At 35.6% G+C, this 72,089-nt stretch overlaps 1 protein-coding gene and 1 non-coding gene across 3 annotated transcripts; one reads left to right on the top strand and one right to left on the bottom strand.

Moving 5' to 3' along the window:
- The first annotated feature begins 42,457 nt into the window (after positions 1-42,457).
- Positions 42,458-42,564, top strand: LOC127088807 (small nucleolar RNA R71). The gene has a single exon (XR_007790624.1). It is a non-coding gene; the product is annotated as a small nucleolar RNA R71 (small nucleolar RNA).
- Positions 42,565-56,592: 14,028 nt separating this feature from the next.
- LOC127086976 (replication protein A 32 kDa subunit B) lies at positions 56,593-61,009 on the bottom strand. Of its 2 annotated transcripts, XM_051027803.1 has the most exons (10): positions 60,785-61,007; positions 60,487-60,597; positions 60,305-60,402; positions 60,169-60,210; positions 59,720-59,797; positions 59,414-59,492; positions 59,192-59,281; positions 59,041-59,117; positions 57,136-57,204; positions 56,593-57,065 (listed from the first exon to the last, which is right to left on the bottom strand). In XM_051027803.1, exons 1-10 carry the CDS (start codon positions 60,881-60,883, stop codon positions 56,984-56,986), a joined length of 825 nt encoding a protein of 274 aa, XP_050883760.1. In that variant the 5' UTR covers positions 60,884-61,007; the 3' UTR covers positions 56,593-56,983. The 2 variants fall into 2 exon arrangements, with proteins under 2 accessions (XP_050883760.1, XP_050883761.1); XM_051027804.1 differs by lacking the exon at positions 59,720-59,797 and having other exon boundaries at positions 56,593-57,204; positions 60,785-61,009.
- Between the last annotated feature and the right edge of the window lie 11,080 nt (positions 61,010-72,089).

The following is a 72,089-nucleotide window of genomic DNA, read 5'->3' as shown; positions in this document are numbered from 1 at the left end:
GACGATGAAGTTGTCATCTGCATCAGCATGTCTCCAGAACTCCTTGACAAGAAGTGGGTAAATAGGACCATAAAGTCTTTGGAAATAGTTTTCCCACCCTTGTTGACGAAGTTCTCCAGTGAGATCAACGCCATTTCTTCTTAGGTTGTCGAAATCAACAAGCGATTCGCACAACACATCCAAACCTTCAAAAGGGGTTGAAAGGTTGATATGGCGTTCACGGTCAAGAACGTGAGGTTCTTTGTAAACAGGGGTGATGGTGACGCCTGTAACCGTTGGAGTTTGAGTGTTTGAGGTTTGAGCAGTAGAAGTTGATTCCGTTTCTTGAGAGAAGTTAAAGACTTGCTGTTGTTGAGCGTCCATGGTGAAGAAGAAGATGAAGATGAAGAACTTGCAGAGAATGCTTGAGAGAAGGGTTTAGGGTTTTAGAGTGAGTGAGAGTGATAAGTGTGTGAAATGTGAGAAAAATGTTTATATACTCTAAGTAAAAACATGCAAAACGACACACATTCCAGCGTTAGCACAAAAATCAAAATAGCACGTTTGGGGGGAAAAATGATTACAGCTAATAAATGAATGTCTAATCCCAACAGTACGCACACTGCTCTAGGAGATTTCAAATGTTCTGACCTTTGATTTCTTTTGACAGCTGTCTAGAAGTTGTAGGGTTAGACGTTTAGTGCTCCACGTGTTGATGTATCTGATCTTCAGGAATACCAAAGGATTGGTTTCTGAAGATTTCTAACTCAGATATCTTCTTAACTTGGTAGAAGTATCAGAGTCAGAGGCAGAAGTACATTTGTTTACATCAGAGTCACATTTTACATTTTCAGAGCCATATTTCACTCAGGGCAATTTTTAATGTTCAGATGTTCTAAGATAAAAAGAAATCTATCTTCAGCTAGAGGCTTAGTAAAGATATCTGCCCATTGATGTTCTATATCAATGAACTTCAATGTTACTATCCCTTTCTGAACATAGTCTCTGATAAAATGATGTTTTATTTCTATGTATTTGGCTCTGGAATGTAGAATGGGATTCTTACTTAAACAAATAGCAGCAGTATTATCACAAAAGATAGGAATGTTACTCTCAAAGATTTGTAGATCTTCTAGCTGATGCTTCATCCAGAGCATCTGAGTTGTGCACAGTGATGTTGAGATGTATTCTGCTTCTGCAGTTGATAGAGCAATAGTTGACTGTCTTTTGCTAGCCCAGGAGATTAGATTGTTTCCCAGAAGCTGGCAATTCCCAGATGTGCTTTTTCGTTCTATTCTATCTCCTGCATAATCTGCATCACAATAACCCGAGAGTCTATACTCTGATGTTTTCTCATACATCAGGCCCAGGTTAGGAGTTCCTTTCAGATACTTAAGAATTCTTTTAACTGCTGTTAAATGAGATTCTCTAGGATCTGATTGGAATCTGGCACAAAGACAGACACTAAAGAGAATATCAGGACGAGTAGCAGTCAGATAGAGGAGAGAGCCTATCATACCTCGATAGAGCTTCTGACAAACCTTGTTGCTTACCTCTTCCTTTTCCAGAATGCAAGTTGGGTGCATGGGAGTTTTTGCAGAGTTGCATTCAGTCATGTCAAACTTCTTCAGAACGTCTTTAATGTACTTGCTTTGATGAACGTACGTGACTTCTGGAGTTTGATTAATTTGAATTCCCAGAAAGAACTTTAATTCTTGCATTAAACTCATTTCAAATTCTGCCTGCATTAACTTAGAAAATTCTTGGCAAACAGAGATATTAGCAGAACCAAAAATAATATCATCAACATAAATTTGGCATATCATGAGATCATTATTAAGGTTCTTACAGAAGAGTGTAGAATCAACTTTCCCTCTGATAAAATTTTGTTCCAGAAGAAAATTGCTTAATCGTTCATACCAAGCTCTGGGAGCTTGTTTAAGTCCATATAAGGATTTCTTAAGTTTAAAAACATGTTCTGGAAAGTTTGAATTTTCAAAACCTGGAGGTTGGTTGACATACACTTCTTCTGATATATAACCATTAAGAAATGCACTCTTGACATCCATTTGATATAATTTAATAGAATGATTGATAGCAAAAGATACAAGAAGACGAATAGATTCTAACCTCGCGACTGGAGCAAAGGTTTCATTATAGTCAATACCTTCTTGTTGACTGTAACCTTGAGCTACCAGTCGAGCTTTGTTTCTGACAACTTCTCCTTTCTCGTTCAGCTTGTTTCTGAAAACCCATCTGGTTCCAAAGACGTGAGTGCCTCTGGGTTTAGGAACGAGATCCCAGACATCATTCTTTGAGAATTGATCCAATTCTTCTTGCATAGCTGCCACCCAGTCGTTATCCTGAAGTGCTTCATCACAAGACGTAGGCTCAATCAGAGACACTAGTCCCAGAGGAATATCTTCAGAAGTTCTGAAGGTAGATCTGGTTCTGACAGGTTCGTCCTTGTTTCCCAGAATCAAATCTTCAGATACATTGATACGACTTTTGACTTTCTTTGGGATTTCTGGAGATTTAATTTCTTCAGAGCTTTGAGTGACAGTTGCTTCTGGAGTTTTATCAGATTCTACAAGAGTGATTTCCAAATCTGCAAACTTTTCAACTAGCTTTGACTTTTCAGGGTCAAGCTTATCATCAAATCTGACATGAATTGATTCTTCCACAATTTTGGTTTCTGTGTTGTATACTCTGTAGCCTTTAGAGCGTTCTGAGTATCCTAACATAATACCTTTCTGTGCTTTGGAATCAAACTTGTTCAGATGTTCTTTAGTATTTAATATAAAACAAGAACATCCAAAAGGATGAAAATATGAAATGTTTGGTTTTCTTCCTTTACACAGTTCATAGGGAGTCTTTTCCAGAATAGGTCTTATAGAGATTCTATTCTGAATATAACACGCTGTATTTACAGCTTCTGCCCAAAAGTGCTTTGCTACATTTGTTTCATTGATCATGGTTCTGGCCATCTCTTGGAGTGTCCTATTCTTCCTCTCTACAACTCCATTTTGTTGTGGAGTTCTAGGGCAGGAGAAATCATGGGATATTCCATTAGAATCAAATAATTCTTCAAAATCTTTGTTTTCAAATTCTCCACCATGATCACTTCTGACTCTAACCATTTTAGAGTCAAATTCTTTTTGCACTTTGGAACAGAAACTGGTGAATACAGAGTGAGACTCACTCTTGTGCTTTAGGAATTTTACCCATGTCCAGCGACTGTAATCATCAACAATGACTAGTCCATACTTCTTTCCATTAACTGATGCTGTTTTCACAGGACCAAATAAGTCAATGTGAAGAAGTTCCAGAGGCTTAGAGGTAGAAACAACATTTTTCTTTTTAAAAGATGTTTTTGAAAATTTTCCTTTCTGACAAGCTTCACACAGAGCATCTGAAGAAAACTTCAGTTTAGGTAGGCCTCTGACTAACTCGAGTTTAGTTAGCTGAGAAAGTTTCCTCATGCTAATGTGGCCCAAGCGTCTATGCCATACCCATTGCTCTTCGTGAATTGACATTAGACATTTAACATTTTTATCTTTTAAATCAGAAAGATTTATTTTGTAAATGTTGTTTTTCCTCTTGCCTGTGAAAAGGACAGAGCCATCGTTCTGATTAATGGCTTTACATGTTTTTTGATTGAAGATTACATCATAACCGTTATCACTTAATTGACTTATGGATAACAAGTTATGCATTAATCCTTCTACATAAAGAACATCAGATATAGAGGGAAGAGTACCATTACCAATAGTTCCGGAGCCTCTGATCCTTCCTTTCTGATCTCCTCCGAAACCTACAAATCCAGCGTCTTTAAGTTCCAGACTTTGGAACATAGACTTTCTTCCCGTCATGTGTCGCGAGCATCCAGAGTCCAGGTACCATGACTGGTGTCTGAACTTTGCTGCATAGGATATCTGCAACATAGATAATCTTATCTTTCGGTACCCAGAATCTCTTGGGTCCTTTTAGATTAGTTTTCCCAGAGTTTCTTATAACTTTGGGTCTTCTAGCATTTTTAAATTTGTGTTCTTGTGTGTGTGTGTAGTGATATGAAAAAGGAGATTTAATTTGATCACTTGTAGAAGTTTTATCTTCCTTAGGATCATACCCAATTCCCCTTTTATTGTTCTGACTTACTCCATAAATCATGGATGCCATAATACTCCTATCTATCCCATTCTTCAGAAATTCTTGAAAGGCTTCTTCATATTTATAAATAATTTTATTTGAAGTTTGTGGTGCTTGAGACAACGCTTCTTCTAATTCTGAGCTTTTTGTTTTTGCTTCATCTCTTTCTAACATTAAAGATTTGATTGTATCTTCTTGTGATAGAATTGTTATCTCAAGTTCACTACACTCTTCAAATTTTGCTTTAAGACAGCCTTTAATATTTTTAAACTTTTGTTTTAATTTCTGGTAAGAGGTAAGAGTTTCTGACAAACATGATTCTAAGTCAGATCGAGAAAGTTCAGAAAATACCTCTTCAGATTCTTCATCTGAGCTGCTGGATGTGGTAGCCATAAGTGCTACGTTGGCCTGTTCATCAGAGTCAGATTCTGATGATCCAGATTCACTATCATCCCAGGTAGCCATCAGTCCTTTCTTTGTTCTGAAAGTGTTTTTCTTGAAGCTTTCTTTTCTAGGGTTGTCTTTCTTCAACTTGGGGCATTCATTTCTGTAATGACCTGTTTCGTTACATTCATAACAGGTAATATCTTTGTTAGCTTTACCTTTTGAAGTTGACTCTGATCGATCCCCTCTGGGTCTTGGTCTTCTGAAGTTGTTGTTCCTCTTTTTCCAGAGTTGCTTAACTCTTCTGGTTAGTAGGGACAACTCTTCTTCATCATCAGAGTCTTCAGGTTCAGAGTCGTCAGTATCTTCAGTTTCTGCCTGGAGAGCTTTGGTTCTGTCAGGTTTCCGTCTTTCAGATCTGGACTTTAGCGCTACGGACTTGTTCTTTTTCTGAGGCTCATCCTCCTCTAGTTCTATCTCATGGCTTCTGAGAGAACTAACAAGTTCTTCAAGGCTGATATTGTTCAGATCCTTTGACAGCTTCAGAGCAGTAACCATAGGTCTCCATTTCTTTGGCAGACTTCTGACTATCTTCTTAACATGATCTGCAGTTGTGTATCCTTTGTCTAGCACTTTAAGACCTGCAATAAGAGTTTGAAATCTGGAAAACATAGCTTCTATAGCTTCATCATCTTCCATTTTGAAGGCTTCATATTTCTGGATAAGCGCCAGAGCCTTCGTCTCCTTGACTTGGGAGTTTCCTTCATGGGTCATCTTCAGAGAGTCAAGTATATCTTTGGCTGTCTCTCTGTTGGTGATCTTTTCATATTCGTTGTATGATATAGCATTTAGAAGTATTGTTCTGGCCTTGTGGTGATTTTTGAAGACACGTTTCTGATCTTCTGACATCTTACTTCTGGGAACTTCAGCTCCATTTAAGACTGGAGGTGTGTATCCATCTGTGACAATGTCCCAGAGGTCAGCATCATAACCCAGAAAGAAACTTTCGATTCTATCTTTCCAGTAGTCAAATTTCTCTCCATCAAAAACAGGAGGCTTGGCATTGTAAGAATCTCTTTCATTTGAGTGGGCCATTGTTTTTCTCGTACTGGATCTCTCTACACGGTTAAGTGTTTGATTAGAAAATCAATAACAGAGCCGGAGCTCTGATACCAATTGAAGGTGAGAAAAACAAGAAAGGGGGGGTTTGAATTGTTTGGAAAAATAAGCGCTTTTCAAAATGAAAATCACACAAGGATTTTATACTGGTTCGCTTATAACACAAAGCTACTCCAGTCCACCCGGCCAAGGTGATTTCGCCTTCAACAAGGACTTAATCCACTAATCTTGAAAGATTACAAACAACGCCTAATAGAAAAAATCTCTTAGTCCTCTCAAGTTTACAGACTACACTAAGTCACTTGAGGAAATCAACAAACAATAAATGAAAGATTTATGTAATCTAGAGTGCTTCTAAGAAAGCAAATATTACAGTATTAAGAACAAGAGTTTTTCACGTTATAAGCAAAAGCTTCGTGAAGATCTTAGAGAGAAGGAGTGTTTTTCTTGACTTGGTGTTTCAGTATAATTTTGGCTTGTTGGCTTTCTTGAAATTCAAGGTTGATTTGCAGCCTATTTATATATTCGTTGAAGTAGTAGTTGAAACTGGTGGATATTGAGATGAAGTTACGCCATCACATAAATAGCTTCTGCAGGATGACTTTTTCTTCTTGAAATGACTACTTACCACAAGTAGTATTTTCTTTATTGAGATTGGAGATTAACGTCTCTTTCTCAATTAGGAAATCCATTTGCAAATCTTTTCTTGACTTAAACGTTACTCTTTCATGATTAGCAATTCCATGCTCAGAGTATTTGTGTATCTGGAGAATCTTGGAATCTTGCTTCTGATGTTTAATCTCTTGTGAGTTCTGATGGATTCTTCAGATAGTGCCAAGAGCTTCTGAGGTTAGACAAAACTTTGTTCAGAGTCAAAACTTCTAGAGCTTACTACTTGTCCAGATGCTTTTGATACTTTGATGTTTTGCTCAGAGTTAGAACTTCTTGACATTGTTTCCACTTCAGATGCTTCTGATCATTTGATATTTTGTATCTGATCTTGTTTTGTATCTGATGACATCATCAGATTTCTTCCTTCTTTCTTTAGAATCCTGCACACTTAGAAACTTTTCGTTAGGGTGCCATTTTTGGTTTCATCCTTTGTTATCATCAAAATCAAGGAATCTGTTGTAGAACAATTTTTGTTCTTACAGAAAGGGGGGTTTGAATTGTTTTGGAAAATAAGCATTTTTTGCAAAATAAAATCACACAGGATTTTATACTGGTTCACTTATAACACAAAGCTACTCCAGTCCACCCGGCCAAGGTGATTTTGCCTTCAACAAGGACTTAATCCACTAATCTTGAAAGATTATTACAACCAACGTCTAAGAGAAAGATCTCTTAGTCCTCTCAAGTATACAGACTGCGCAGAGTCACTTGAGGAATATAAAACAACTTAGATAAAAATAGAGTTTTGTAATCTAGAGTGCTTCTAGGATAAAGCAAGTATTACAGCAGTAAGAGCAAATAGAATATTTCACGTTCTGAGCAAAAGCTCGTGAAAGATTGAGAGAGAGAGAATATTTCAGTGTGTTCAGGTGTGTCTCTCAATGAGGTTCGTCGTTCTTTATATAGAGGTGAAAACGACCGTTTGTAGTAATGACAGATATTTAGTCTTGATGAGAGTTTAATGCCATAACTTCTTTGTTTCTTGCCAGAACAAGTTTGTCTCCCTGAATAACTTCTTTCCAATAATAGTTTCTTTCCATTTGGAGTTGAAGTTGCCGTTACTCTTTCTGGATAGGGAAATCCATTATCAGAGTCTGTGTTACTCTGTTAGACTGAGATCTTGAGATGTGGCTTCAGAGCTTCTGATAGTCCTCATCTTTTAGATTTCCAGTGTTGACTTCAGATGATCTTGAGACTTTTGGAGTTCTGATGTACCGTCGCTCAGAGTCAGAACTTCTAGAGCGCGCTTCTTCTTCAGATGCTTCTGATCTTCTGATAATTTGTATCTGATTTGATTCTGTATCTGATGACGTAATCAGAATCCTTTCTTCTTGTTTAGAATCCTGCACACTTAGAAACTTTTCGTTAGAGTGCCATTTTTGGTTTCATCCTTTGTTATCATCAAAATCCTGGAATCTGTTGTAGAATAATTTTTGTTCTTACAATCTCCGCCTTTTTGATGATGACAAAACAAACTCAAATGACAGATGAAACATAAAAAAATTTAGAGTTTATCAGATCAGATAGAAATGAGCTCCCCCTGAGATAGGCTAGGGAGTTCAGAAGTTCTTACCAGAGCTTCCAAGCAATGAAGTTTCTTGATACCTTCTGCAATTTCTTAAGTCCAGTATTGGATGAATTTATTTTAGAGAATAGTATGTTTGTAGAGTGTTTAAGGTATTAGGCAATTTTTCATCAGAGTTATTTGATTTCTCCCCCTTTGTCAGAATCAAAAAGACTTAAGCAAAATAATAAGCAGGAAGAAAAAGATATATATTCAGATAAGAGAAACAAAACATCAGAGATGATGACAAGAAAAAACATCAGAAACAAAGACAAGCAAAGCAACAAGCAAAAAATCCTAAATGCCTAAGGGTTGGGAGGAGGAGGCATTCTCTGAAGCAGTTGAGTCAGCAGGTTCTGGATGTTGGCGTTGACTGTGTCCTGTTGATCCAATCTGGCTCGGACTTCCTTTTGCTCTTTCTGAAGCTCCTCAAGGGTTCTGAGAACCAGAGGGGCAAAAGTGGAGGACTCCCCCTGAGTCAGAGCATTTTGTGCTTCAGCAGCGGCTTTAGCTTCAGCTTCAGCAGCAGCTTGTGCTTCAGCTTCAGCTTCAGCAGCAGCAGCGTCGGCTAGTGCTTTGGCTTCAGCTTCCCTTATCCTCAGAAGTTCTTCTTGTTTGGCTCTTTCTTCTTCTTCCCTTCTGGCCTTTTCTTCAGCTTCTCTAGCCAAGCGCTCTTGTAGTCTTGCCTCAGCGTCTCTGATGAAGTCGTTTCTGACTTGCTCAGAGATGTGCTTCAGTTTAAAGGCCTCAGAAGTCATCCAGCCAATGACTCTGTTCCAGTGTGTCCTAACAGAGTCAGGATCATCACTGATACCAGAGTTGATGGTCAGAGACTTGACCTTTTCAACTGATGCTCCTGCAAACAGCATAATTGCTTCCTCTAGGGTTGGCAGGGAATATTCTGGTTCAGATGGTTGAGGTGGAGAGTTTGGAGGGCTTAGGTTGAGAGTTGGAGGTTCAGCGGAAGTGTTTGGAGGGGTAATGTCGGAGGTATGGAGGTTAGAGGGTTGAACTTCAGATGGGGTGACGGTTGGTTGTTCTGTGGGTGGTGAAGTTACTTAAAGTTCAGGTGGAGGTTGTTGTGAATTTCGGTTTAGAGTTTGAAGTTGGGCTAGAGTGGGAGAAGCGGGGTCAGAGGGTTTTGTGTCAGAAGAAAGGACAAATTAGGGAGGTGATTCTGGGGCTGAGGATGAGGAAGTGGTTTGATTCATTTCTTCAGCTTCAGAAAGGGGTAAGGAAGTATTGGCAAGGTTAAATTTGGGTAGTGGTTGAGATGTTCTGGTTGTGGAAGGAGGGGTTTCAGATGTGGTGTAGATGGGTGTTGGTAGAGGAGTAGAAGAAGCAAATTGCTGTACAGGGGGAGCAGTAGAGGCAGACTTACCAGAAGACTCTTGCAGAGGTGCTGGAGGTCTTGATTCAGAGGATTCCCCTAGCTTTGCTTTCTTCGCCTTCGATGCCTTCTCAGATGGACCTCTTTTAAACCTCACAAAGTCTGAAGCTGAATCTGGCAGATCGCTGAGTCTGAAATCTGATATGTCCACTCCTTCATCCTTCAGACGTTGGAGATAGTGGAGAATTGCTTCTTTGGGTTCATCCCTGTAGAACTTACATAGACCATTTGGCATATCCCTTTGATCTTTTAAGGCTTCCCAAGAAGTGTCCAGAGCAGGTTTAACGTGAATCTTCTCCAGAATCCCCATGCTCTTCAGATTCCTGGAGTTCAGAGGCCTTCCAGTTTCTATTGCCAAGTCTTCCATGAGTTTTTGTTTTATCAGATGGTCCACGAGACCATTTTCTATCAGCACATCTGAGAGAAGTCTTCCCAGAGGAATGTAAGTTCTGGGTTTCATGTTATTCCTGGTTTCCCGTACAGAATCTCTGAGGTATTTGAAGAGGAGCATTGGGAGGCAAAGCTTCAGACCTTTATGAATACAATACATAATACATTTCTGATCTGTATTGATGTAATCTGATGAGTTTGATGTTGGGCGATGATGAATAGTTCCCAGAATGATTTTGAGCCACACCCGGAGATTCTGATGTAGTTCCTTGTTCTTTGAGGGATTGCCTTCTGTGTTGAGTTTGAAGATTGTGGGATTGATTTCATGAGCAATGTATTTCGCCCTGGGATTTATGTTGTAAATTCTTCTACCTCCAGCCTTTTCCATGTTCAACAAGGCAGCGATTGATTTTTCAGTGATCACTATTTTGACACCCAAGACGTAGGAGACGATGAAATGATCGTCAGCATCAGCAAACCTCAAGAATTCCTTAATAAGATTTGGGTAAACTGGACCGTAGAGGCGTTGAACATAGTTTCCCCAACCTTGTTGATGAAGTTCTTCAGTGAGGTCTACGCCATTTCTCTTCATGTTGTTAAAATCCACCAGGGATTCACACAGCACGTCCAGTTTCTCGAAAGGAGTTGCAAGATTTATATGAGGCTCACGGTCAAGGATGTGAGGCTCCTTGTACATTGGTGTTGTAGTTACGCCTGTAACGGTTGAAGTAGAGATGCTTGTGCTTTGAGCTGCGTTGCTGGAGTTCATTTGCTGAGAATAGTTGAACACCGATTGTTGTTGAGAATCCATTGTTGATGAAGAATGAGATGAAGAAGAACTGTTTGCAGAAATGCCTGAGAGAACTTGGGTTGAACAAGTGAGTGAGAGTGAAGTGTGTGTGAAGTGTGAGAGGAGTGTTTAAATACCCAAAAGAAACGCATGCAAACCGACACACAAATCAGAGTAGCACAAAAACCAAGTTAGCACGTTTAGAGGGAGAAATGATTATGGCTCATTAATGAATGTCTAATCCCAACAGTTTGCACACTGCTCGAGGAGATCTCAAGAGTCTGTTCCTTGATTACTGCTAGACAGCTGTCTAGAAGTTCCAAGGTTAGACGCAAGTCACTCCACGTGTTTGCTTTATCTGATCTTCAGGAATACCAAACGAATGGTTCCTGGAGATTTCTAACTCAGATATCTTCTTAACTAGGTAGAAGTATCAGAGTCAGAGGCAGAAACTCATTTGTTTATGTCAGAGTCTCATTTTACATCTTCAGAGGCACAATTTATTCAGGGCAATTTTGAATGTTCAAATTTTCTAAGATAAAAAGAAATCTATCTTCAGCTAAAGGCTTAGTAAAGATATCTGCCCATTGATGATCTGTATCAATGAACTTCAATGTTACTATCCCTTTCTGAACGTAGTCTCTGATAAAATGATGTTTTATTTCAATGTGCTTGGCTCTGGAGTGTAGAATGGGATTCTTACTTAAACAAATGGCAGCAGTATTATCACAAAAGATAGGAATGTTATTCTCGAAGATTTACAGATCTTCTAACTGATTCTTCATCCAGAGCATCTGAGTTGTGCACAGTTATGCTGAGATGTATTCTGCTTCTGCAGTTGATAGAGTGATAGTTGACTGTCTTTTGCTGGCCCAGGATATCAGATTGTTTCCTAGGAGCTAACAATTTCCAGATGTGCTTTTTCGTTCCAATCTATCTCCTGCATAATCTGCATCACAGTAACCCGAAAGTCTATACTCTGATGTTTTCTCATACATCAGGCCCAGGTTAGGAGTTCCTTTCAGATATTTGAAAATTCTCTTAACTGCTGTTAAGTGAGTTTCTCTAGGATCTGATTGGAATCTGGCACATAGACAGACACTAAAGAGAATATCAGGTCGAGTAGCAGTCAGATAGAGAAGGGAGCCTATCATACCACGATAGAGCTTCTGACAAACCTTTTTACTGACTTCTTCCTTTTCAAGAATGCATGTTGGATGCATGGGAGTTTTTGCAGAGTTGCATTCAGTCATGTCAAATTTCTTCAAAACATCTTTTATGTATTTGCTTTGATGAACGTACGTGACTTCTGAAGTTTGGTTAATTTGAATTCCTAGAAAGAACTTTAGTTCTTGCATTAAGCTCATTTCAAATTCTGCCTGCATTAACTCAGAGAATTCTTGACAAACAGAGGCGTTAGCAGAACCAAAAATAATATCATCAACATATATCTGGCATATCATGAGATCATTGTTAAGGTTCTTACAGAAGAGTGTGGAGTCAACTTTCCCTCTGATAAAATTGTGTTCCAGAAGAAAATTACTTAAACGTTCATACCAAGCTCTAGGAGCTTGTTTAAATCCATATAAAGATTTTTTAAGTTTAAAAACATGTTCTGGAAAATTTGGATTTTCAAAACCTGGAGGTTGGTTGACATACACTTCTTCTGATATATAACCATTAAGGAATGCGCTCTTGACATCCATTTGATATAATTTAATAGAATGGTTTATAGCGAAAGATACAAGAAGACGAATAGATTCTAACCTTGCGACTGGAGCAAAGGTTTCATTGTAGTCAATACCTTCTTGTTGACTGTAACCTTGAGCTACCAGTCGAGCTTTGTTTCTGACGACTTCTCCTTTCTCATTCAGCTTGTTTCTGAATACCCATCTGGTTCCGATAACGTGAGTGCCTCTGGGCTTGGGAACAAGATCCCAGACATCATTCTTTGTGAATTGATCTAATTCTTCTTGCATGGCTTGAACCCAGTCGTTATCTTGAAGTGCTTCATCACAGGACGTAGGCTCGATCAGAGATACTAGTCCCAGAGGAGTCTCTTCAGAAGTCCTGAATGTAGATCTGGTTCTGACAGGTTCGTCCTTGTTGCCCAGAATCAATTCTTCAGATACGTTGAGGCGACTTTTAGCTTTCTTGGGGATTAATGGAAGATTAATTTCCTCAGAATTCTGAATGGAAGTTGCTTCTGTAGCTTTGTCAGATCCTGCAAGAGTGATTTCTAAATCTGCAAAATTTTCAACTAGCTTTGACTTTTCAGGGTCAAGCTTATCGTCAAATCTGACATGGATTGATTCTTCCACAATTTTGGTTTATGTATTGTATACTCTGTAGCCTTTAGAGCGTTCTGAGTATCCTAACATAATACCTTTCTGTGCTTTGGAATCAAACTTGTTCAGATGTTCTTTAGTGTTTAAAATAAAGCAAGAACATCCAAAAGGATGAAAATATGAAATGTTTGGTTTTCTTCCTTTACACAGTTCATAGGGAGTCTTTTCCAGAATAGGTCTTATGGAGATTCTATTCTGAATGTAACACGATGTATTTACAGCTTCGGCCCAAAAATGCTTAGCCACATTAGTTTCGTTGATCATAGTTCTGGCCATCTCTTGGAGTGTCCTATTCTTCCTCTCTACAACTCCATTTTGTTGTGGAGTTCTAGGGCAGGAGAAATCATGGGATATTCCATTAGAGTCAAATAATTCCTCAAAGGATTTATTTTCGAATTCCCCACCATGATCACTTCTGACTCTGACAATTTTAGAGTCAAATTCTTTTTGCACTTTGGAGCAGAAACTAGTGAATACAGAGTGAGACTCACTCTTGTGTTTTAGGAATTTCACCCATGTCCAGCGATTGAAATCATCAACAATGACTAGTCCGTACTTTTTTCCATTGACTGATGCTGTTTTCACAGGACCAAATAAATCAATGTGAAGAAGTTCCAGAGGCTTAGAGGTAGTAACAATAGTTTTCTTTTTGAAAGAAGTTTTTGAAAATTTCCCTTTCTGACATGCTTCACATAGTGCATCTGAAGAGAACTTCAGTTTAGGTAGGCCTCTGACTAACTCGAGTTTATTTAGCTAAGATAGTTTCCTCATGCTAATGTGGCCCAAGCGTCTATGCCATACCCATTGCTCTTCGTGAATAGACATCAGACATTTCACATTTTGTTCTTTTAAATCAGAAAGATTAATTTTATAAATATTTTTTTTCCTCTTGCCTGTGAATAGGACAGAACCATTGTTTTGATTTATGGCTTTACATGTTTTTTGATTAAAGATCACATCATAACCGTTATCACTTAATTGACTTATGGATAACAAATTATGCATTAATCCTTCTACGTAAAGGACATCAGATATAGAGGGAAGAGTACCATTACCAATAGTTCCGGAGCCTCTGATCCTTCCTTTCTGATCTCCTCCGAAGCCTACGAATCCAGCGTCTTTAAGTTCCAGGCTTTGGAACATAGACTTTCTTCCCGTCATGTGTCGCGAGCATCCAGAGTCCAGGTACCATGACTGGTGTCTGAACTTTGCTGCATAAGATATCTGCAACATAAACAATCTTATCTTTTGGTACCCAGAGTCTCTTGGGTCCTTTCTGATTAGTTTTCCCAGAGTTTCTTATCACTTTGGGCTTTCTAGCATTTTCAAATTTTTGCTCTTGTGTGTGTGTATAGTGATATGAAAATGGAGATTTAAGTTGGTCACTAGTAGAAGTTTTATCTTCCTTAGGATCATACCCAATTCCTTTTCTATTGTTCTGACTGACTCCATAAATCATGGATGCCATTACACTCCTTCCTATCCCATTTTTCAGAAACTTTTGAAAGGCTTTTTCGTATTTATAAATTATCGTATTTGAAGTTTGTGGAGCTTGAGATAATGCTTCTTCTAGTTTCAAGCAATTTTTCTTTGCTGCATCTTTTAGTGATGTTAAAACTTTGTTTTCATCTTTGAGTTCTAGAATTGTCATCTCAAGTTTGCCACATTCTTCAAATTTTTCTTCAAGACAGCCTTTTATTGCTTTAAATTTTTGTTTTAGTTTCTGATATGAGTTAAGAGTTTCAGACAAGCATGATTCTAGATCAGATCGAGAGAGTTCAGTGAATACCTCTTCTGATTCAGATTCTTCATCTGAACTGTTCCTGGATGTGGTGGCCATGAACGCCACATTGGCCTGTTCATCAGCGTCAGATTCTGATGAGTCAGATTCACTATCATCCCAGGTAGCCATTAATCCCTTCTTGGTTCTGAGGGAATTTTTCTTGAAGCTTTCTTTTCTAGAGCTGTCTTTCTTTAACTTGGGGCATTCATTCCTGTAGTGACTTGTTTCTTTACATTCATAACAAGTAATATCTTTGTTAGTTTTACCTTTTGAGGTTGATTCTGATCGATCCCCTCTGGGTCTTGGTCTCCTGAAGTTGTTGTTCCTCTTTTTCCAGAGTTGTTTAACTCTTCTGGTCAGGAGGGACAATTCTTCTTCATCATCTGAATCTTCCTGTTCAGAGTCATCAGCATCTTCTGTTTTGGCCTGGAAGGCTTTGTTCCTTTCAGACTTGCGTTTTTCAGATCTGGACTTTAATGCTATAGACTTGTTCTTCTTCTGAGGCTCATCTTCCTCCAGTTCTATCTCATGAATTCTGAGTGAACTGACAAGCTCTTCAAGACTGATGTTGTTCAGATCCTTTGAAAGCTTTAAGGCAGTGACCATGGGTCTCCACTTCTTTGGCAGGCTTCTGACTATCTTTTTGACATGGTCTGCAGTTGTGTATCCTTTGTCTAGTACTTTGAGACTTGCAATAAGAGTTTGGAATCTAGAGAACATTACCTCTATAGCTTCGTCATCCTCCATTTTGAAGGCTTCATATTTCTGGATTAGAGCCAGAGCCTTTGTTTCTTTGACCTGAGAGTTTCCTTCATGAGTCATCTTCAGAGAATCAAGTATATCTTTAGCTGTTTCCCTGTTGGTGATTTTTTCATACTCATTATAGGATATGGCATTGAGAAGTATCGTTCTGGCTTTGTGATGATTCTTGAATACGCGCTTCTGATCATCTGTCATCTTCCTTCTGGGAACTTCAACTCCAGCATTAGTTACAGGAGGTGTGTATCCATCTGTGACAATGTCCCAGAGATCAGTGTCATAGCCTAGAAAGAAACTTTCAATTCTATCTTTCCAGTAATCGAATTTCTCTCCATCAAAGACAAGAGGCTTAGCATTGTAACTGTCTCTTTCGTTTGTCTGGGCCATAGTTTTTCTCGTTCTGGATCTCTCTACACGGTTAAGTGTTTGATTGGAAAATCAATAACAGAGCCGAAGCTCTGATACCAATTGAAGGTGAGAAAAACAAGAAAGGGGGGTTTGAATTGTTTTGGAAAATAAGCGTTTTTTGCAAAATAAAATCACACAGGATTTTATACTGGTTCACTTATAACACAAAGCTACTCCAGTCCACCCGGCCAAGGTGATTTTGCCTTCAACAAGGACTTAATCCACTAATCTTGAAAGATTATTACAACCAACGTCTAAGAGAAAGATCTCTTAGTCCTCTCAAGTATACAGACTGCGCAGAGTCACTTGAGGAATATAAAACAACTTAGATAAAAACAGAGTTTGTAATCTAGATTGCTTCTAGGATAAAGCAAGTATTACAGCAGTAAGAGCAAATAGAATATTTCACGTTCTGAGCAAAAGCTCGTGAAAGATTGAGAGAGAGAGAATATTTCAGTGTGTTCAGGTGTGTCTCTCAATGAGGTTCGTCGTTCTTTATATAGAGGTGAAAACGACCGTTTGTAGTAATGGAAGATATTTAGTCTTGATGAGAATTTAATGCCATAACTTCTTTGTTTCTTGCCAGAACAAGTTTGTCTCCCTGAATAACTTCTTTCCAATAATAGTTTCTTTCCATTTGGAGTTGAAGTTGCCGTTACTCTTTCTGGATAGGGAAATCCATTATCAGAGTCTGCGTTACTCTGTTAGACTGAGATCTTGAGATGTGGCTTCAGAGCTTCTGATAGTCCTCATCTTTTAGATTTCCAGTGTTGACTTCAGATGATCTTGAGACTTTTGGAGTTCTGATGTACCGTCGCTCAGAGTCAGAACTTCTAGAGCGCGCTTCTTCTTCAGATGCTTCTAATCTTCTGATAATTTGTATATGATTTGATTCTGTATCTGATGACGTAATCAGATTCCTTTCTTCTTGTTTAGAATCCTGCACACTTAGAAACTTTTCGTTAGAGTGCCATTTTTGGTTTCATCCTTTGTTATCATCAAAATCCTGGAATCTGTTGTAGAACAATTTTTGTTCTTACATCATTTGAATGTTGATATTTGCTATTGATTGCTAACATTTGGTTGTTTTGTAGGTTGAGGATAATTCACTTGAGTTTGCCTTATGGCTTATATGTTGTACATTGGGATTGTCTGTTTGTTGTTGACTGTTGTCTGTTTGTCTGAATACTGTACTGATTTGTTTAGTTGTTTAGACAGGTACCTAAGTTGCTTTAAGTTCATTTGAACTTTGCTTTGCTTTGCTTGTGGTTGGCATACCACTTAGGTATAACCCCTGATCTTCATGTAGTCTGGAAGACCTGTCATGTTACTTTGGCAGGCACCTGTCTGAAGCCCTCCTTAAGAGGCAATGTTTGTGCTTGTTTATCTTTGTGCCTTGTACATATAAATACCTCCTAAGTGAAGAGGCATTGGCAGATAAAAGAGATGTGCAATCCATCCCCTGCTACTCAGTTGTGTCATTCATCTTGCTCACACCCTGTGTTGATGCATTTTGAATAAAAGCCCAAAATCTTGTTGTGTCAAGTCATGTGGAATAGAGTCCCACATTCTGGACTCCCACACTTTCATTGTCTGAAGCTCTCCCAGGCCAGGGATAAGAGCTGTGAGGTCTTACCCTCACTTCCCCATTTCATCTGCTTCACCCTAACTCTCAATGTTAGGGTTAAGAGCAAACAACACCCATTCCAGTATTTGGCTTGTTTGTCAAGGTCGATATGACCCCTTTACTAAAGCCCAACCTTGCTTGAGCCCCCTTGGTTGTGTATAATGTGTGCTATTTGCTTTTGATGTTCATCTGCTTAGCTTCTCATCTCCTTTCTGTAGGAGTCGTATGATCAACTTTTGAGGAAGTTGACGTACGTAGAGATAGACTTGAGTTGACTCACTGCCTGTGTGAGTCAAACTCTTGTTAGAAACCTCAACCTAGGACTATTGTGGATTGCATGACAACTTTTAGGCTCGAGTCAGTCTCCCTATTAGTTTGTCATTTCCCAGTCTCTGGTTAGGATAGAAATTTCTCCCCTGTTCAGGGGAACTACGTTGCCCTGATCCTCATACCAGATGAGGTACGTAGGCAGGAGATCGTGTGAGATCTCTCCGGGCACCCTTCTTCTTTTTTTGGTGTGTGTTTGTTTGTTTGGAGTCTGATGTAAGCCTAGCGATTGGCATTCGGTTTCCTGTGTGTGGTTGTTTGCTTGGAGTCTGACATAAGTCCAGCGATTGGCAGTCGGTTTCCTGTTTGTGTTTGTGTGCTTGGAGTCTGATGTAAGTCCAGCGATTTGGCATTAGGTTTCCTTGTTTGTGTTTGTTGCTTGGAGTCTGACGTAAGTCCAGCGATTGGCAGTCGGTTTCCTGTGTTTGTTTGTGTGTTCGGAGTCTGATGTAAGTCCAGTGATTGGCATTCGGTTTCCTTGTTTGTGTTTGTTGTTTGGAGTCGGACGTAAGACCAGCCATTGGCAGTCTGTTTCCATTTGCGTGTTTGCTTTGACGTCTCAGCGTCTGTGCGTGTGTTTTGTTTCGGCGTGCGTTAGCCGAACTACAGTAGCTCTGATTCTCATTCCAGATGAGATACGTAGGCATAGGATGCAATATCCTAGCGAGCCCGTTTCCCAGTTCCCCGAACTACGTCGACTCTGATGTTTGTTTCTGACAAACTACGTAGGCCCAGGATGTGATATCCTGCCGAGTCCGCTTCCGTCTGTGTTTTATTCCAGTGTGTGTGCACTCTTTGAGCAGTTATTTAGCAACCTTATTCTATTCTCTTGAGCGTGGATCCCGTCGAGTACGACGGACGTGAGGGGGTGCTAATACTTTCCCCTTGCGTAACCGACTCCTGGTCCTTGCAATCTCCGGTCGTAAGACCATGCCCTTTCCAGGTTTACTTCGAGCGTTTCCTTTCCCTCTTTTGGGATAAATAACGCACGGTGGCGGCTCTGTTTGTTTTGTTTTTCCCACCGGTTGTTTTTCGCGGATGCGACAGTGATGTCACAACATCTCTGTCAAAGAAGAAGCCAACCACTAGCAAGCTGGCAGCTAGTGTCCCTGAGGTACCTATTGACAACGTCTCATTCCATTTTGCTTCTAGTGTGAACAGATGGAAGTATGTCTATCACAAGAGGCTGGCCTTGGAGAGGGAACTGGCTCAGAATATCCTGGAGTGTAAGGAGATTGTAGACCTTATTCAAGAGGCAGGGCTAATGAAAACTGTGACTCAGCTCTCAAAGTGCTATGAGACTTTAGTAAAGGAGTTTATTGTCAATGTGTCTGAGGAATGTGCAGATGGAAAGTCTAGGGAATTCAGAAAAGTATATGTGCGAGGCAAGTGTGTGAACTTCTCTCCCTCAGTAATCAACATGTATTTGGGAAGACCTGATGTAGCTCAACCTGAGCTTGAGGTGACTGACAACACAATCTGTCAAGTCATCACTGCAAATCAAGTCAGAAAGTGGCCTCTGAAAGGTAAGTTGGATGCCAGCAAACTCAGTGTTAAGTATGCTATGCTACACAAAATTGGAGCTGCCAACTGGGTACCCACTAATCACAAATCCACTTTGGCTGTGATGCATGGAAAGTTCATCTATGTTGTTGGAACCAAAGCAAAGTTTGACTATGGAACCTACATTTTTTATCAAACCATGAAACATGCTGGGAGCTTCAGTGTGAAGGGGCCTATAGCCTTTCCTTCTCTCATATGTGGCATTGTGTTGAATCAATTTCCAAACATATTGACAGAGAATGATTTTGTGAAAAGAAGAGAGAGTCCTTTGGCCTTCAATTATAAACTATTCCTGAGTAAGCATGTCCCTGACATTGCCATGACAACAGGAGAGACATCAAGTGTTGGCAATCAACCAGATAAAGCTGTTGTCATTGCCATACTCAGAGAGACTTGCAAAGAGCTAGAGGCAAGGAAGCTCACTTTGGAAAAGTTGATTATCAAATTGGAGATGTATTGAAGCTGCTGAGGCTACAGAAGGAGCTGCAAGGCAAAGTGCAGAGGGTGAAGAGGATGCCAGTCCTGATGATGGCACTGATGCTGAGGCTGACTCTGAGTCAGATGATTAAATCATTTCCTGTGTTTCTGTCATTTGTGTGTAATTCTGTTTATTTTGGTATGTAATTTAAAGTGTTGCTTTGGCAACATTTTTGACAAAAAGGGGGAGTAACACCTGTGATGCCCTAGGACAACAGATTATTTGCTATGTGATTAAACAGATATTGAAGATCCTCTAATCCAGAGGTTGTGCTGCAGCCTGATGTTCCACTCCTATGTGTGATAGTGTGAGTGTGTTATCTGTATGTGTGCTGTTGTTAGAAGTTTTTATTTAACTTCTATGTGTGTTGAGTGTGTTGCTGCTCTGAGTGTATTAACTAGGTAAATTTTCCTGCTAGATGTGTGTTTTTCCACTGTTGTGAACTCTGTTGTGATGCCAAGTTGTTTTAGCCAAAAATTTGCCAAAGGGGGAGTTTGTAGATGTTTGATTGGCTGCATTTTATGGTAAAACACTAACTGGACTATAATGTCTTGACTGATGTCATGACATGCTTTGGAGATGTTTGATTGGCTGCATTTTGCGTTAGAACATTTAACTGTACTATGATGTCTTGACTGATGTCATGACATACTTGAGTAGTATGCTGCAGGTTTAGCTAATACAGGATTTACTGAATGTCAAACTAGATGTTATGACATTCATCCCTGACAGCAGATACTGAGGAATAGAATAGTTGGTTGTCTGTTATAACTCAGTATTTATTTCAGTCTGTTTATTCAGGAGAATAACAGACCTGGCATAAGGCCTACTATCTGAATGTCAAACTGGATGTTATGACATTCATCAGTGACAGCATATACTGAATAATAGGCAGGTTGGTTTTTCTGCTTCAGTTCAGTATGTATCTCAGTCTGTTTATCAAGGGGATAACAGACCTGGCATAAGGCTCATTGTCAAAATGTCAAACTGGATGTTTTGACATTTATTACAGTAAGCTGATATTGAAGTATAGACTGGTTGGTCGGCTACAGTACAGCATTTAGCACAGTCTATTTTCAGGAAAATAACAGACTTAGCATATGGTATATGTTCTGGTCGTCAAACTGAATGTTGTGACATTCATTCCTGACAGCATATGCTAAAGTGTAGGATGGTTAGTTTTTCTGTTTCAGCATTTTTCTCAGGCTATTCTTCAGGAGTCCAACAGCTGAGCTAAAATCCAGGAAACTAACAACTAAGCTACAATTAATGAACCTAACAAATAGCCTATTTGTTAGCACCCTAATATGTGGAAATTAGGTTAACTTGCTTAACCTTAATTTTAGTAAATACAAGTGCAAGGCCCAAGTGCTGCAATATAAAAGGATGGCAATCCTTCTTTCAGAACTCGTGGGTTTTAGGCGTGAAGATTTTATTGGTCCATCATACTTCACTGCTGTATTTTTGTGTGTGTCTTGTAATAGGTGTATCTTGTGAGCCAAGCAATTATCACCTAGATGATTGCATTGGACTAGGGTGTTCATTGAGTTGTAAGTGTTGTGTCACTCTAAGCTTTTAAGCGTGAGTGTTGTGTATCTTGATTAAAGCTGTTAAGCACAATCAAGAGTTGTTTGAAGTGTGACTTCACCATTATCTTTAAACTTAATTAAAGGTTGTAATCACTGAGGTGATTGAGGGGGAGTGAGTAGGAACTTTGGTCTTAGTTTAAGATTGAAATTGCATTGGGTAGGTATTAAGTGATAGGATTAAATAGGTGGTTTAAGGCCTGAATTAATACTGCTAATAGTGGATTTCCTCCCTGGCTTGGTAGCCCCCAGACGTAGGTGTGTGTGACACCGAACTGGGTAAACAATTCCTTGTGTCATTTACTGCACTTACATTTATCTGCTGTTTACATTCATGTCTGCGCAGAATCGGATGTCATAACATCTTGTGTGACATCGATAGTCTGTTAACTAGAATTTCACTTTTGCAATGCTTCCATGTGCGCTTCAGAGTTTATAAGCAGAGACAACACTAAAATCTTTGAAGGAGTTTGGAGCAGCTGCTCCACCGCATTAAATTCGTTTTTCTTGATCAAACGAAGCACCTCATCATCATTGTTAGGCTTCATATTACTGGATTCACCAGACTGGCACTTTGGAGCACTAACTGGATCTACTGCAGGTACTTGCACCTTCTTACCAACCGAACAATCTTCCATATTCTTTGGGAACACCGGCCCAAAAACTCGACCGCTACGGGTCACCTTCGTAACATCAGCAATGCTCACAACAGAACTAGTCGTAGGTAAAGGAACCTCTTGACCATTCTCTAACATGGTTTCATTGTACTGATATGAAACAGCTTTATCAGATGCATACGAGACTGGACCCGCTAACCGTATTACTAACAGTGATACCGATCTGTTGCTGACACTATTATTGTTGCTGTTTCAAATTGAATCACCACTCTCTCTGGTGTCTTAAACACAGGAACTATTACATTCACATCGTCATCCACGTGACGGGACTGGAGAATTTGGATCATGCCTTCATCCATCAACCTCTGGATGTCTCTCTTCACAACCATACAACCTCGGGGGTTGACACTATAGATTGCACAACCATCATGATCATGCTCACAATCGCTTACCAAATAGATATCCTTGTGCATCGTTACCAAGGACCTTCTAATAAAGCGGACATCAAATACCTTGAACTCCCCAGGACAGCCATCCACCATATTGACAGAAGGGTTACCATGAGCATGTAGTGGATTAGCTTTGACTTTGTGCACACGGTACTCAAAGGACACCATCCCACTTTTTACCGGTTCTCAATGTCATGACCGGGAGCTCCTTGGTGAAAGGCACGGCGAAGTTCCGGTTTGTACCACCATGGAAGTGGTTCAGGAATCTGTGGAGGATTTATTGGTTGCAAAAGGTTCTTGAGAACCAGAGATGGATACAGTTCATCATAAGTCATAGGAATTGGGTCAAAAGAGACCTTCTTCCTCTCAAAATTTTATGGTTGTTGATGATTGTTGGTATTGTTGTTGTTGTAGGTGTTTGTTCTTTGCGGTGGCTATTGTTGACATTGTTGTAGAACTGGTGTCGATTGATTATTAGAAAATACCGGAATAACAGATGATACTTGATGATGGTGTTGACGGGGTTGTGGATTCCTTCTAACGTGAGGCCTCCTCTGCCTCCCAACAGATATTACATTGGTCTCGTTCTGTTTCTTTCTGGCAAACCCACTGCCATACTTCTTGCTATACGAAACATCCTCCTTAGACAACCGTCCCTCTCGAACACCTTCTTCTAACCTCATCCCCATGTTTACCATTTCGGTAAAATCACTGGGGGCACTGGAAATCATGCGCTCATAGTAAAATGAGCTCAGGGTCTTGAGAAAATTTTTGGTCATCTCCTTTTCTTCCAAAGGAGGATTGATCTGAGCGGCAAGTTCTCTCCATCGCTGAGCATATTCTTTAAACGTCTCCTTATCCTTCTGAGACAATGATCTTAACTGGTCTTTATCCGGTGCCATATCCATATTATACTTGTACTGCTTTACAAATGCTTCACCCAAATCATTGAACGTGCGGACACTCGCACTATCCAGACCCATGTACCACCTCAGAGCGGCACCAGTCAGACTGTCTTGAAAATAATGAATCAGTAACTGATCATTATCAGTTTGCGTCGATATCTTTCTAGCATACATGACAAGATGAATGAGCGGATAAGTATTCCTCTTATATTTTTCAAAGTCAGGGACTTTGAACTTCATCGGGATTTTCATATTAGGAACCAAGCAAAGTTCTGCGACACTCTTTCTGAACAAATTTTTTCCCCTTAAGGTCTTCAACTCTTTTCGCAGCTCGAGGAATTGGTCTTTCATTTCGTCCATCTTCTCATAAACATCAGGGCCCTCACACGGCTCGGAATGATAGATGGTGTCCTCAACACGAGGCAGAGTGTGAACAACCGGTGGTGGCACGGACATGACTGGGCTAGATGCCGGCATGGAAGCGAAAGTAGGCGCAAAACCTTCAGGCATGAAATTAGGCGGAATTCCCCACGGGAATCCAGCAGGCATGGCAGGCACGAAGTGAGCAGCAGTAGCAGGAATGGTAGAGGTAGCAACCTCTGAAATGACTGTCCTCTTAGGAGGAGGAGTTGTAGGCGTTGGAGACGATTGACTCTGAGCAGCTAACACTGACTCCATCATGGTAGTCAGGCGGGAGATCTCGTCCTTCAAGTCTCTGTTCTCTTGCTTTAGATGTTCCATAATTCTTAAGTGATTGGCGCAGGTATTGTATCGATGAGTCAGCTTGGCTAAAGCACAGAAGAAATACTAATAAGATATCTGGCGAAAGAGAAGCCTGTATGCAAATGATGCATGAAATGCAATGTTTTGATATTTTTTATGTTCAAGGAACTTACTGTTTCATTTGCAAATATATAATAATAACAATTGCACAATTTGATTGACCATAAAATCTCTTTTATTTATATAATTGGAAGGATTACAGTGAGTATAATTTCAGAAACCAAAATACAAAAGAAAAGGAAACTAGTCATCCTAAGGATCCCTAACAACAATATCAGAAGATCGGGCCGCATGCGCATACTTCCTTCGGATGCGTCGAATCTCGGACTCAAAAGAAGTCTTTATCTAAGTCTTTTCGAGGACAAGCTGATCAACAATCTTCTTCCAAGCAACGGAAGGCTGAGGTATACTAGAGAAAGATGAAACCTCTGGCTCTCTCTGTCTCTTCACTACTCGGTCTTCAAGAAGCTCAATAAGTGCATCTTTGTTCTTAGACTCAAGCTGCAACTCCTCATGCTTTCGGCTCAAAGCATGGAAACGCTCTTCCCACACATCCTTCTCTTGCTTCATTTTGGTGAGTGAGTCTTCTAACTCCTCTAAATCTTAGTTAGGGAGAGTTAATGGCTCAACCATAACCATAGACATAGATCTCTCACAAGCATACGGCATATTCAACTCCAAAGCTCTCTTCTTCACCCAAGTAGTGTAAGCTTCCAAAGCTACACAATTGCACGGACTAAGCTCGGATCTTCCTTTCCTATGTACATTATGCCAAGCATGCGTCATCTTCTGCTTCAAATGTTGGGAATCTTTACCTTATCGATAGAAAAGACCTTCTAGCAAAGTGTTATTAGGTTTGTCTCTCAAAGGGAACCCAAACTGACGATAAGCTAAAGCAGGGTTGTAGTTAATTCCTCCTTGTGTACCAATGAGAGGTACATTAGACAATTCACCACAACAATCAATAATCTCCAAGCTACACAATGAAGAATCATACCAAACTATATCATCATCAGTGAGAGACATAAGTCTCTGAGACCACCTTAGACATTGTTTGTTCTCCACAAAAGTAGGCGTTTGAGGCAAGTGTGAAATAAACCACTTGTACAGAAGAGGAATGCAACAGACAATAGTTCCACCACCTTTAGAATTCCTTAGCTGCAAAGAGAAGTACATATCACCCAACAAAGTAGGCACAAGATTCCCAATCAAGAAGATTCTAATGGTGTTAACATCAACAAAATCGTCAATGTTAGGGAACAAGGCTAAACCATAGATGAGCAACACAAAGATAGCTTCAAAAGCATCCACACTACCGGCTTGAGCAAAGGCAGTAGCTTCCTTGATGAGGAACTCAGAAGTCAATCCAAACAATCCTCCTTTCTTCACCCAATGAGCCTTTATCTCATACTTCTTCAAGTGAAGAGCTTCGGCTATAATATGAGATCTGGGAATCTCTTCCAATCCACTAAAAGGCACTCTGCTAGAAACAGGTATTCCCAAGAGATGGGCATACTCCTCCAATGTAGGCACCAACTGATAATCAGGAAAAGTGAAGCAACGGTAGAGGGGGTCATAAAACTGAACCAACACACTCAAGAGTCCTTCAACCACATCAGCTGACAAGATAGACAGAAGCTTCCCATGATGTTGCTTGAAGTCCAAGGGATCTAATACAAAGGATGATAGCTTCCTTAACTCTTTCAAGTCTGGACATCTGAAACTGTACTTCTTAGTGTTCCTTCGTCCACAATCCATGGTCTGAAAATATTTGCAAACAAGACCTCAGTTCCTTGAAATTATTTTTGGTGTGATGAATGTTATGATGCGCATGAATGCAACAATCACAAGTAAGGGATCACACACAAGGCAAACAAATAAAGGTCAAGGGATGAATTGAGTCATTGTCAAGATCAATAATCCATTTTGGTGGATTATGGTTTTCACCTTATTAACACCCAAGTTCCATTGATATTGATAAGACTTGATTGGATCAACCAAGAATCAAGGGTTTGTTGTGAGTCACGGGCATGGAGTCTGGATAAGAACCATCCCAAAGGAGTGTACTAAGGATAAAACTTGTAGATCATGTTCTAAAAAGTTCCCAAAGTCTTAATTCCATCTATCAGATATTACAGGTTAGGATGACTGACTCATCAACCCATAATATTCTCAAGAGAAACTCGTATGAGTGTAGTATCGCGTAACAACTATTATCAAGTCTACACTTGAACAGTCTCTGCACTACGTCCTAAATAGGCCAAGAGGGGTTAAATGTTCTACGGTCCTCAGCTTCTCGGACCCCAAATCAGAGATAGTAATGCCTAACCACAAATAACTTGTGTGACATTCATAACTCCAAAAGGGTCTCAACTGAGTAGATGGGTCTCAAGCCAACTTGTTAAGGACTACTCCACATAAGTCGAACATGACTATGTCATCCTCTTATCTTAATTACACTCAAGTTTGGGTTAGAAGTTATCTCACCACTCAGAGATCACCAAGCACAACAAGTAGATTATCTCATACAAACAAATATACATACATCAAATGTACAATTATATATACACTCAAAAAAGTAGGCTAAACCCACTGGAGACTACTCCCCAGCAGAGTCGCCACTTAATTTCTGTAGCGGTAAATTTATGACCATCAAGCTATGGATAAGCTAGACGTCAATTAAACCAGAGTCGCCACCGCGCTTTTATTATTTCCAAGGGAAAGGGGAAAAGTACGAACAAAACCCAAAAGATAAGAAGTTTTCAAATCAAAACTAATAAAATGCCAGAGATTACAGGTAAGGGGGTTGGTTACACAGAGGGAAGGTGTTAGCACCCAAAGTGTCCTAGGTACTCTTAAGGAGCCCTTTCTTGTGTGCATATGTGTTTTTGTATAAAATGATGTTTGCAATAAATAGAGTGGAGGGATGAGAAAATAATTCAATAATTATATTTTTTTTGTTTGACAAGACTTTCGGACTTGTGCCTACGTACCAACATAAAATGAGGGATCAAAACCTCGTAGTTCATGGTATAACTTTCAAAGTGAATAAGTTTCTTTTAACAAAATTTAAAGTTTAACAAAGGCACCAAAGGCCTAAAAAGGCTTGAATGAGTGTTAGTTCTTTTTGTCTTTTTGAAATTTTAAGTCAAGTATAGTTAAGTCCATTTACAAGTTTGATTAATAAAAATGAGTTTAAAAATGCAATGGCATAAGGCCAAAGTTTCTAATTTGCAATAGGTCTAAGTTCAGAATAACACAAACAAAGAACATTTTAAAAGGGGAGAGAGATTTGAAATTAAAGAAGTGGGGAGGAGATGAAGAGACTAATTTTAAGCAAAAATTTAAAAGTTAAGAGTTGAAAAGATCTGAACAATGGGTTGCAATCCAATAGACAAGAATGTCATATAGAAACCCAAATCTCCCTTGGACTTTAGAATCAAGCAATATCAATACACAAATAGTAAGATGAAGAGAAAGGCATCAAATAAAGATAGCCACATCCAAGCTTAGCAATTACATGATCTTCTTCATAATTTCCCATGCATCAGATGAACTCAAAGATAGGCACTAGGCACAGGTTCAAAGTAACAGCTCCAAAAGACCATGTAGCAGATGAACTCAAATGGGATCACAATATTTGCTTCAGGTGAAGTTTCAAATCACAAGCACTTGGTTTCATGAAAGTTGGCATTGGCCAAGTCCTTTTGCATAGGGAATGTTGCCTAATTCTAAGTCCAAAGTCTCAGAGCAAATCAACAGTCCACACAAAATGTCTTTTAGGGTTTTTGTTGTTATTATGTACATTAAGGTCAAAAGGCCACAAACACAAACAAGTATATACAAACTCAATATAAACACAAGATATGACTCAAATTAGCAAAGTGAAAAAATGACATTAAAGTAAACAAGTTAAATGGTATGAATAATGGCAAATGAATAAATGCTCAAAATTAAAGTGCATAAACGTAAATGGCTTGAAATTAAATATTAGTTGTTAGTTGATTAGAAGTTAGTATTGCTCTTGCTTTTGTTTTGTTTAAGTCATTCTTTGAAGAACACTCAACCCACTTGTCACAAGCATGAGTCCTTGAACCAAGACATCTTCCAAAGGAAGGAAAAAAGGCCAAGTTTCCACAAAATACCATGAAAGATGGGAGACTTACAATCTCACTTACTAGAATGATATGCCTTTTGTGTCACAAATTTAGCGCTATGTTAAGCAATCGTAATTGGACTTATGTAGAAGTCACAACTATTTGAGGTCGGGCAATCGAAATTTTTGTGTTAATGCATGTTAGAGACATGGTATTATGAACCATGCTCCTAAAACATACCACACTTAAAAAGAATATGCAAAAAGGGTGGACCTAATCTCATCCACACTCATGTTGATTTTACAATCAACCAGCCTTAGGATATGGAGATATCATAGGTCCATGAAATGAATGAGAAGAGAATGGGAGGGGAAATGGTATCAACACAAATTGGTCAAAGGAGGACTTTTATCAAATTAAAATCATTCATTCATTTTGGGAGATGAAATGTACATTTTATCCATCCCCTAAATCCAATTATTTTAACTCAACAAAGTCAAATCAACCTTGACCAAGGCCCAACAACACAAGTCAAAACTCAACAAGTCAAAAATAGAAGCTCAACACAAATTATTTTGCAATTAAATAATGCATTAAATCAAATTATAGTTTGTCAAATTCCTAAAACCTCATCAAAACACCAAAGAATTGACCATGAGATTTATCATAGGCCAAACAAGGTCAAAGGACCTTGGAGAAAAAAAATCATAATTTTTGGAAACTTAAAAGTATTTTTAAACAATTAAAAATATTCACAAAATCAATTAAATCATGAAAAATATTAATAATGGTCCAAAAAATCATTTTAATTCAGAGAATGAAAGAGGAATTTATTTAATTTTTTTTGGTGAAACTCTCATATTTTTTGGATCAATATTAAAATTAATATGAATTAATGAAAATAAACCAAATAAAAGAAAAAAATCAGAAAATAGAAAAAACATGGACAACTTGATCTCCCTCATTAATTGAGGTGGCAGATCAAGTGGTTGTTAACATGCTTTCCACCATGGTCTTGAGTCAATGCGTAACACAAGTGGTAGTCCAAACCAACGCGCGAGATTAGATCAATTCAAATGGATCATGTGGCTTTGATGACTGCCAACGCACCACCGGAGCCAAAGCTCCGGTCTCCTTCTCTGGTGAGCTTCACCGGACTGGTTCAGTCACAACCATCACCAAAATTAAAAACAAGGACATGAATTGAAAGTAAAAATGCCACTGAGCTCGAATCTGGGCTCAATTTATCCTAACTCCAAGTATATTGAAAGATACAAGGAGTTGAAATTTGAGATACACGATCTGAGTTGCTTCGATTTGACCTCAAAGAAACTCAATCTTGTTGCCTACATTCGTAGGACTTCAGACAACCAAGGATCCAAGAGAATTATGGAGAATTTAGTGAGAATCGAAGAGATGAAAATTTCTGGAAAATACCTTCAATGCAGGTCTGAATTCGATTGGTCTTGCTCTTTCTTGTGCTTGATCTTGCTCAGGATACTTGAAGGAATAGAATTGAATGATCAAAAGGTCCAGGATCCTTAGAGATTTGAATCTCAAAACAGTGAGATTCAAACTCAATTTCCAATGGAAATTATCAAGATTATCCTCTGAAATGAAAACGTTTGAAGGTTTGGAAGCAAAGCTGGCGCGCAGGGTCCCTATTTATGAGCATAGAGGGCTCTATTTATAGCCAAATGGTTTGATATTTGCACACTTAAAATGGAATTCCAAAAATAGCAATGTGCAATGCATGGGTGCATGGGCGTGTACATGCCTATGAAATCACTTCTTCTGATCCATAATTGAGTACAAGCAATGCTGAGATCATGTTGGAATGCAAGGCAAAGGTGTATGGAAGTTTCAAGTTCAATCTTGCCAAATGATGATCCAATGTTTAAGCCATGCGCAGCCCATTCAAATCTTGTCCAAACGGATGGAATTGGACTTTTTGGAAAGGTTAGATCAAGAGGAACTACTTTCATGTTGAACACTTTTTCATTTGAAGCTTGGATCATGATGAATTTTGAGGTGGAAGTTGGGAAAATCAAACCTGTCAAAAAAAATTCTAAGTGTCAAGCCATATGTTCACTTATTCCACCTTGGCTAATTTTTTGTGTGAGCTTCAAATGAGAAAGGTCCCTTCATCAAAGTTGTATCTATCTCAAAGTCCTTAAAAATGGTCACAAATTTGACCTCATTTTGATTTAATATGAAGGAGCTATGCATTTTTGAAGTTGAGGAAAATCACTTGTTCAATGGCATTGGTCCAAAATGACCTATAATGTATCCTCATATCACATGTACATAAAAGTTGAATTAGCTTTTCCTACAAACATCAAAGTTGAAGTAGGCATGCTGAATTTGATTGTAGAACTTGTAAATCTATAATTTCATAAAAATTGAGCAAGTTATGACCTTGGGAAGTTGATCTCCAAATTAGGGTTTAGACAAAATGACCTATAATCTTTTACCATAAAAAATTACTTTCCAAGCAAAACCAGCTCTATACCTCAACATGAACGTTGTTCGTAATGTCACTTAGAGTAACTTTGATCTTGGAGTCATTTTCATATGACAAAAATTGTAGGAGATAGGGTCTAGGGAACCCAGTTTTGATCAGATGAATTCCTCTGGTCAACCACAATCAACCAACTTGCTAACTTGCAATTCTCTTGACTTTTTGGAGCCATGGAAGATAATATATGCATAATATAACGAAATTTTAAGTATTCCTTGAATTATTTGATCAAATGTTGAAGAAGCTTGTTGAAGAAGCTTGTTGAAGAAGTTACACAAGATACCCAGATGAACTAGGGTTTCCAAGGCAAACCAATTCCAAACTCTTGATGATTTCTTGACCAAAATAACATTTGAAGCTCATGGGGATCCATATATGATGTCTAGAACCATAGTAAACCACTTCTTTATTGAACTCTTTGATCGCTCTATTCGCAAGTGCACGAATCGCGTCAGAGTAATATAAAAGAATATTGATCCCATAGAGACCAAATCGTCAATCTATCGATTACTATTGTTACGATGCTTGTCTAAGGCGGTACAAATGAGATACTAATGTCGCAAAATAATAGTAAATAAAGAAAACGATAAATACAGTGCAAATAAAGATAGGCTTGAGTGTATTTCACGTCAGTTAAACGATGTTTCGATTGTCTAAATAGAACTACTTATGGGATAATATTTTCTACTCTTGAAAAGAATTCATTTAACAGGAACTGTCGCTTTCGCATATTCAGAACCGAGTTTACCCTTAAATTAAGGCCTTTTATTGTCACTTATAAAAGGTGCGCAGAACGCTAAAGTAGTAAACCTATTTTTTAAGAAATAAGACTCGTAAGCTTAGTTGAAAAGTGATTTTGATTTGGAAAGTTTACCCAAGGGGTTTCCTGATTTTAAATCTATCAACGCGTCTGAAAATAGTTTCAAAAGTCATTTTTCCTTAAAGTGATAAAAATTCCTAGTTAACTAAGCCAGGGGGCTTTCGCACTTCTTGAGTAGTTAAAATTAACTAAGTTTGTTTCAGAAAACTCGAATTAAAAATCAAAACAGCCCCTAAAGCATTTCTACAGATGCAATATGTGAAACATCTCTTTAACCGTGATCCTTACATTCTAACCTTTGAAAGATTTAGCCAGACATGGTAATACAAACAAATACAACGATATTGAACATGATGAAAATAAGTTTAGAATGTAAGGCGTGAAGAACAAGTAAAGCGTGTAAAACAATTAAAACGAGCAATAAAGATAATGGCGAGAAAATTAAATAAAGTAAAGACAATGGCAGAAAATTAAATAAGGTAAAGCATGGCAAGGAAATTAAATAAAGTAAAGCATGACAAGGAATTAAATAAAGTAAGGCATGGCAAGTAAAATAAAATAAAAAGCGATTAAATTAGAACCTGCTCCAAACGGAGGCTTTAAATCTGGTACAAGGAAGTAAATAAACCTTTGACTTTGAAAATAAAGATGCCAGCAAAATCAAAGTGCTTCAACTCAATTACACTAAGGTGCGATAACCCCTCGATGTGACGGATTACCGCTTTTACAAATGATATTATAGTCTTAGTGTTGTAAACTAAGTTGGATGATTTGGAAGTGAACTAGAACGACCTATCTATAGAGGAACTCAACAGCATGCAAAGACTGGGATGCCCTTCAACTTCTCTTTAGTGGGAATGTGGAGTTCAAAGGTGGCGCCTGCCACCCCTCCATGGCGCCCGCCATGTGAGTAAATGGGGAAGTTCGTGGGATCGTGGTAGTTTCCTCCTGGTTGAGGGTTGATGTGTCATGGCTTCTCCTATTGCGGCCGCTGTGCAGAACGCCACGAGTACAAAAACCCTAATTTTTGGTCTTTTTGCTTTGTTTCTTCTAAAAAGGTCCCGAAAGAGCTAAATACCTGAAAACAACACAAAAGAAAGCATAACACAAGCAAAATGATAATAAAGACCTAAAAAACATGTGCAATCCGAGTCAAATACACGACGTGATTTAGTGTGATCAAATTCTCCCACACTTAAACCTTTGCTTGTCCTCAAGCAAAAACTCTTTATAGCTCATGCAAGAAAAACAGTATCAACCAGAGTTAATTCAAGGCTAAAAAGGCTTATAAGTTCATTCAAGGAATGTATTGATAGGTACTAACGAATCGAACTAAGGATATTGTAGTGACACTTTCTGCAAATACGGTCTTAGGCTTCGTTCCTATACAAATCAATCCATATCACCCCACCATACCTAGGCCTTCTTTTCATCTTCTTCAAGTCCTTTTCATTCAGGTGCAATCACATTAAGCCCGCTATCCGTACATACTCATAGTAAGGTGATCGGTTAGTGATTATGATCTTAAGCATGAGGCTCTAGTACATAAGTTGGTATAGCCCCTTTATTTAACCCAATTGTAGTTGTGGGGGATTGGATCATAATCCACCCTACCAAGTTCAGCACCAGATACCTCTGAACCAACCAACAATAGGCATATTATTATTATTATTATTATTATTATTATTATTATTATTATATATATATATATATATATATATATATATATATATATATATATTTCTTCTGCATGTTTCGCAAACCTCTTTATTTTGCTGGGTTAAATGACCGTGTGAGAGTCACCTACCCCGGAATTTCATACAACTAGAGAACAAAGCAGAAATTTTTATGATCATTCACTTATTTTCATCGGTCCCCTACGTAGAGCATGCTTAAGCCGGAGCTGACTACAAGGATAAACTACTTAAAGACTTATTTGGAACAAAAATTGGGGCCACAACATATGGGGTATCGGGATCGACTCTTATAATCATGAAGCCTACGGTGTCAAGACGATATCGATTTTTAGAAAAAAGTTTTCCCAAGTCTTTTACATCCTGTCATAAACCTGTCTTATAGCCTGAATATTCAAAATACATTGTTTTCTTTGCTCACAAAATTTTTGGTAAGGCTAAAGGAATGGGAGAAGTATGGATACACCTCATAGATGACTCGTCAAACACATGTTATTTTATTAAAAGAAAAGCAAACAACTAAAACACACAAAACATACTGAAAATAAAGGAAAGCGATAAAAATCTCCTCCCAGACTTAAACTGAACATTGTCCTCAATGTTTCGATATGAGATAGGGTAGGAGTAACCTGAAAGAGAGAGAACTATGGCTGATCATCGGCACCGTCACCGCCCTGGTCAGGATGCCTGGGTCGACGACTCCTACTATGAGCACTAAGACCTTTCTGCAGCTGCCTAGAGCGACCTAAGTGAGACCCATGGTTGTCCTCGATAAGTGCGAAGTTCCGCTCAGTAGCCTGTCGCTGGCGATGCTGCTCATTAGTGATCGCAAGCAAGGACTCCGTGATAGTCTGATGTGCTTGCTCAGTGCGCTGCTGGGAGGCTACCATAAAACTCACATTATCAGTCAATTGTTGGTTTATGGTATTTAAAAGGGCGTCACACCTTTCTTCCCGAGTCAGGTGCTCGCGCCACATCTCCTCAATGATGTAAAAACCGGGAGTGCTACCTGCAAAATGGTCAGAAGAAAAAGGTGCAATATATGCAGGTGATGCAGTATGTGTAGGAATATCATGAGCAGCGGACTGGTCGCGCCGGTCATACTCATCATCGGTCCCTTGCCCATCGTCCATAGGGACATTAGGTGGAAAAGGACCGATAAAAGGTGGAGCATTGAGATCATATGTCCAGTTCCTTACATGTCGCGCATTTGTACGCTAAGAGCAAGGTAAAACAACACTCAGTATAGCTACACCATGGATCATGAGGTTATAACCGCCCGCTCGCCGCACCTTGCATAATTTCATATCCTTCAAAATTTCCAAGTTAATGGTGCGGTGAGGGAGCGGTTCTAAGGTAGCTAACTCAACGTTGAGATTTAGTGCTCTAGCAATAGTAGTAATTAATCCACCAAAAGAAATGGTTCCTCTTTTTTTCAAAATGGTGGACATATGTGCAAGTATAAAAGGAACAGGATTGATCCTTTGATTAGTAAGGCAACTCTATAAAAATAGCAACTCGCGAGCATTTACTTTATTAGAATTTTCCCGACCAAAAATAGTACATGCCAAAAGATATTGAAAAATACGGATGGCCGGGTTATGAATAGTGGAGGCTAAAATTCCTTCAAAAGAAGTGACAACCACATTTGATAATCTATTCCAAAAGTTAAAGGCTTCGAGTGCCCATTCAGCATCTAAGGGTGTCTCACAAATGGCACCCTCTCCGTAAGGAATTCCTAACAAACCTGCTAAGGCATCGGTAGTGTACTCATATTCAACAATGAACATTCTAAAACATACTGTACCAACCGTGCTAGCAGTGCCAGGATGAACGGTGTAAATTAGGGAACTTAGAAATTCCCTAGTCAGCCTATCATAGGTGGGTTCCTTATTAGCAAAAATCTCATGCAATCCTAAATTATCTAGCATATGAAAAACACTATGATACGTCCCTAAAGTATACAAACAGTCCTCATCTACATACCTGGTGGCGAGAATTTCCCGTGTTTGCAACTTCTGTAAAACTTTGTTCTAACGCTCTCCAGGTTTCCCTCCGCGAAGGATGATATTGTTGAATTCTATTCCAGCCATTGATGGTGACTGAAGAGAAAAATGGGTTTTTATGGTAAGGAAGTGAAAATGGGATTGTGGTGGGTTTTTGGTGGAGGAAATTGATGAGTGAAGTTTGGGAATGATAATGGGTTGGAGTTAGAATGATAAAGTTGGGAATTTTTGTGGACTTCAATGGAGGTGGAAGGAGGAAAAAATGGGTTTTGAGAGGTTGAAGAAGGCAAAAATGGGAGATTTAGGGATTCTGTCCCATTAAATGGTACAGACCCCATGGCGTCCGCCATGAGGCTATGGCACCCGCCATGGCTCCGAAATTGTTGTTTTTGGGTCGGGCTTGTTCCTTGTGCTTGGGCTTTAACTTTTTCCTTATTTTGCAAAGGGGGTATACATATGATTCCATAACATGCTGCCTTTTTGATTAAGCTTGACAAATGACAAAATAAAAAAGTAAAGTAAAATAAAAAGAAAAAGAAAATAAAAACATAATAATAATAACATATATATATATATATATATATATATATATATATATATATATATATATATATATATATATATATATATATATATATATATATATATATATATATATATATATATATATATATATGAATAATTAGTAATAAGTCACGGGTCGAGAGATGCTAGGAAAGGAAAAACAAGCATAAAGTCAAATAGAAAAAGAAAACAGGCATAAATAATAAGTCTAATAATGGGAAATAAGTAAAGCAAACGGCATCTCTCGGTCGGTGATATCATCAATGTCCAGGGAATAATGGAGTCTCCTCAACTTCGGATCCTCGGAGCGCTGCAATCTGGTGTCTAAGGTCAGTGATCTCATTGTTCAGTATATCGGCTTCAGTGGCATGTGTAGCATCTGACACTTTAACCTGCAAAGCAACATCAGCAAGCTCCTGGCGGAGCTGGGCTATCTCCATACGAAGCTTAACAAGCTCAGAATGCATGCTTGGACTCTGAAGATTTGGATTATTGTGAGGATTTTGATTTTGGTAGGTGTTGGATGATGCTCTGCTTCATGTGGGATTCTCTGCTCATCTACTGTCTCAGCTTGGCCTTCTATGGCATAGGCCCAGTTGGCATGATTATAAACACAAGTTACTTGAGGGTCTGGTAAAGTAAAGTAGTGGATAGTCTCACCCTCGATTAAGAGCCTGTATTGATCTGGGTGGAAAGAAGACCTCCTCATGAGGCCACGGTCCAGACAGAAGTCAATATCCATCAAAGTATAACTGCAGTAAGATGTTAGGTGAAATAGCCTTCTATCAAGTCCTAGGGCGGAGGCTATATGGGTTATCGTGCTTCCAACATGTATAGGACTCACAGCGGAGCGAGCATTAAGATAGAGACTCTCGATCAGAAAATCTCCGCAAGCTATTGGGCGTGACTGAGTGGTACAGTACATGAAGAAAATCTCTTTAGCACTTACGTGTGTATCAGTGTCACTCTTCCCCAGGAAGGTGTGGGAAATAATCATCTGAAAATATCTGAAAGCAGGATCATGGATCTTGTTAGAGATTTGGGTGGAAGGGTCAGGGCTACCTCCACATGTAATGTCACTCCAGAACTTCTCAACGTCTTTACTCAGGAAATAGCTCATGGGGAGCTCAGATGAGGCATCATAAGTAGTCTGAAATCCAAGTAAGTCACCAAAACGCTTGTGGTTGAAGGTGTATTCTGTCCCAAACATCCTGAAATTAATGTAGCCACCATCACTAGCGTGACCAACATAGGGCTCGTAGTTGAGCGAGCTCAAGAACTCCAAAGTGAGGTTCCTGTAAGTCACATGCATCGCATCAGTATACTCATCCCATTACAACTGACTGCACAAATGTCTGACACTAGGCTCAATGCCTAATGCTTCAATGAAGCTTGAATCAGGATATCTGATGGGAAACATTGGACACTGGGAAAGCATGGCGTAGCGTTGCTTCTGTACTGGGTCACGAAAGATCACTGGCATAGTGTCTAAATTCTCCATCCTGAAAAGTTAGGTTAAAAACAGAGGACACCTGAAATCGCAAATATTGCAACTGTTAGTCTAAACATAAATATATATATATATATATATATATATATATATATATATATATATATATATATATATATATATATATATATATATATATATATATATATATATATATATATATATATATATATATATATATATATATATATATATATATATATATATATATATATATATATATATATATATATATATATATATATATATATATATATATATATATATATATATATATATATATATATAACATATGAAAATATAAATTGAAATAGTAAAAGTAAAGTAAAGGAAAAAGAAATCATGGGTTGCCTCCCATGTAGTGCTTGTTTAACGTCGTTAGCTTGACGACTTGAACTTTATATATCAGAGGTAGGAACCGGAGGGTCATCAGAGTATGGCCAGGGAATTCTGTGGGGATGTCACCTCCTTGATATTGCTTCAGTCTTTGTCCATTTACCACAAACAGATTACAGGAATTATTCCAGATTTCAACTGCTTCAGATTTGAGGATTTTGGAAACCTTAAAGGGGCCTGTCCATCTCGAACGCAGCTTACCTGGAAAAAGTCGTAATCTGGAATTGAAAAGGAGAACAGAGTCGCCTATATTAAAGTCCTTTTTCACAATCCTTTAGTCATGCCATGCTTTGGTTCTTTCTTTGTATATAATGGCATTCTCGTAAGCGTTCTGGCGGAGTTCCTCCAATTTATGGATACCGAGGATTCGCTTCTCTCCAGATGCCAGGTAATCCAAATTCAGGGTCTTGATGGCCCAATATGCTTTGTGTTTAAGTTCAAAAGGTAAGTGGCATGACTTTCCATAGACTAACTGGTATGGTGTAGTTCCAATAGGGGTTTTGTAAGCAGTTTTGTAAGCCCACAATGCTTTTGTTAGCTTTTCAGACCAATCTTTTATGGATATTGAAACAGTCTTTTCCAAGATTTGCTTAATCTCTCTGTTTGATACTTCCACTTGACCATTAGTCTGGGGATGTTATGATGTTGCTACTCTGTGTTTTACTCCATACTTTCTTAAGAGTTTATTGAATATCCTGGATATAAAATGTGATCCACCATCACTTATGACAAGTCGTGGTACTCCAAATTTGAGGAAAATATTGTTTTTAAACAACTTGATGACTACTCTTGTGTCGTTAGTGGGTGAGGCTATAACTTCTATCCATTTGGACACATAGTCGACGGCTACCAAAATATACTTGTTTCCCATCGAAGATGGAAAATGTCCCATGAAATCAATACCCAAACATCAAATAATTCCACTTCTTGGATGTTCTTCAAAGGCATTTCGTCGCGTCTTGAGATGTTTCCAGCGCGCTGGCACCGGTCACATTGGACAATATAAGTATGGACATCACACCATAGTGTTGGCCAATAAAGACCAGCTTGAAGGATCTTAGCGTATGTCTTGGATATGCTTGAATGTCCACCATAGGGTGAAGAGTGATAATGCTCTATGATATTTCTAACTTCTTCTTCCGGGACGCAACGTCGAAAGATGTTATTTGTTCCTCTTTTGAAAAGGAGTGGTTCGTCCCAATAGAAATGTCTTACATCTTTAAAGAACTTCTTCTTTTGTTGATAACTGAGGTCAGGTGGTATGATATCAGCGGCTAGATAATTCACAAAATCAGCGTACCATGGTACTCTGCTAATCTCCGAAACTGTTCCAAAGTTGTCTCTATCAGGTTCAAGGGGAACGGTATCTAACTTAGCTATCAATTTGTCATAGGTGAAATCATCATTTATAGGTAAATGGTCTGGCTTCAGATGCTCTAGTCTGGAAAGATGGTCAGCAACTATGTTTTTTGTTCCTTTTTTGTCTCGTATATCTAAGTCGAACTCTTGTAGCAAAAGGATCCATATGAGTAACCTAGGTTTCACATCCTTTTTGCTTAGAAGGTAACGGATAGCCGCATGGTCTGTATAGACTATAATCTTAGATCCGACAAGATAAGACCTAAATTTATCAATTGCAAAAACTACAGCTAGGAGTTCCTTCTCTGTTGTCGTATAATTGAGTTGAGCGGCATCTAGGGTTCTACTAGCGTAATATATCACATGTAATTTCTTATTTTTTCTTTATCCTAAAACAGCTCCTACAGCGAAATCGCTAGCATCACACATTATTTCAAAAGGTTGAGTCTAATCCGGAGTTTGTAAAATGGGTGCTGAAATTAGCGCTTGTTTTAAATGATTAAAGGCTTCGATACATTTTTCATTGAAAATGAATTCAACGTCTTTCATCAGAAGGCCGGTCAGGGTTTTTGTTATTTTAGAGAAATCTTTGATAAAGCGTCGGTAAAAATCGGCGTGTCCAAGAAAACTTCGGACTTCTCTAACAGTCTTAAGAGGGTTAAGGTTTTCTATCACTTCTATCTTTGCTTTGTCGACCTCAATGCCTCTTTCAGATATTATATGTCCTAACACTATGCCTTCTTTAACCATAAAGTGGCACTTCTCCCAGTTTAATACAAGGTTAACTTCTACGCATCTTTCTAGGATTTTCTCAAGATTAATGAGGCAATTCTCAAAGTCAAACCCACATACCGAGAAATCATCCATGAACACTTCCATAATTCCGTTGAGATAATCTGTGAAGATTGACATCATACAACGTTAGAAAGTAGCTGGCGCATTGCAGAGTCCAAACGACATTCGTCTGTAAGCAAATGTTCCGTAAGGACAGGTGAAGGTCATTTTTTCTTGATCCTCGGGGTGTATGGGTATTTGGAAAAATCCAGAATATCCATCCAGATAACAAAAGTAAGAGTGTCTGGAAAGACGCTCAAGCATTTGATCTATGAATGGAAGGGGGAAATGGTCTTTCCTAGTTGCCTTATTGAGTTTCTTATAGTCTATGCACATACGCCATCCGCCTTCTAAACATTTAGCCACATGCTCGCCCTTCTCGTTCTGCACGACTGTGATGCCTCCTTTTTTGGGTACCACATGTACAAGACTTACCCATTTACTATCGGAGATCTGATAGATTATACCAGCTTCTAGCAGTTTAAGGACTTCCTTCTTTACCACCTCACTCATTATAGGGTTGATTCTTCTCTAATGTTCTCTGGAAGGTTTTGAATCCTCCTCTAGCGAGATCCTGTGCATACACACGAATGGGCTTATACCTTTTAAATCAGAGATGTTGTATCCCAAGGCAGAGGGGTATCTTCGTAAAACATTCAAGAGTTGGTTTGTCTCGTCTTGGTTTAAGGCGACACTAACTATTACTGGGCGGTTCATTTCTTTATCCAAAAACTCGTATCTTAGGTTCTTGGGCAATTCCTTAAGTTCTTGAGCTAGTTTTTTAGAGTTTGGTGAAAGGTCTGGAGTAAGGGCCAAACATTTGTTGGTGTGAGGTTTTGTTTCCTTTAGCTCGTCATCCTTTTCATTCGGGTTTGAAAATGGTTCGATCATAGGTTCTTCTCGATCAAATTCCCTTATGCATTCATCTATGATATCAATCGCGTAACATGTGTCTCCTATGATTGGTGCCATCAGGAACTTTAAAAGAATAAACTCTATCTTTTCATCTCCTACTTCGAAAGTTAATTTTCCTCTTTTAACATCTATTATAGCTCCGGCTATTGATAAAAATGGTCTACATAAAAGGATATGGATATCGTCGTCTTCCTTGATATCCATGACCACAAAGTCTGTAGGGATATAAAGTTGACCGATCCTAACGGGGATGTCTTCTAATATGCCTACAGGGTACTTAACAGATCTATCGGCTAACTGGAGGGACATTTAGTTGGTTGTAATTCTCCTAAGTTTAACCTTTTACACACAGCTAAGGGCATTAAACTTACACTAGCGCCTAAGTCTAGGAAAGCTTTGTCGATTACATGACTCCCTAGAATGCAAGGTATAGAAAAACTCCCAGGGTCTTTCTCCTTCTTGGCAAGTTTATTCTCGGAAATAAAGTTGCATTCCAAGGGTTTGGGATCGTCAAGCCTACGCTTGTTGGTTAAGATGTCTTTGAGGAATTTGGCGTAAGATGGAATTTGGGTGATGGCTTCGGTGAAAGGAATCTCTACATGAAGCTTCTCTATTACTTTTATAAACTTTTGGTATTGGTTATCGATTTTGGTTTGTTTAAGTCTTTGCGGATATGGGATTGGTGGTTTGTACGGGGGTGGTGGTTTGTAAGTTTTATCCTTGGCTTCTCCTTCTTGGTTGGTTTGTTTTTCGGGTTCCACTGGTTCTCCTCCTTAGTTGGTAGGTATATTTTCTTTAGAAGCTTTTAACTCGCTTATTGTTGGGTTATAAGGCCCTTCGTAAGCGGTCCCACTTCGTAATGTGATAACGTTAGCTTGCCCTCGAGGATTGAGTTGAGGTTGTCCATGGAATTGTCCTCCAGGTGTAGTTTATGGGGCTTGGTTTTGTGCTACCTGTGAGATCTGGGTTTCAAGCATCTTACTGTGAGTAATTATCTGATCAACCTTAGTCCCTAATTGCGTTATCAGTTTGTTTACGTGAATGTTATGGTTTAGGAATTCTTTATTTTACTAAGTCTGGCCTGATATAAAGTTCTCCATGATCTTCTCAAGGTTAGGCTTCTGGGGCATAGCTTGCATAGGTTGATTTTGTTTTTGGGCTTGAAAACCTTGTGGTCTTTGAGGTGCAAAATTTTGGATAGGGTTCTGGTTTTTATAGGAAAAATTCGGGTGATTCTTCCATCCAGGGTTGTAAGTGTTTGAAAATGGGTTACCTTGGGCGTAATTCACTTGGTCAGTGTTTAGGTCGTTCAAAAGGTTACATTTCGCCGATTCGTGTCCTTTAGATCCACAAAGTTCACACTTTGTGCGGACTACCGTTGCGATGTTAGAGTTTGTAGAAATATGTTCGACCTTAAGGGCTAAAGCGTCCATTTTCGCTTGCATCATGTCCATAGAACTTATCTCATGTATTCCACCTTGGGTCTCCTTTTTCTCTACTGATGCTCATTCAGTTCCCCAATGGTAATGGTTTTGGGCCATATCCTCAATTAGGTCACAAGCTTCAGGGTAAGGTTTGTCCATCAGCGTGCCACCAGCGGCAGCATCGATGCCCATCTTTGTGTTATAATGGAGTCCATTGTAGAAGGTATGAACGATCAGCCATTGTTCTAGGCCATGGTGTGGACAGACTCTTAACAGCTCCTTGTATCTCTCCCAAGCTTCAAAAAGTGATTATCCTTGGTTTTGAGTAAATCTAGTTATTTGGTTTCGAAGAACATCAGTCTTACTAGGGGGAAAATATCTAGCAAGGAATACTCTCCTAAGGTCTTCCCAGGTAGTTATTGAGTTAGCTGGAAGTGAATCTAACCACGAACGTGCTCTATACCTGAGGGAGAAAGGAAATAATCTTAAACGAATCGCATCAGGTGAAGCACCGTTGGATTTAAAGGTGTCGGCCAGTTGGATAAAGACTTTTAAATATTGATTTGGGTTCTCAGTAGCGAGACCCGCGAATTGGTTCTGTTGCACTAATTGCAGTACAGATGGTTTTAGTTCGAAATTGTTGGCAGGAATGAGGGGGTTTACTATACTAGAACTAGGTTCCTCGTCAGAGGGTTGGGCAAATTCCTTAAAAGGTCTCCGGTCGCGATTCTCGGCCATAGCTTTCTTAATTCGGACGAGTAAGAGGCGTGCACGAGTGTAACGTTCGGGTTCCGCGAAAGGATCTACTAAATTTCCGGTACTACGGGTTCTTCGCATTTACCGGCTAATAATGCCTTAGTCTAGATGGTGTAACAACAGGGTATGAAATTTGACGAAGTTGGTCCCCGACAACGGCGCCAAAAACTTGATCGCTCTATTCGCAAGTGCACGAATCGCGTCAGAGTAATATAAAAGAATATCAATCCCATAGAGACCAAATCGTCAGTCTATCGATTACTATTGTTATGATGCTTGTCTAAGGAGGTACAAATGAGATATTGATGTCGCAAAATAACAGTAAATAAAGTAAATGATAAATACAATGCAGATAAAGATAGGCTTGAGTGTATTTCACATCAGTTAAACGATGTTTCGATTGTCTAAATAGAACTACTTATTGGACAATATTTTCTACTCTTGAAAAGAATCCATTTAACAGGAACTGTCGCTTTCGCGTATTCAGAACCGAGTTTACCCTTAAATTAAGGCCTTTTATTGTCACTTATAAAAGGTGCGCAGAACGCTAAAGTAGTAAACCTATTTTTAAGAAATAAGACTCGTTAGCTTAGTTGAAAAGTGATTTTGATTCAGAAAGTTTACCCAAGGGGTTTCCTGATTTTAAATCTATCAACGCGTCCGAAAACAGTTTCAAAAATCGTTTTTCCTTAAAGTGATAAAAATTCCTAGTTAACTAAGCTAGGATGCTTTCGCACTCCTTGAGTAGTTAAAATTAACTAAGTTTGTTTCAGAAAACTCGAATTAAAAATCAAAACAGCCCCTAAAGCATTTCTACACATGCAATATGTGAAACATCTCTTTAACCGCGATCCTTACATTCTAACCTTTGAAAGATTTAGCCAGACATGGTAATACAAACAAATACAACGATATTGAACATGACGAAAATAAGTTTAGAATGTAAGGCATGAAGAACAAGTAAATCGTGTAAAACAATTAAAACGAGCAATAAAGATAATGGCGAGAAAATTAAATAAAGTAAAGACAATGGCAGAAAATTAAATAAGGTAAAGCATGGCAAGGAAATTAAATAAAGTAAAGCATGACAAGGAATTAAATAAAGTAAGGCATGGCAAGTAATTAAATAAAGTATGGCATGACAAGTAATATAAAAAAAGTGATTAAATTAGAACCTGCTCCAAACGAAGGCTTTAAATCTGGTACAAGGAAGTAAATAAACCTTTGACTTTGAAAATAAAGATGACAACAAAATCAAAGTGCTCCAACTCAATTATACTAAGGTGCGATAACCCCTCGATGTGACGGATTACCGCCTTTACAGATGATATTATAGTCTTAGTGTTGTAAACTAAGTTGGATGATTTGGAAGTGAACTAGAATGGCCTATTTATAGAGGAACTCAACAGCATGCAAAGACTGGGATGCCCTTCAACTTCTCTTTAGTGGGAATGATGAGTTCAAAGGTGGCGCCTGCCACCCCTCCATGGCGCCCGCCATGTGAGTAAATGGGGAAGTTCGTGGGATCGTGGCAGTTTCCTCCTGGTTGAGGGTTGATGTGTCATGGCTTCTCCTATGGCGGCCGCTGTGCAGAACGCCACGAGTACAAAATACCTAATTTTTGGTCTTTTTGCTTTGTTTCTTCTAAAAAGGTTCTGAAAGAGCTAAATACCTGAAAACAACACAAAAGAAAGCATAACACAATCAAAATGATAATAAAGACCTATAAAACATGTGCAATCCGAGTCAAATACACGGTGTGATTTAGTGTGATCACTCTTTGCAATGAGGGTCTTAAACCCTAGATGTGAGCTTGATGAATCAAAGGTGAGCACATGCCCTACCTACAAAAGAGTTAGTGCATACAAAGACATTTTTTTTGGTATTTTGGTTAGTAAAGATGATAGAGTACAAAGTATGATATAATCAAATGGTGCTTAGTAATCTCTCCCAATGCAAACCTAATGTATGAGGGGTAAGGAGGATGCCAAGATGTGATCCTAATGCCAATGCATATGATAAGATAGCATGAGGGATCTTAGGGTCAAAATTGGGGTCTTACAATCTAACCAAAAACTTCTTAAACTAGAACAATCAAATTGAATTACTAAACTTAACTTCTACCTATAAAAACCCTAAACAATTTACATAGATAGATGACACACACAAAAATTCATATAAGTAGACAGAAAAAAAACCCCAAGAATTTGTCTTCACATCGAAGACAAATTCTTCCTAAAAACCCTAGTTGTACCTTACAACAAAAAAGAAAAGAAAGAAATTAGAGAAGGAACAAAAGAAAAAGAGCTTCTGAATTGTTTGGAGACTCGGTTGGTCCCTTTACCTTATTTATGTCATAATAATGTAGACTTTGTGTTTGTTTGGCTTTGTTGTGTGGATATCGTTTCTGATTGATTTTCAGTTAGGCTAGGTTTTGTTGTTTTTGTTGAATTTTTGTGTTGTTGTTGTTTGATTCATGTTTACGAGTCGATTTGATTGGTTTTTGTATGATTTGGTTTTGATTTTGGCTAAGTTTTGGACAAACAGAGGGTAAGGTTTTGATTTTTGGATTTTGGATTTGGTTTTGATTTCATGATTTGATTGGTTGATTTGTGTTTAGGAGACAATGATCTATTGAATTTGGGTATGTTTTTGGGTATTTATGGAAATTTTGGTTAGGATTTGAAGGTTAGGGATGAACATTCATCATGTTCATGATGAATATGATGAATGTATGAAGGTTCTGGGTAAGGGGTCTAAGGCTAGGGATGAATATTCAAAGGTTGCAAGGTTCGGCATTTATTGTATTCATATGAACACAATGATTATGGTTGAAGGTGGTGATCCTAAAGGAGGAGCTACGGTGGTTTGTGGGACGGTTTTGGTTTTCAGGTAGGTTGGGGTTAGATAGAGGGGGGAGCATTCAAAGGGTTAGAGATAAGAGTGAGAGTAAGAGAGAGAAAGAGAAGTGTGAAATGAGTAAACTCTGAGGGAGAAAGTTCTTATATACTCTCTCTCCTCATGCTCTGATGACTGACACATGGCTATCCCTAGAGCCTTTATATCAAAACCCCGGTGTGATTCCATACATGTCTTCTCACGGTAGCAAATCAATCACAATCTTTGACCCTTGATTAAATAATTAGCGTATCCCTCCCCTGATCCAACTAAAGTTGTCAGATTAATCTGGTGGTCACGCTTCCCCTTGTTTTACACCCCCCCCCCTTTTCAGTTGGTTCCCCCTTTGGTTTTATTTCATTTATCTTATTAATTCTATTAATTTATTTAATTCATTTAATTTAGTTTATTTAAGTCATTTTAATTAGTTTATTTTAGTCCAAGTGTTTAGTTACTATAATTCAATTATCTGGAAACAAACCCTAATTTATCAAATTCCCTTTGTTTAGTATACTTGTTTTATTCTTATTAATATACCAAAATATAAAAATTAAATTTAAAGATACAAAGACAATAATTATATTTCTCTTTAATCAACTTTCATTTTTATAATAAACATGAATTAAATGAGTGAATGCATATCCACTCGTGTCCTATTTAAAATACCCATAATAAACTTGGAAGGAATGGGTAAATAGATATTCACCTGTTTCTTGAGTAATCAAGGGCTTAGTGTAAGCTCTGTCTAAACGATCATTTGTCTTCCACAAACGATTTTCACAATAAACTTAGGATTAAAAGAGAAACAAATTTGTTTCTCGAACAACCAAAGGCTTAGCATACGCTTCGCCCAAATCGGATATTCACCATCTGGATATAAAAACAACCTCATCTCATCAAATTAATCTTTTTTCCCTTATGCAAACAAAACAAACTTTTTAACAAAAAGATAGTGTTTTACTCATTCTGACGTGAAATACAAACAGACACTTCAACCTTCAAAGTGAGAGCATACAAACAAAAGTTTAGTCACTCGAATATGAATTAAAAATTATTCTCTAAAAATAATAAACAAACAAACATTTTCTATAAAGATCTACATAGCTTTGAGTTCCCCATCGCTCTTGAGGATACGTAGGAGCGAGATTCAACATCTCGTCAGGCACATTAATAAAAACTAAAATTTTCCCCTTTTGTAATTATCTTTTAATAAACAGAAAAAACTGCACCTAAACTAATCATAAGGTTCCTATTAAGTACAATAGATGTGAGTGGGTGCTAATACATTTCCCTCACATAGCCGACTCTCGAACCCAAAACTGGTTGCAGTGATCATGTTTTCGTCCTTCCAGGGTTTTATCGATATTTCCCTTTAAAATAAAACTTCGGTGAAGACTCTGTAGTTATTTATAGCGTTAGTACGCTCAGGCATTTTTTCGCGTTGTAACAAAGACTAAGCAAGCAAATGAATTATCTTATAGGACTCATCACAAACTCAGACTGCATTTCCTAAACAAAATGTTCTACCATCTTGTCTGATATCCCACCAAACACTATGTCATCAACATAAATCTGGGATATCATGAGCTTTCCTCTAACATTCTTCGCCTATAGAGTTTTGTCTATTCCTCCTCTATTGTACCCATCGTTGATCAGGAACACATTTAACCTCTCATACCAACCTCTTGGAGCTTGCTTTAATCCATAGGGAGCTTTCTTCAGCTTGTACACATGTTTTGGAAAGTTAGGATCAATTAATCCCTTTAGTTGCTATACATAGACTTATTCATTAAGATGCCCATTCAAAAAGGCACTTTTAACATCCATTTGATGCAATATGAATTTCACCATGCAGCAAATTCCAAGGAATATCTAATAGACTCAATCCTAGCATTTTTCATTCAAATGTAAGAAACGACTTCACTGAAAAATGTATGAATCTTGACACACCATTTTTCATTCAAATGCAAAGTATTTTATTTCATTTTATGATATTTTTCAATTTACCTTAATTTCTCTTTTAACTGCACTATTATTGTACCTTTACTTTACAAACTTTTTCATGTTTTTACATTGTTGAAATCACTACTTTTCTTAACTATTTCGACCACGTAGAAAGCTTTCACAATCTTTACACAAACTAGAAAGAAAAGGTTTTAGCAGTATGTCGTAGGATTCCCTGGTTGATCTTGCAAGTAACCTTCAATAAAAGAGTAGCGGTTGAATACCAAATTTCCCAGTAAACAACTTCCATATCAATAGAACTAATATGGACATGCATACAATCCTTCCACTGAAAGGTACCTTGTTAGATACGGGCATACCCAAGAGATGGGCATACTCCTCTAACATGGGTACAAGCTGATAGTCGGGAAAAGTGAAGCACCAATAAAGAGGATCATAGAACTGAACCAAAACACTCAGAAGTTCTTCAACCACATCAGTAGATAATACAGACAAGATCTTCCCATGATGTTGCTTGAAGTCCAAGGGATCAACTACAAAGGATGATAGCTTCCTTAACTCTTTCAAGTCGGGACATCTGAAACTCTACTTCTTAGTGTTCCTTCGTCCACAATCCATGGTCTGAAAATATTTGCACACAAGACCTTAGTTCCCTTGAAATTTATTTTCTATGATGAATGTTATGATGCGCATGTATGCATGAATGCAACAATCACACACAAGGCAAATACAAACAAAGGTCAAGGGATGGATCAAGTCGTCATCAAGATGAATCATCCATTTTGGTGGATTATGGTTTTCACCTTATCAACACCCAAGTTCTATTGATATTAATGAGACTGATCGGATCAACCAAGAATCAAAGGGTTTGTTGTGAGTCACGAGCCTGGAGTCGGGTTAAGAACTATCCCAAAAGGAGTGTACTAAGGATAAAAACATGTAGATAATGTTCTAAAAAGTTCTCAGAGTCTTGATCCCATCTATCAGATACTTTAGGTTAGGATGACTGACTCATCAACCTATAGTATTCTCAAGAGAAACTCGTCTGAGTGTAGTATCGTGTAACAACTGTTATCAAGTCTACACTTGAATAGTCTTTGTACTACGTCCTAAATAGGCCGAGTTGGGTTAAATGTTCTACGGTCCTCAGCTTCACGGACCCTCAAATTAGAGAAAGTAATGCCTATCCACGACTTACTCGTGTGACATCAGTAACTCCAAAGAGGTCTCCACTGAGTGGGGGATCTCATGTCAACTCTTTCAGGACTACTCCTTTAAAGCCAACATGACTATACCACCTTCTTATCTTAGATTGAACTCAAGTTCGGGTTAGAACTTATCTCACGACACAGATATCACCAAGCACAACATACGGAGTATCACACAACAATATATACAAATAATCATCAAATATACAAATATATACACACAAAAAAGTAGGCTAAACCCACTGAGGACTACTCCCCAGCAGAGTCGCCACTTAATTTCTGTAGCGGTAAATTCATGGCCATCAAGCTATGGATAAACTTGACGTCAATAAAACCAGAGTCGCCACCGCACTTTTATTGTTTCCAAATGAAAAAGGAAAAAGTACGAACAAAACCCAAAGATAAGAAGTTTTCAAATTAAAACTAATAAAATGTCAGAGATTACAGGTAAGGGGGTTGGTTACACATAAGGAATGTGTTAGCACCCAAAGTGTCTTAGGTACTCCTAGGGAGCCCTTTTTTGTGTGCAAGTGTTTTGGTCAAAATGATGTTTTATAAAACATAGAGTGAGGGGATGAGTAAAGAATTCATTTATTATATTTTTGTGTTTGACAAAACCCTCGGTCTTATGCCTACGTACCAACATAAAAATGAGGGGTCAAAACCCCGTAGTTCGTGGTAAAAATTTCAAAGAAGTTGGTAAATTGATTTTAATCAAAAGTTTAATTAGAGAAAGGCACAAAAGACGAAAGGTTTAAATAAGGTTGTTAATTCTTTTTGTCTTTTTGAAATTAAAGTCAATATGGTTAAATTTGTTCACAAGTTTGATTTAGGAAAAAGTTTAAAAATTCAATGGCATAAGGTCAAAGTTTCTAGTCATTAAAACATGTCTAAGTTGAAAAAACACAAACAAAGAAGGTTTTGAAAAGAGAGAGAGATTTGAAATTAAAGAAGTGGGAGGAGATGAAGGGACTATCCTAGAGAAAAATTAAAAGTTAAGGGTTGAAAAGATCTGACCAATGGGATGCAATCCAATAGACAAGAATGTCATATAGAAACCCATTTTCCTTTGGACTTTAGCAAGCAACAAGCATAAGCAATATCCAAGCAAACCATTTTAAGATCAATGCATCAAATAGAGATAGACATAATATCCAAGCAAGCACTTCAATGGCTAGCTATTTCAATATCTTCCAATGTATCAGATGAAAATATTCCTTGTGGCGAACTCAGAAGCAATCATCAGACATCAACAATTACAACAGTATAACAATTAAGCACAAAGACAAAGTGACAGATGAATCAAGGGCACTCAAGGTCTTGCATCAGATGAAAGGCATAGTCAAGGATAACTCAGTCTCGGATAGTGGCATTGGCCAAGTCCTCAAAGCATAGGGAAGTTGCCTATTCTAAGTCCAAAAGTTCAGATCAAGTCCAACAGTCCACTAGGATATTTTTTAGGGGTTTTGTTGTTATTATGTATTTTAAGTTCCTAAGACCACAAACAAAATAAAATCACAAGTAAACAATATATATAATCACAAGATATGGCTCAAATGAGCAAAGTGAAAAGGACTGAAACATAAACAAGTTACATGAAATGTAAATGGCAATGAATAATAAAGGTACTGAAATTTAAATTGCATTAAGTAAATGACTTGAAAGTAAAGCAACATTAATAAAGAGTTAGTCAAAGGTTAGTGAAGAGTTCAATTTGTTTAAGTCATTCTTTGGAGAACACTCAACCATTCATTCACAAGTATGAATACATGAACCAAGACATCATCCATGAGAAAGGCTCCAACTTGGATAAATCAACAAGTATGCCACTAGCTCTCATGAATGGAAAAAAGGTCAAGTTTTCACACAATGCCATGAAGAATGGGAGATTACAATCTCACTTACAAGAATATTATGCCTTTTGGGACCAATTTAGCTCTATGTTAAGCAATCGTAATTGGACTTATGTAGAAGTCACAACTATCTGAGACCGGGAAATAAAATATGGGTGTTAATACATGTTAGATATTTGGTACAAAGAACCAAACTCCTAAAATATATCACACACTAAAAAAATGGGAGGGACCTATCTCAGTCAGGCTCATGTTGATTCATCTAACACAAGGTCATTGATGAATCAACTAGCATTAGACATGAAGAGAATTCATTGGTCAATGATGGATTAGGGAAGAATATGGATAGGATGAAGAGGGAAGGGGAAATAGAAATCAAAATTGATCATAGGAGGAATTTCATCTTATCAATACTATCCATTCATTTTGAGGGATGAAATGTATATTTCATCAACTCCCTAGATCCAATAGTATTGGTCAAACAAAAGTCAAATCAATTATGACCAATGCCAAACAGAAAGTCAAACATCACAAGACCAATTAAATAGCTCAACATAAATTTTAAACAATTATTCAATTAATAATCAATTTTAAAATGAATTAAAATGCATTTTAAATGGACAAAACCTTAAATCCCTTCAAATCACCAAATAAATGGCCAAGGGATTTATCCTAGGTCAAACAAGGTCAAAGGACCCTAGACAAAAAAAATTCAGAATTTTTGGAAAGTCGGAAATATTTTAAAATATTTAAAAACAAGTCCAAAATCATTCAATTCACAAAAAATATAAAAATTAATCCAAAAACTGATTTTAATTCAAAATATGGAAGGGGAAAATATTTAAATATTTTGGTGAAAGCCTCATATTTTTTGGATTAAAAATGAAATTTCCATGAATAAAATAAAATAAAAGGATTAAAAGAAAAATCAGAAAATAAAAAGAAAATAGAAAAAACACGGGCCATCAGATCTCCCTCATTAATTGAGGTGGCAGATCTGATGGTCATAACGCGCGCTCCATCATGCACCACAGTGAACGCGTGTACACGCGTGGTAATCAGAAGCAAATGCCAGGATTAAAACGTTTGAACATGATCAAATGGTTGGGAAGGCGCCAATGCACCACCGGAGCCCTAGCTCTGGTCTTCTTCTCCGGTGGACCTCACCGAACTGGCTCACCACCAACCTCTATAAAAATGACAAATGAATACACTAATCGAAAAGAAAAATGCTCAGGAGCTCAAATTTAACATCAATTTCTCCCAATTCCAAGTATATTAAAAGATACATGGATTTGAAATTTGAGGTGCATGATCTGAGTTGCTTCGATTTGGCCTCAAAGCAACTCAATCTTGTTTCTTACATTGGTAGGTCTTCAGACAACCAAAGAACAAGCAAAATAGTGGAGAATTCAGGGAGAAACAAAGAAGAGAAAAATCTAAAAATTCACCTTCGGTTTGCTTCAATTGAGCTTGATCTTGCTTCCAATTTGCCTTGGCTCGACTCTAACAACTTGTAGGAAGTGGAATGGATGATTAAAAGGCTTGGATTCTTGGAGCTTCAATTCCAAAACAGAATGAGAATTGAAACTCGATTTTAAGTGAAATCTTCAAGTTTATCCTTTAATGGAGGTTAGGGAAGTAGTAGGGCAAAGCTTGAGCAAGAGGGATCCCTTTTCTGATCAACAAGGGCATGTATTTATAGCCTACACATTGCTTTCCACATCTTTGAAAATTTGGCCAAATTTAATAAATTATGTGCATGGGTGCATGGGCATGCATTTAGGCTCAAATGATGATTGCATTGAGTCCAAATTCGTGCACAAAACATGTTGAGACCATAACATGAAGCCATGCAAAGGTATTTGAAAATTGAGTTCAAAAGTTGCCAAAATAAACCATGCAGAGTAACCATGCGCAAGTTACTCAAAAATGATCCAAATCCCATGATCTTGGATGTTTTAGAAAGCTAACATGAAGGGGAGAAACTTTTATATTGAAGACTTTTCCATTTGGAACTTGTATCATGATGAATTTTAAGGTGGAAGTTGGAGAAATCAAACATGGTTGAAAATTTTCTAAGTATAAAGTCAAATGACCACTTCTTCCACCTTGAATAACTTTTGCTATGAGCTTCAAATGAAAATGGTTCCTTCATCAAAGTTGTATCCATTTCATTCCTCTTAAACTTAGTCACAAATTTGACATCATTTGGATCTTGCATGAGGGAGTTATGGATTTTAGAAGTTGGGGAAAATTGCTTGTTCAATGGTAATGGTCCAAAATGACCTATAATGTTTCCTCTTGGAACATGCCCTTGAAAGTAGAATTTGACATTTCTCAAAGAATAAAAGTTGGAGAGGACATCTTTAAATTGATCATGAAACTTTTATGGCCTTCATATCATGAAAAGTGTGCAAGTTATGGTCCTTGGAAGTTGACCTTCCATCTGGGCACAAACAAAATGACCTATAATCTTTCACCATAAAAAATGACTTTCCAAGCAAAATTAGATCTTTATGCCAACATGAAAGTTGTTTGGAATGTCATGAAGAGTAACTTTTATCTTGTATTCATTTTCATATGACAAAAATTGTAGGATATAGGGTCTATGGAACCCTAGATTTAACTAGTTGACTTTCTCTGGTCAACCTCCTTGAATCAACTTGAAAAATTGAAGTTCTTTTGATCTTTGGACTCATGGAGAATCATATATGCTTGAGATGATGTATAATGGATTATCCCTTTACATATTTGACCAAATTATGAAGAAACTTGTTGAGGAAGTCACACAAGATACCCAGATGAATTAGGGCTTCCAAGGCAAATAAGCTTCAAACTCTTGATGAATTCTTGATCAAAATGATAAATAAAGAACATGGGGATCCATATATGATACTTAGAGTCATTGTGAACCTTTCCTTGATTTATCTCTTTCATTGAGGGACTCAAACCCCATATGTGAGCTTGATAAGGCACAGGTGGACACACACTACCTACAAAAGAAACAAAGTTACACATAGACATATTTTTGGTATTTTGGTTAGTAAACAAAGAAAAAAAAGTGTGATACAATCAAAAGTGCTTGGTTACCTCTCCCAATACAAACCCAATGAATGAGGGGTGAGGAGGATGCCAAGGTGTGATCCCAAAGCCAATGCAAATGATGAGATAGCATGAGGGATCTTAGGGTCAAAATTGAGGTCTTACAATACTTCTTACCATATTCATGATGGTTTTGTTCTTCCTTTCAACAGTACCATTTTGGTGTAGAGTGTAGGGTGACATTACCTCATGCATAATCCATTCTCTTTCACATAATGCATTGAATTTTTTTTGACACATATTCTCCACCACCATGAGTCCTCAAAGTCTCGATTTTGTGGCCACTTTGTATCTCCACCATAGCTTTGAACTTGGTTAATACCTCAATCAGATCATGTTTCTTCTTAATTAGGTATGTCCATAATTTTCAACTAAAATCATCTATGAACGTGACAAAGTACTTGTTACCTCCAATTGAATCTACATGAAGTGGACCACACGCGTCTGAGTATATGATCTCAAGTATTGCTTTCGACTTTCTTTCTGCATCTTTGATGAAGTTGTTCTTGTGTTGCTTTGCCTAAACACGTTCTTCACATACTTCATTTAGAATGTCAATTTTTGGTATGCCGGAGACCATATTTCTTCTCTTCAGATTTCTGATGTCTTTGAAGTTGAGATGGCCAAGTTTGTAGTGTCATAGTCATTCACCCATGCTAGCTGCAGTTGTCAGCCACTTTTGTTCCATCACATCGAGTTCAATCTTGAAGGTTCTGTTTTGAGACATAGGTGCCTACAAGATTAACTTGCCACCTGAGTCGAGTACTCTCATCATCTTATCTTTGATCAATACTTTGTAATTCTTCTCGATCAGTTTCCCTATGCTGAGAAAATTTCTTTTCATGCATGGTATGTACAATACATTGGAAATTTCTGATTGTTTGTTATTTTTCCTCATGATCAGAACATTAACAATACCTTCAGCAGGTAGGGTATTGTCATTTGCAAATTTCACCTTGTTCTTCATCGGGGACTGATGTTGACAAACCAATCTCTCCTTCCAGTCATATGTGATGAGAAGCCTGAGTCTAAGTATCATTGGTCCTTGAATCTTTCTTCTTCTTTTGTTGTGACCATCAGTAACACGTCTTCTTCATGTTTTACAAGTCTTGCATCGCCTTCCCGATTATTTCTTTTGCTTTCTGGATAATCACTAGCATAGTGACCATGTTTCTGACAGTTGAAACACGGAATATGACTCTTATCAAGTTTCATTCCACCACCTTTTCCTCTTCTTGCAACACCACCTCTATGATTGCTTTGCTTTGTGGATTGTCTCTAGTTCGATGAATTTTCTTCTTGTTGATGACTTCTACCAACTGAATTGTTGTAGCATCATCTACCTTTGTTGTCGTTCCAACTTCCTTTGCCTTTCTTTTATTTTCCTGATTTTGCCTGCAGAGTTACATTTCCTTTTGTCTTGCTTGCAGATCTTTCAGTAATTCTTTGTTCATGAGATTCAAGCGTCCCTTGAAGCTCTTCTTTTTCCATGCTTGACATGTCCTTCAATTCTTCTATGGCCACATGATCGAATTTTGGAAGTGGTGACCTCAAAACTTTTGCAACTTTCGATCTTGATGTCAACACTTCTCCATATATCTTGATTTGATTCACTAGTCTAGTTACCCTAATGAAGAAATCAACCACACTTTCACTTTCATCCATCAGAAGCAACTCATACGTTCTTTTATGAGTTTGTAACCTCACCTCTTTCACCTTCTCAGCACCTCCAAAAGATTACTCCAGGATATCCCATGATTCCTTAGATGAGTCTATTCTCAGCACCTCCAAAAGATTACTCCAGGATATCCCATGATTCCTTAGATGAGTCTACATCACCAATTTTTTCAAAGTTGTCTAGTTCAACGCATTGATGGATTATAAAGAGAGTTTTATAATCTTTCTTCTTCAAATCTTTATATGCGATCTTTTGTTCATCCATGGCATTCTTGTCAATAGGTGTTACTTCATTCTTCACTAGATCTCAAACATCTTGATAGCAGAATACAACATTCATCTGCTTATACCAATTATCATAATTCTTGTCATTCAAGATAGGAGAATTTGTTGGAAAATGTTCATTCGAATAAGAAGTCATTGTTCTATGCTTCCTAAGTATCCCAATTGTGCTCTATATACCAAATGTTGGAATCGTTATTGATGAAATAAGATTCAATCGTTTTCTCAATTAATTCAAGAATCTCGGTCCTCACTTGTCACTCGAGTGATTCAACCACAAGTTGGTTACAAAACGAGTCTGCCACACAAATATTTAAAGTTCAGAGATAATTTTAGAGAGAAAATAAAAGAGATAGAAAATTAAAGTTTTGGAGATGGAAGAGAAAATGTATTAAATTTACAAATGTAGAGTACCTCCCTATTTATAGTGAGATTGCTTACACATCAAACAATCTCAAAATGACTAACTTCAACAAATTGGTATCCAACTCTATCAAATAAGAGCACCTCCTACTATAAATTGTATTCTATCTTTTGTCAAATACATGCATATTCAACTACTATTCTATAGAACATATTCAACTTCAACTCAGTTGAATCCTATATTTTTACAAACATGTTTAACACAAAATTATCCATTTAACATTCCAAACTATCAGAGAACCCTTTTAGGAAATGGATTGAAAAACTATTCAAATGTGACATTGTTAAAATCCATCAGATTCCAAATTTTAAGATCAACAAACCATTGTGATAAGTCGATACTTTGGACTAAACATAGTTTCTGCATAAACAATAAGCTCTTAAGAGTCTTCAACAATCTGTTAAAACCCCTTAATACAGTAGAGATTCATCCAATGTCATCCTATCTTTGTCACTAACTTAGTGTCAAATAAATTAGTTACCAAGAAAAAACAACGAGTTGATCAAAATCTAGCAAATCTACTGCTTTCCTTATGACCGCATATGTTGAATCACTGGTATGTCAGCATACTCTGGCAATATTGATGCCCCTCCGCCACCAAGATGTCAACCGTCGACAGCTGACTTATACTTATTAGACATAGTTTCATATATGGCACCTTCTCCGATGAGATTATTAATGGCCAGCCTGCAAAACCAGATAGGGAGTCAATATAACTTGGACATGGGAAGTGAGACGATTGAGAGAGAACAGATACATGAGTTTATCCATGGGAATTCCAACAAGTTGTGCGATAACATCAACACTAGTTCCCTCATCCTTTATCCTGAAACATCAGTAACAAAATTTAGATTGTGAATACTGAACAAAAGTAGTCCCAATTCTAACAAAGCAATACACAGATAAATAATAGAATGGTTAAGCAATTGAAAAATTAAAACTAAATGCAATATTCTACCCATGCATCTCTTAAGAACACACAAGTGAAAACTGAAAACTTAGTAATCTAGTGTGATGAATTTGTACGATTGTGTTAACCATGTAATATCATGAAGATAAATTGCCAGAAAAGGTATATACTACACCAAATCTTTGCTCATTCACATTACAAGATTAAGGATATTTCTATCAACAATTTGCGCCTTTTCAAATCACACTATAGATGGTAAGATGGACCGTTCCATTATATGGAGACACTTTTACTACACGTCCTGTAGACTCAAAAACTCAGTAATTGTAGATTAAGAAAAAACATATCCATTTAAGAAACATGTGCATATGAATACCTAATCAACTTGCATTAGTATAAGATATTAGCACTTTTAGACCACCACTAACTACTTCAACATATGGGGTTGGTTAATTTACATTCAATTGTTTTTTAGTGAGTGTAAACTAGCAAGTTGCACCTTATTACCTTACGATATATTCGCAAACTTTTTCTAATAACTAATTTAATTTAGACCCGCTTAAAAAAGAAGGGGTAAGTTAGGAAATACAAAATGAGTGTAAAGAACAAGTCACACCTTAATGTATATTTCATAAACTTTTGTTATAACTTGTTAATTTAGACCCACTTAAAGAAGTCAAGTTCATGTTTGATTTCCTAACGTGCACCCACTAGTTATCTAGTTGCTCTTAATTAGGGGCGCTTTGGACAAAAGGAGGGCCATTTTGAATAGAGGATTGGTTTTTCTTCGTATTATAAAATCTCCCCAAAATAGGGGTACTAATAAATTGCTTCGAAAAGAGATTTTGGAGAATTTAGATCAATTCTTCAAATTCAAATGATAAACATTCATTTATATTTTTAACAAAAACACTTTTTCAAAAAATGTGAAAATTTTCTCTATTTTTTCTTCTACTCCCCTCCTCCAAAGCCTTTTCTTCCTCTCTCCCTCCAAATTTGCAAAGAGAGCCTGAAGGGTGGAGTATTTAACGAATATGAAGTTATAACTTGTTAATTTACACACATTAAAAATTGAGTGGCTATAAATTAGCAAACCCATGTTATTACAAATACAGCTTTTCAAGTTTGTCTTCTATCTAAATTTGTTCAGATTGGTATAACTAGTAACAAACTTATGCATATGCAAGAGATATGTTTTTGAACAGAATATAGTTTTGGATGTGCATTTGTTTGCAAACTGTAATAAAAAAAGAAAGTTGAAAAAAGAAAAACTTTAAGAACAAAACTCAAGAATAGTAATAAGATTAAATTGAAATAGTAAGATATAAAGATGAAATGTAAAAATCCAAATTATTACAAATACAGTTTTACAAGTTTGCCTTCTATCTAAATTTGTTAAGATTGGTATAATAATCCACAAAGGAATAATTTGATCGCTGCTATAAAATATGGGGGATAGTTATAGTGGTAACCTTAATTTCGAAGGTAGAAATTTTGGAGTCTGGAGTGCCAATAAGCCTAATTCCCAGAGGCTCCCCTCTCTCAAATTAGAAACTCTCTTTTCATTCTTTTCTACCATTTATATATAATGTGGCCTACCATATTGTCTAGGTCCCAAGTCCAAGGTAATCCTAACAAACTTAACTCCCATAACTAACTGGCCTAACCCCGAAATTCAAGAAATAGCAGAGTTAGTTAAATGTTATAGGAGACAATCAGATTAAACAAAACAGAACTACATTTAAAAAATACCTGTTTGCAGGAAGATGCAAAACATCTAACACCGATACTTCAACACTCTTCTGACCATCATTATGCTGACCAGAGAACTACAGAGAAAAAGTAATAAATCAGTGAGTATACATTAAAACTAAGCAGAAACTAAAAGCCATGGTCCACATACTTGATTTGGTGGTATGACTTGAGGTTGATAACCTTTCGTGGGAGTGATTTGTGTAGAATTAGGAGCATGGTGCTGATTGGGGGTGCTAGCCTGGAAATGCCGCCATGTGAAATATTAGAATACAGTCACACATATTGTACAGACTTGTCAATCCATAATCTTATATATACATCATATCATGTCAAAATCAAACATAGAACTTGGCAATTTTATAACTTATACCCGTAACTTCGAATTATATAGATGAACATATATGCAATCAATGAAATGGTGGGCAATCTCGTTGAAGTCAGTCACGGGCCTGAAAATGACACAAATTAAGGAAGTAAAATTTTTATCTTTAGCAAAATAACAGGTCTGCCCTGTCACTCACACATACAAATGGATAACTAACCTCCTGCCCTGTCACTCACACATACAAATGGATAACTAACCTCTCGTAATAGGTTAACGACAAATATATCAAAAAAATTTAAAATAATGAACTGCTAAAATAAAAAGTGAAATGTGAACTTTGTACCATCATACCTAAAAGAGAAAACATTTAAGTTTTTTTTACCCTGAAAGCCTTTCAAATGTCCATAAACCCTCACATACATTCCATTCCTACCAATGAAAACAGAATTTCAGTTCATATTAAATGATTATAAGTTGTAGGATAAATGAAGAAACTGCCGAAGGGACAAAAACAATTTTACAGACCACCTCAATGCAAAATGACCAGTTGTGTGTACGTTAACAGAAAGATAAAATCATAAAAACCAAAAGAAAGTTAATTATTTCATGTATTTTTCTTTCCTTAATAAAAAAAATTCTTGATCAATTAACTTAGTAAAAAATAGTGATAAAAAGAAGCTGATGAGAAACAATCAAAAAGTAGTTATAATAAGTCTTCTCTATACTTATAGAGGAATCTATAAAACCTGATTAGTATAGTACTAAATGGCAATGCAATGTAATACAATAAAGATACTCACAAGATACTCTCCACTTGAATTGAATCTGCAGGCTCTTGAAGCCTGCAAATAAACAAAAACTCAGAAAGGAAAATGTAGAAAGAAAGAAAAAATCAAACTAAGTATTGACAGGTTGAACAAATTTAACAACATTCACCATTTAGTGCACTCAATCATTCCGGTACCATCATCAAGTACAAATTTAACATCAGTAACATGTTCAGATTTGTTGCAAATTCTACCAACAAGAGAAATCTAAACACAAAATGGTGAGAAAAAGAAAAGCCACAAATCATAGTTCATGATAACAATTCATAATAGAATGTACAAGGAACGCACTGTGCCAACGTCGACACCAACAATAGTCAGATTGGCTCTATCATCACATGATTGGAGTGCATCGTTGATCTGCTTGATCGTCAGAGGAAGCAAGGCCTGAGTATCACGATTCTGTAAAAGAAGTGAAAATTGTAGAAGTAAAATAATTTTAGGTTTATTGTAAGTTTTCCGAACACTAGCAATTTCACAAGAAAAGCAAGTCAAAAACCCTAAACCCTAGCGGTTATGCAATATTAGGTTTATTGTGGATGCGATTAAAATCATTAAGAGGAAAATGGAGAGTGAGAAAGATAAGAACCTTGGAGGGAGTGAGGGGAGAGTCGGAGACCGGAGTGGACTGAGGCATGAAACCACCGCCGGAGAAGGCAGCGTTACCGTCGAACTGGCTCGCATTCATGGTGAAGTTTTCGGAATTGAAATGCCGAGATTGAAGAGAAAATTGAAATTTCACAATTGTGTGTCGATGTATATAATATTAAAATAATCCGTTCCCGCCAATTTTCTTCCCCTTTTTGTGGGATCAAATTCTCCCCGGTCACATTTTGTGAAGTAAAATCTGATCCCTTTATTTTATTCAATTAAATATTATAATATTAATTTAATATGATTCAATGGTGAAGATTTAAACTTTATTTCATCGCATGAATTTTTAAATGGAGACAATTCAAATCCTTATTTTTTTCTATATCATGTCAGTTTTCAAACGAGCACCCTCTATCCCTTCTCTGTTTTTTTAATATGAACCAACGTCAAAATTCAAACTTATTATTTTATTTTATTTTGATCTAAATTAAAATTTTATGTAATAAATTTTATAATATGAATTTGTGTATAATAAATTAATTTTGCATTAAATATATGATAAATAAATATCAATAAAATAAAGTAAAAAGTAAAATATATATATTTGTTTATATGAAGATCTCTCTCATTTAAAAAAAGTAATAGTACCTCCGTTTTTTTAATATAAGTCATTTTGTAAAAATATTTTTACCATTATATAAGTCATTTTATAATATCAATGATTCATTAATGTTATTTTTTTTATTATACGCTTAAATATTTATTATTCTCTTTTTTTAATTATGTTGATTTGTCTTTTCAATACCAATAATGAAGAACAATTTTGTAGAATCCCTCATGATTTCTCTTTTCATACCACTGTTATTATATTTCTTAATATGTCTGAAAAGTCAAAAACAACTTATAACAAAAAAGCGGAGGGAGTAAAAAACATAAAAGTCTAGAAGATATATGGAACAAAATTCAACATTATTATGCTTAATGACGACAAAAAATTATAAAATATTTTTAAGTTAATGTGTGTAAAATATAAGGATTTGGATCCTCTGTCGCGGCTGAATGGTCCTGCTCCATCTCAGTCATTCATTTTGATCAAATATAAAAAATAATTAATAATAATTACTGTATAGATGGTTAAGATTGGAGCATGATGAAAAACATGAGAGAGGTGCAGGAGAGGATCTGTGTCCAAAATATAAATAGTAATTTTTTGTATAATAAATTCAAGTGCAACGTAGAGATGTCAAACAACTTATCACCAAACCATTATTGTCTTCCAATTTCATTCGAATTAATGATAGATTTTGTAACAGTTTTCATCATTCAAATATACAATAGAGCTTCCATACAACAATTGTTCAAAGCAGGAAACATGTAGTGTCTAAAAACTGAAGAAAAACTTGTTTCTAGAGAGATTTTTCCCCCATACAGCCCTCAAAATACTTATACAACAATTTTGTTACCATAATGAATTTCCCCGACTAAATTCCATGTTGCCATAACCACGGTTAATCCCAACTTAAAGCCCGAAAACAATGTTGAATAGTACGACAAAATACATTATCAATAACACTTATTGAAAAATTGAGTCACATTTACCATTTTTGCATTTTAAATATTGCAATCCATCTTAATAAAAGTAAAGTAATAACAATTAATTTACAAATATATTCAATAGATCTTTTCCTCTTCTATTTTTTACTTCAAAGACAGCAAATCTTCATTTAAAAAGAGATTGTATTCAAAATGAGTGTGAAAATTACAATGTAACTACTTTTAAATGAAAGAAAATAACAAAAATATCAACAAAAATAATTTAGTGCAACTGCCTCCGTCTAACGCTAAGTCAAGGGAAAGCAGACAAATAAACAAAGGATCTGAGGCAGAAGAAATAAAAATAAAATGAGAGCGTGAGAGAAAAAGAGGAAGAATAATAATAAATGATGTATTTTTTCTCCTTTGTTCCTTCTTCGAGGATAATTACAATTTCCCACCCTTCTATATCCATATTTTTTTCTTTTCATAATTAAGCAAATAAAAATATGAGATAAATTAGAAAAATAAATTTTGTTATCTCAGAGATGTTGAACATACCAAATTGCTCTAAATTATGAAACTTTTTTTACTTCACACAATTGAACATCTCCATGTATTTTTTCCAATTTTGTCATGTTACATGAGATAACCCTTAAATAAGAGAAATCAAAATTAAAGAGAATTAAAATTAAATTAGGAAATTAGAGAAGTTGTTACGATCACACCAAATATCAGTAGTAGTTTTCAGTGTTCTCTTGTTCACCATTTGCATTGACTTCATTCTTTCTTTCCTCTTTTGTTCTTGATGAATGTTTTCTACAATTAGGTTAAATGGCATAGGAGTTAAGTATATTTCTTTTCTTTATTTTAATTCTCTTTTCTTTCTCTCTTTTATTCTTTTTTTTCTTAAATAATTGGATTAAATGGGAATGGAAAGTTAATTATTTTGATATAACCGTAAATGGTTTTTTACTCATTGATGTATTTTCTATGACCTTTTATTACTGCGAGTTTTTTAAAAGTAATTTTGATCTAAAAAAATCAAAATGTGAGATGGTAGAAGATTTTTAAATGTCTTTATAGTTGTTTATTATAAAGGGTGTAAAGTGGAATAATATTGTGAGTTAATGGGCAAAATTGAAAGAAAAAAATTACACCAAAACAATATATTGACTTTATATATTGTTATTGATTATTACTTTGTATTACTAGATGTCTAATCGAAAATATTTGATTAATTCAAAAACATCATACATAAGAGGATTTAATTTTATCCAATAAACACAAAATCAAAATGACAAAACAACATAACTATCCACGTGCGCATGAAATTCTGAAACAACACAAACAACAAGTAATTATTTTTATTAACTTCCAATATTCCAATACTATCTCATACAAATTGCTATTTCCATTTTAAATTATATGTTACTCCTATTTTGTAAAATATTTTGTTTTATATTTTAAGTTGTTTTGCAATATAAATTAAATATTAATAAGTTTTTCTTATCATACTATCTACTATTTATATTATTCTTTTATTTCATCATCTTTTCATATCATTAATAAATTATATATAATTTATTTATGTATAAAATTAATTATAATCTAAATTTATGTGAAATATCATAAAGAAATTATTATTTAGGACGAAGAAAGTATCTCATTTAAATTATGCACGATTTTAAAAAAATAATTGATAGTATTTATTTTATTATTAAAATAAATCTGATTTATTATAATATTTTATTTTTAAAAAATATATTGTTCTTTTTTCATTTTATTAAATTTTATCTCTATTCTTTAATTTTTGAAAATATTATATATTAATATATTCAAACTAATATTCAATTATTTTGTGTTTTATTTTATAATGTATTTATATTTTATTAATTTTTTATATATTAAATATTTAAGTATTATTTTATATAACTTAGACATGTATTAATATATTATATTATTTATAAAAAGTAATATAATATTTAAAAATATATATATTTAAAATAATATAATTTTTCAATTGTATTTATAATAAATATTATGAAGTTTTATTTGAATTTTTGTGTAAAAATTAATATAAAAAATAATATGTTTAAGGTTGAATAATTCAAAAAATTTAAAGAGGGGTAATAATTTTTAAACGCATAATACAATGCAAACAACCCTATAAAATCCAAGATAGTTTGAATTGGTGTATTTAATATCGAATAATTTATTTTTTATGTATTTAATATCGAATAATCCATTTTTGGTGTATTTAATATCGAATAACCCGTTTTATCAGCTATACATACTCGGTCGAAAGGTGTTGGGTAGTTTTATATTGATTATAAATAAATTATATAAATATTGAAGAATATAATTCATATATTTAAGATATTAAAATTTAAAATAAAAATTTAGTGTCTTTCTCTTATGATCTAAGAACAATGGCTCATTAAATATATGATGAAACAAATTAACATGAAGGGTCTGTGGTGCAATGGTAATGTGTTTCACTATTGATCCAAAGGTTGTGTGTTTGATCCAATGGCTGCAAAATTAAATATTCTTTTCAAAAGACACATAGGTGCTAGATGCATTGGCATGAGGCACAATGCTTATGACACCTACATGGTTATTTTGGATTTCTTTTTATAAAGTTGATTATTTTCGTTTTTTTTAAGCTCTAGGACGAATGTACATTTTCTTCATGTTGAACTTGTCTCTCTGCTTCATATTATTTCAGGTATGCATAATCTCTCTTTGCTTTAAAATTACATTCATAATCCAATAATTTTTTGGTTACTATCATTGTACTTTCTTGATATAATAGGTGTGAATCCATTTAATCAAAAGATAATTTGTTTTCCACTTAAATTTCAGAGACGCTTCATCATATTTATCTTGTTCCACACTTCCAATGAAATAATATTTTATATTTTTTTTATAGAAAACTTTTTACATGTGACTCCTTGATCATTTAATAGGTAATGTTTTTACATTATTAGTTCTTAAAAGTAACTTTAATTCTTTCTTTTCATTTTTATTTTTTTTAAATCTTAGTTAGAAAAAAATGTATCCCTTTAACAAAATATTTTACTTATTTATATTTAGAAAAATACAAAATATCTTTATAGAATATTAGTTAGAAAAAGTTGTATTTATAAAAAGTATTTTTCTTATTTAACATCATAAATACTACATAGATCACTGAAAGGCAACACTGGAATTCTCTTTACTGCTTTCAATGCCTTGAATGTTAATCTTACTAACAAAAGAGCAAATATTTGGGTTCTTTTCCTTGCACTTATCATTATGGATAACTTTGAGTAACTTATTAATTCCATATTCAATTCTCTCTAGTTGAATCCCACTTCTGGGCAGAAGTTTACATCCATAAATACCTGAACAAAATAAGGAGGTAATCATGCTCCATGTGTGAATGATTTCTAGTATCCAAAAAATCTTCTCATTGCCAATTTTATCATGGTAGTCCTCTAAGTTAGCCGATCGCATGCTTTCTCTCGTCAGTTATAACTAAGGGTGACAATTGAATCCATCAACAAAATTCATTCAATTCATTCATCAAATAATTCATTCAATTTATCCACTACGTAAAAACTAAGTTAAATTGAATTAAGTTCATTCATTTATATCAATTCATCCAACAAATTTTAATGATCTAGTGAATTTTTTTAATCTAATTTTAAAAAAATATTTTTTTTCAAAAATTAAAAAAATATTTTTTGAAAAATACAAAATCAAATTATTATTTTTGAAAAAAGATTGATTTTTTTGAAAAATACAAAAAATCGATTTTTCCCAAAAAAAATTAAAAATTGTTTTTTTTAAATACCAAAATTCGATTTTATTTTTAAAAAAAATATTTTTTACGAATATGGAAAACAATTATTTTTTTCAAAAAAAAAATAACTTTAAATTATTTTTTTCGAATATACAAAATATATATTTTTTCTCAAAAAAAAATTGATTTTTTTCATTAAAATACAAAAAATTAATTTTTTTCTAATTTTTAAAAAATAAGTATTTTTTTTTAAATAAATTAAATTAAATTAATATTTAAAGAAAAAATATTTTTTTTCAAAAATAAAAATGGATGAATGGATATCCATCCCATAAAAATATGATAATTGATGGATTGGATAAATTTTATTCTTAATGCATGAATTGAATTGATTATTTTTAAAAAACTTTTAATGAATTGTTAATGGACTAATTAATTACTTTAATCCATCCATTCAGATAATATATCTCTCTCCCTTTAATATATCTCAATTTATAAAAAATTTAAAACATTACAGTTCCATTCTAATGGGTTATGGAGGTAGAGCTGTCAATTTAGGGGGTCAAGGCCTAATTTTTAAGGCCCAAAAAATATAGGGGGCCCAAAATTTTAAAAATAAATGAGCCCTAAAATATTTGACCCCCTAAAATAAAGTCCCATAAAATTCAAGTGAGGCCTTAAGGCCCATCATTTTCTAAAATTGATATTTTAAAGAAAAAATTGATATCTTTTAAAGAAAAAATTATTATTTTTTTATTTCGAAAAAATCGACATTTTTTTATTTTCATAAAAAATTGATTTTGTTTCAAATAAAATTACCTTTTTTTATTAAAAAAAATTGATTCAATTTTTCAGAAAAAAGTTAGTTTTTTTTTTCTTCGAAAAAAGTCGTTTTTAAAAAAAATCACATTTTTTTATTATTTTCAAAAATATCGACTTCTTTTATTTATAAAAAAAATGACTTTTCAATGTTTCGAAAAAAAAATCGACTTTTTTTTTCGAAAAAAAATAAATTTGTAATTTATAAAGAAATCACCTTTATCATTTTAAAAAGAAATCAGTTTTTTTTTGTATTTTCAAAAAAAATCATTTTCTTTCTATTTTTGAAAAAATATTTTTTTCCAGAAATATCAATTTTTTAAAAAGAATAAAAAATTTAATTAATTTTAAAAAAATCGACTATGTTATTTTTTTTTAAATGATTTTTTTATTTTTCAGATTTTTTTATTTTTTGAAAAAAGATTAATGTTTTTTTTGAAAAAATCAACTTTTTTAAAAAAAATTGAAAATAACTTTTACTTTTTTTTTTCAGAAAAAAACTTAATTTTCAATTTTTTTTTATTTTTAAAATATATATTTTAAAAAATAAAATATTTTGTTTCAAATAAATTATATTTTGAGCCCCTCACTTAGGCCCTTTAAAAACCAAAAATAAGATTGGGCTTAAAAATAAGGGGTCAAAAAATTATTCTCTTAGTAGAGGGCCTAATTGTTGGGGCTTTCTCATTTAGGGTATTTTTGACTCTTTTATATGGAGGCATGAAGTTTCAAGTCCATAGCTTTCGACCAAATTTTTCATAAAAGTTCTTAACCCAAGTCCCTTGCTTTATTTTTTGACACAACACCATAATCATATCTTATATTTGAGAAATAGTAAAATGAATATGAATTATTTTTATTTAATATATTATAAAAATCCAAATCCTATATTTACTAATTCATTCAAAGGAAGGAGGAGTTGGAGTTGGAGGAATAGGAATAAAAATTATACACTTCCCCCAATTTTTCCCAATGCAGCAAAAGAAACCTTTTGTGTTTTCCTGAGTTGCAGTAGCTTCAGAAACATCAACTGCTGGACCAACAACTTCACCAAAATCTATCATCTCAGCAACTGGACCAAAAGTCTCACCAAAATCTATCTTCTCAGCAACTTGACCAACATTTGTCATTCTTATACGGGAAGAATGCGTTACTACAATGAAAATAAATAAATATACAAGAGTTATTGTTTGAGATTTCATAGTGAATATAGAAAGAAGAATGAAGTGCGATTATAGAATATACTATTATTTTTTTCGATCATTTCATCCTCATTACACGTTTTTCAATAAATATTTATATTTTTTAAAAATATATTCGTCTGATCTTAATCACACGGTTATCCACATTTTAACATGTGATTTTATAACATATTTCACTGCACCAAATCTCAATTCAGATAATATATCTCTCTCCCTTTAATATATCTCAATTTATAAAAAATTTAAAACATTACAGTTCCATTCTAATGGGTTATGGAGGTAGAGCTGTCAATTTAGGGGGTCAGGGCCTAATTTTTAAGGCCCCAAAAATATAGGGGGCCAAAAATTTTAAAAATAAATGAGCCCTAAAATATTTGACCCCCCTAAACTAAAGTCCCATAAAATTCAAGTGAGGCCTTAAGGCCCATCATTTTCTAAAATTGATATTTTTTAAAGAAAAAATATTATTTTTTATTTCGAAAAAATCGACTTTTTTATTTTCATAAAAAATTGATTTTGTTTCAAATAAAATTACCTTTTTTTATTAAAAAAAAATCGATTTAATTTTTCGGAAAAATGTCAGTTTTTTTTTCTTCGAAAAAAGATGTTTTAAAAAAAATCACATTTTTTTATTATTTTCAAAAATGTCGACTTCTTTTATTTATAAAAAAAATGACTTTTTATGTTTCGGAAAAAAATCGACTTTTTTTTTGACAAAAAATAAATTTCTTATTTTAAAAAGAAATCGCCTTTATCATTTTAAAAAGAAATTAGTTTTTTTTTGTATCTTCGAAAAAAAATCATTTTCTTTCTATTTTTGAAAAATATTTTTTTTTCCAGAAATATCAATTTTCAAAAAGAATAAAAAATTTAATTAATTTTAAAAAGTCGACTATGTTATTTTTTTTTAAATGATTTTTTTATTTTTCAGATTTTTTTATTTTTTGAAAAAAGATTAATGTTTTTTTTGAAAAAATCAACTTTTTAAAAAAAATTGAAAATAACTTTTACTTTTTTTTTTCAGAAAAAAACTTAATTTTCAATTTTTTTTTATTTTTAAAATATATATTTTAAAAAATAAAATATTTTGTTTCAAATAAATTATATTTTGAGCCCCTCACTTAGGCCCTTTAAAAACCAAAAATAAGATTGGGCTTAAAAATAAGGGGTCAAAAAATTATTCTCTTAGTAGGGGGCCTAATTGTTGGGGCTTTCTCATTTAGGGTATTTTTGACTCTTTTATATGGAGGCATGAAGTTTCAAGTCCATAGCTTTCGACCACATTTTTCATAAAGCTTCTTAACCCAAGTCCCTTGCTTTATTTTTTGACACAACACCATAATCATATCTTATATTTGAGAAATAGTAAAATGGATATGGATTATTTTTATTTAATATTTTATAAAAATCCAAATCCTATATTTACTAATTCATTCAAAGGAAGGAGGAGTTGGAGTTGGAGGAATAGGAATAAAAATTATACACTTCCCCCAATTTTTCCCAATGCAGCAAAAGAAACCTTTTGTGTTTCCCTGAGTTGCAGTAGCTTCAGAAACATCAACTGCTGGACCAACAACTTCACCAAAATCTATCATCTCAGCAACTGGACCAAAAGTCTCACCAAAATCTATCTTCTCAGCAACTTGACCAACATTTGTCATTCTTATACGGGAATAATGCGTTACTACAATGAAAATAAATAAATATACAAGAGTTATTGTTTGAGATTTCATAGTGAATATAGAAAGAAGAATGAAGTGCGATTATAGAATATACTATTATTTTTTTCGATCATTTCATCCTCATTACACGTTTTTCAATAAATATTTATATTTTTAAAAATATATTCGTCTGATCTTAATCACACGGTTATCCACATTTTAACATGTGATTTTATAACATATTTCACTGCACCAAATCTCAATTCAGATAATATATCTCTCTCCCTTTAATATATCTCAATTTATAAAAAATTTAAAACATTACAGTTCCATTCTAATGGGTTATGGAGGTAGAGCTGTCAATTTAGGGGGTCAGGGCCTAATTTTTAAGGCCCCAAAAATATAGGGGGCCAAAAATTTTAAAAATAAATGAGCCCTAAAATATTTGACCCCCCTAAACTAAAGTCCCATAAAATTCAAGTGAGGCCTTAAGGCCCATCATTTTCTAAAATTGATATTTTTTAAAGAAAAAATATTATTTTTTTATTTCGAAAAAATCGACTTTTTTATTTTCATAAAAAATTGATTTTGTTTCAAATAAAATTACCTTTTTTTATTAAAAAAAAATCGATTTAATTTTTCGGAAAAATGTCAGTTTTTTTTTCTTCGAAAAAAGATGTTTTAAAAAAAATCACATTTTTTTATTATTTTCAAAAATGTCGACTTCTTTTATTTATAAAAAAAATGACTTTTTATGTTTCGGAAAAAAATCGACTTTTTTTTTGACAAAAAATAAATTTCTTATTTTAAAAAGAAATCGCCTTTATCATTTTAAAAAGAAATTAGTTTTTTTTTGTATCTTCGAAAAAAAATCATTTTCTTTCTATTTTTGAAAAAATATTTTTTTTTCCAGAAATATCAATTTTTCAAAAAGAATAAAAAATTTAATTAATTTTAAAAAAGTCGACTATGTTATTTTTTTTTAAATGATTTTTTTATTTTTCAGATTTTTTTATTTTTTGAAAAAAGATTAATGTTTTTTTTGAAAAAATCAACTTTTTAAAAAAAATTGAAAATAACTTTTACTTTTTTTTTTCAGAAAAAAACTTAATTTTCAATTTTTTTTATTTTAAAATATATATTTTAAAAAATAAAATATTTTGTTTCAAATAAATTATATTTTGAGCCCCTCACTTAGGCCCTTTAAAAACCAAAAATAAGATTGGGCTTAAAAATAAGGGGTCAAAAAATTATTCTCTTAGTAGGGGGCCTAATTGTTGGGGCTTTCTCATTTAGGGTATTTTTGACTCTTTTATATGGAGGCATGAAGTTTCAAGTCCATAGCTTTCGACCACATTTTTCATAAAGCTTCTTAACCCAAGTCCCTTGCTTTATTTTTTGACACAACACCATAATCATATCTTATATTTGAGAAATAGTAAAATGGATATGGATTATTTTTATTTAATATTTTATAAAAATCCAAATCCTATATTTACTAATTCATTCAAAGGAAGGAGGAGTTGGAGTTGGAGGAATAGGAATAAAAATTATACACTTCCCCCAATTTTTCCCAATGCAGCAAAAGAAACCTTTTGTGTTTCCCTGAGTTGCAGTAGCTTCAGAAACATCAACTGCTGGACCAACAACTTCACCAAAATCTATCATCTCAGCAACTGGACCAAAAGTCTCACCAAAATCTATCTTCTCAGCAACTTGACCAACATTTGTCATTCTTATACGGGAATAATGCGTTACTACAATGAAAATAAATAAATATACAAGAGTTATTGTTTGAGATTTCATAGTGAATATAGAAAGAAGAATGAAGTGCGATTATAGAATATACTATTATTTTTTTCGATCATTTCATCCTCATTACACGTTTTTCAATAAATATTTATATTTTTTAAAAATATATTCGTCTGATCTTAATCACACGGTTATCCACATTTTAACATGTGATTTTATAACATATTTCACTGCACCAAATCTCAATTCAGATAATATATCTCTCTCCCTTTAATATATCTCAATTTATAAAAATTTAAAACATTACAGTTCCATTCTAATGGGTTATGGAGGTAGAGCTGTCAATTTAGGGGGTCAGGGCCTAATTTTTAAGGCCCCAAAAATATAGGGGGCCAAAAATTTTAAAAATAAATGAGCCCTAAAATATTTGACCCCCCTAAACTAAAGTCCCATAAAATTCAAGTGAGGCCTTAAGGCCCATCATTTTCTAAAATTGATATTTTTTAAAGAAAAAATATTATTTTTTTATTTCGAAAAAATCGA

Source organism: Lathyrus oleraceus, chromosome 5 (genome assembly GCF_024323335.1).
Source record: "Lathyrus oleraceus cultivar Zhongwan6 chromosome 5, CAAS_Psat_ZW6_1.0, whole genome shotgun sequence".
Taxonomy (NCBI): Eukaryota; Viridiplantae; Streptophyta; class Magnoliopsida; order Fabales; family Fabaceae; genus Lathyrus; species Lathyrus oleraceus.
This window is presented reverse-complemented; position numbering and strand designations above follow the sequence as displayed.

Coding starts and splice junctions, on each gene's coding strand:
- LOC127086976 (XM_051027803.1), bottom strand. CDS start 60,883: ATGAATGCGAGCCAGTTCGACGGTAACGCTGCCTTCTCCGGCGGTGGT. Junction 60,211..60,304: donor ATGATTGAGTGCACTAAATG/GTGAATGTTGTT, acceptor GTTTATTTGCAG/GCTTCAAGAGCCTGCAGATT. Junction 59,493..59,719: donor TTAAATGTTTTCTCTTTTAG/GTATGATGGTAC, acceptor TGTCATTTTCAG/GCCCGTGACTGACTTCAACG.